The sequence below is a fragment of the Strigops habroptila genome, chromosome 4 (genome assembly GCF_004027225.2).
Source record: "Strigops habroptila isolate Jane chromosome 4, bStrHab1.2.pri, whole genome shotgun sequence".
Lineage (NCBI taxonomy): Eukaryota > Metazoa > Chordata > Aves > Psittaciformes > Psittacidae > Strigops > Strigops habroptila.
Genome location: NC_046358.1, coordinates 67,355,366 through 67,427,454, shown reverse-complemented (window position 1 = coordinate 67,427,454; position 72,089 = coordinate 67,355,366).

Below are 72,089 nucleotides of genomic sequence, written 5' to 3'. Positions count from 1 at the left end.
ACCAGTATTTTCTATCGAAGGTGGAATTTTTATCATCGCTAGCATTGAGCACCGTCAGTTGAAATCCTGCCGCATCCTATAAGCTGAGACGGAGCCGTGTCTGTACCTGACTGGGAGAAGTTCAGCTGCCACCTTCCTGGTAAAACATCTGGATATCACTGACTGAGACTATGACATTCTTTTCTTCAGCTTGGTAGTGAATGGTTGCTTCTGGATTCTATACCCGGTAGAGGCCATTCTATACCCGGAAGTGCAAATTTTTAGATGAGACATAAAAAGATTCTTTAAAGATCCTACACCACTTTTCCTCACAGTGTATTTGAAACCTGTTCTGCTGGCTAAATTCAGACTTGACTAATACTTTTCTTTATTATTATTTTTCTTTAAACACTGTACCTGAATGGCAAGTGGTTAGTACTATGGTAGAGATGCTATATGTCATTTGTGACTCTGAACTCTTGACTAATTCTTGACATTGCGCGTAAAAGCGGCATTTCAACTGGAAGTGTCTGTTTAACAATAATGGTTGAAGTTATACGTAACATAAAATACTTTGAGCAAATATAATAGCTGGTATGATTCATTTCTATATATATTAGTAAGTATTAAGAATGTATTGTGTTTTTATTCAGTCTCATTTACAACTAAGTGTCAATGGAAAAAAGCTTAAGGAACAAGATGCTTTAGAGAATAAACCATGGGATAGGTAATCCTTCATAAAAAGGTAATGAGTTAACTCAAATATATAGTTACTTTGTTACCAGACTGTCGTTTTGTGACCTGCATGAAAAGAATGAAATATTTTTATAGGCTGGTGCCTACAGCCCAGTAGAACGCTAAATTTCAGTAACTGGGCTCTACTTCGTCAGGCTCAGATGACAGCTTGGCTTTGCTTATAAATAGCTGACCTATTTTCTTGATATCCATAGTATATTCCTCCAGATCCAAGGAGGACTTGCAGTCCTCCATATTGGTTTGTTTGGTTCAGTAATTTAATAGGTGTTGAGCTAGTGAATAAAGTCTTGAATGTGAGCAAATCGTCACGCCTTTCATTGGCTCTACATGTCTAAAGGATTTTAAAAATTATACTACTGAATATATTCTGCTTCATAGTTTCTTTTCCTTTTATCTTTATTATAAATTTTAATCGTAGTAATTGTAACTAAATACTTACTTCATGTTTGTACCACAGTTCTTTCTGTAATCCTGCTCAAAGTCTCTGGTGTGGTACGTTTGACATTGTCCCATGACCCTCATCGAGTTCCAAACTTGTTCCAGATTTATGACCTTATGCTTTAATTTTTATTTTATTTTTATTCATTTTCTCAGACCTTGGTGCCAAAGAGTAATTGGCAGGGTTTATTGGTCTTCTGCACTAGTAGTTATATCCTTTGGTTTCCCAAATTGCTTTATTCCTTCTCTTGGCACAAGATGATCTAGAATGTGTGTTCCTTTGGCCTGTCATGCAAAAGCACGAAACAGCACCAACAGAGGCGATAGCAGCTGGTTTGGCATCAGAAGAGGCGGCATCAAAAGAGGCAGCATCAGGAGCCTCAGCAGGAGCAGAGAACGTTTTTTTGTGGCAGTACCCTGTCGCTGCGTCACAGAGCTGACATGCTCTTGACTTTTTTGTGCAAGGGAGGTTCTTCTGCTTTGATTTATTCTGTTTCAGTTTCTCTCCATGGAAGATTTTATTTAAAGAAGAGAAAGGGAATGAAAGCCATTTTTATGCCTTGCTTCAAAATGTATTTCACTGTTGCTTTGCAGGTTTCTGTTGCAGAAGTACTTTGTAAATGGATCCAATACAGTTCTCTATACAGATCAACCACACTAAATGAAATTAATAAGGTCAAACAGTACAAAAACAGAAACTGGAGATGAAAATAACAGTGTAAAATACTTAGCTCTTTCTTTCAATACAAGAAAATATTACAGTATTCTTCCAAGCCACCTAAAATGTGCCAAGTGAAACAACCCATGGTACTCCCTAGTGAGATTGTTCTCTTATTTGATAGAGTTCACTCAGAAAATGTTTATTTGATACTCACTTTATATTTTCACCCTTTTTTTACCATAAGTACTGATTTTAGTAGTTGCTATGTGTACTGCACCCATTTTAAAAATTAAAGTCTTTGTCTCAGTCTTTCCAGAAAAAATAGTTTATTACAGGAAAATTCTGATAGAGTACTAGGTTGGATCAAATTCATATTTATTCTTTATTCATATGATTCAGGAAAATAATGAAGGCTGCTGAAGACAGCTAGTATTCCATCAATTTTGTTAACACAGTATTTATATAAAATCAAAGAATTTGTTGCTTATTATTGTTATGAATTATTCATACAGTGATGTCTTCACTCTTTCACCAACTCTGATATTTTACCTGGAGTGTTCTTCAAAACCTTTTCTAACAATTCTACTTCCATATAATAGGTATACCTTCATATTACTTAAACAGCTCTGATCCAATTGAGGAACTGATGAAATGTTTTCAATATATTGTCTCCCACTTCAGTCTCAAATCATGTCTACCTATAATTAATCACAGATCTATGGCAAATGTTGCTGGTCACCATGCAATTCAGACAAATGGGATTGAGCAGTGTAGTAGGCAGGAGTATTTTTGGTTTTTCTCTTTCACTATTAATAAAATGGGAATAAAAGTCAGCTGCTGATTCCCTGTGTGTGCTTGTATTACTTTTCGGCACGTCTACTACTAGTAAAAAAGACATTCCTCATCATTTCACTTTTAAGCAGAGGAAATTGGCTATGTAGAAGAATTCAACAAATGGGGAAAATATGGAATTACTTAGTTTTTAGAAAGCAATTTCTTTTCCTGTTTTATTGTAGTATTCCTTCATTCTAACTCAGATATAAATTGAGTAATGTCCCATCTGAGAATTTGTAAGAAAAAACTATTTGAGTCATTATACCAGAATCAAACTTTACTGTGAGTGAGGATAAATGAATTCTATCCTGCTATCACTATAATTTTATAGAACATTACTCAAGTTCTGAAGGTCTTGTTCTCTTTTACAACACAAACATAGGTTGCCACCTGTGTCTTGCAACATATCTGTAAATAACAAATTGCACCAATTATGTTAGTGTTTTGCTGCCATGCATTGAATTGAAATGCAGCACTGGGTATGATTTGTAGCAGAATGAACCATTTTGGTTCCTAAAGCTGATAAGCAGAGAAGCATGAATTATTAAACTGAGTCGGAGCTTTACAGAAAGGAAAGTTATCAAGGTTTGCTTACACAAAACAAGAAAGCTGTGACTAATTTCAAATAATGAGGTTTGCCTAACAAAATGGTACATTTAAAGGTCAGCTTAATGGAGCAAATATGATTTCAAGGGAAAGGAGTACCTTTGGTTTTGTTCTGTAACTCAACTGGCATTGTATTGAGCTTTGAGCAAAATAATGCAGAGACTTACGATTAGTTCAAATAGGAGCAAGAATTTTTTATCATTTATTACATTTATTACAAAGAAAGAAAGAAAACCATTTCGAGCAGGTCACATTGCAAAGACAACAAAGGCAATAAGGATTCATATCACATAAAAGTCCTTGAGTGTGTATTAAGTTGTTCAGTTTATAAATCATAGCAGATCAGGACTGACTTCTGGTACCTCAGTTTTCTAGAGAGGCTGAAATTAACTTTAAAGTGTATCTGCATTTTTCCCTGTGCTTCTGTCCTTCCCCTCTCTTTCCAGTTGATTGGAAGACAAAAAGCAGATAAGTATATATGAAATTTTTTATTTTCTACAGAACCAGAACTAAAAAAAGAAAAGTTGGTTTTTTGGTTTTTTTTTGTTAAGACAGATGTTTTGTCTTTAACTCAGTTCCTATGGTTACAAAATTCTTGTGTACCAGGCCAATATCAAGTGTGAAAGCCTCAAAATTAGAGTGCTTGACTGAAAGGAAATAGCACAGAAACTTGCTTAGAGGTATATCTAGAGGTACGATTTTAGGTGAATAGTTTCTCAAGGTTGACAAAATTAGCATGAAACATTTAGATGCAGTAAGCAAGGCAAACCGAGGAGGGAAGGATAAAATTCAGGGACTCTATGTTTGCTGTAAAATGTTCCCTTTTGTCATGTATTTCATTCTATAACGATGCAGAGGATTATCTTACGAAAGCGATGAAAGTCATGGTTATTGGATCTAAGGCAACATGGGTCAAAAAGGAAAGTCTCTCTATTTTTGCAAAGCTACTAAGTAGTCTGGTCTGTTCTTGCATGCTGATCCCTGGGAAATAAATTGTGTTCCCCTACTTTATGAGGATTTTATTACTACTGTTTTGCTTTCTGGGAGTAGTAGGATTTCACCTACTTTTCTCCATGCTGTTCCCTTTAACTTCCTATCTTACTTAGCATCCCCACTGCTGATGTCTCTTCCTGGAACTACTCTTGCTGAATTTCTTCTGTTTAGGAAGGGTTCTTTTCCTTCTCTTATCTAATCTCAGCATGTTGTTTGTTTTTTTTTACCATTAGGGTCATTTCCGCAATTGTTAGACATCTTTAGTCAGCCTTTAATGAGAACGCTTAATTCTATATTACGTCTCTCGAGTTTTCCTTTAGTGCTATCATTTTTTGCTTTACTCATAGATCAAGAACCTGAAGTTCCAAAAGAAAGAGAACACAAAGAATTTCGTAACTAAGACACTCAGAACTATTTCAGCACTTTCACAGAAATGCAGAGTCTTGTTATTTAATGATGACAGCTCCAATTCTCTTTCTGATGGCCTTTCAGTACTTCCAGCATTTGCATCAACTGCTTACAAATCTCCAGAAACAGATTTAAAATATTTACATGGCTTTGAGTGTCCTACATTTATCGTCACCTTGTAACGTTATTGATCTTGGATGTGGGTGCTTGCTTTGATTTAGCAACACTTAAAATATTTAAGTTCTATAGTTTGCTTTGAGTATAACAAAATGAAAGACAGAGTCATAGAAGAATAAAAGTAAACATGTTTCTAAAGAAAAATAATTTGGCTCATACATTATAATAAAGATTCTCACATAATTCCCACTGGAAAAGCCTTTAGAAAAACTTCTTGGCGAGTTGAACTGAGGGGCAGAGAATGAAGGAAGGATGCTTTACGAAAACAGAAAGTCTCTTCCAATAAGCAATGGACAAGAGATGCAAAATATAAAGGATGCTAAAGGATCTTGAAGTAGTTGTGCTTTCATTAAATCACACATAGTGTTTAGATATCACAGTGATAGCCTTTTCTTCTTGTTATTATTATTACTGTTAGTCTGTATTTTATATGCTAAAGGTAGGATGGTTTCCCTTGAAATATCTGCCAGATGGACATACAGGTCAGCTCTACACTTCTGTCCCTGTATGAGACATACCAGGTACCAAACCTGGGAAGGAACAGTTTATGCACTAAGCCCTTTAGAAATTGCAGAAGAGAGTAAATAAGGTGATGTCAAGTACCTTTGCCAAAAGTTCCTTTGCTCTAAATACTTACAATTAAGGTAACAGCTGCTTCTCATTGTAGATATATATATGTATGTATATGTATATATAAATATATATATAAATGTATGTATACAAAATGCTAAACTTACTTACTTTTTTGCTTCAGTTTAGCAAAATCTGAGACCATGGTAAAACCTATACAGTTTTTGAGTGCCAGAAAAAGTAAAGAAAAAATGGTATTAATTAACTTATGTTACTACAGTAAGCACAGAGAAAATACAGCACATATTCCAAAATTATGAAAGTTCAGATTTCTCCCATCTTATATTAAGACAGTAAAATACTTTGATTCATGACTTGATTTCAATCTTTATTCTGAAGTAAATGGAGATGGCTTTAAATACCTCAGATGGTGTCCTAACCATTGGGCTATTAAATATTTCAATGTCTAACTCACTACCATCTCCTAAAAAAAAATTCCCTACTGAATGGCATATTTGTGCCAGAGTTTTTAATCTTGGACTCAAGCAGGGGGAGGAGAAATGAGTCCTGGTTTATACACCTGGTCCTCGCAAGCACTCCCCACACTCTCTATTTAGACACAGGTTTCTTGTTATCCTTTTCAGCTTAGCTTTTTTTGCCTAGACCTGAGGCTGTTTGAAAGAACTGAAAGTTCATTTCATTTGAATGTCTCTCCCCTTGCTCCCCTGTCACACCTCAACAAACAGCAAGGCTATATTTCCACAAAAATGATTGTAATTACTGTACTGCAGGTTATGGAATTTCATTTTGGAGAGCCATTTTCAATTTCACATCTCTACTGTCTAGGACTACATCGTATTCGTGCATGTCTCAATTTCGTTTTAGCTTTAAAAATTACGTATTTCCATATATTTGCCTTCTGTTCAAAGTCTTCTCATAATCAGAAATACATGCTAAAGTATATTGAGGGTTTTTTTTTAAATGTGGTTTGGTTTTGGTTTTATTTTTTATTGTTTCTTTTTAAACATGACTAAAAGATTGAAAATACTTTGGGTGATATATTAAGTGATCAGGCTACAGTTCAGTCAGTTGTTTCTATTTCTCCAGACTTTTGAGATATGTAAAAAATTGTTCTTCATTGTTTTAATAGCACCTAGATTTTAAATCTGTTCTCGACTGCAGTGAAAATGCAGTTAGACCAAATAATTCAAGAATGATATAAAAACTTCCAGAGAATTGAAATTACTAATGGTTTACAGTTTATGCTAATAACATAGACAAAAGATTAAAAAATTCCATTTCCTTTTGCATAGAGAGAATTCCACATGCTCTTTGATATTTATGTTAAGTTGCACAGAATAATGTTTTGGATATTTTTCCAAATATCCCAGTCATTATTCGTTAGTTGCAGTTCATCTACCCAGACTGAACATCACAAAATCCTTTACATATTCCCAAAGCAGAATTTTAGAAATTCTGAAATGCTTATTCTGATGGTTCAAATATGTCTTTTGAAGTTCATCTCAATATTTTATTTCATTAATGACAAAAAAAAAATGGAAAGAATAATGCATAAGTTAACTTGATACACTGTTCCCAAAATACTTTTTTTAAATTCTTATCGTAGCATTTCACAGGTGGAACTTACACAGCATTATTCCAGTCATGGTATGAAAAGAACATTTCTATGCGCTGTGAAAATAGTTATCTATTACTTCAACTGAAACACAGTAATTTTCAGAATATGACTACTGAATATTTTCTGCAAGCTACTTACAGTGTAAATTACTTACAGAAAGCAAAAAAACAAACAAAAATGTATTGTTTGTTTAGTAAGATGAGAAGTAATCAAAAGTAGCAAAATAATTGAAAATAATTAGAATAACACTTTTCAAGATTAGTCCAACCTTTTGCTGTCTTAGAAGCAACTCTTCTGTGGTTTCATTTGTTTTTTTCTTTTCAGTACAAACTGAAAACAAAAAGTACTTCAGAATTATACCATGAGGAAGTTTTACAAAAAACAGTAGTCCTTATAGGTGTGCAAAAATATTCAAACCAGCATTTTGTTGACCTGTCTCCTGGACAACAAATGAAGTAGAATCATATAATCAAGAATCCCAGGCTGGTTTGGTTGGAAGGGACCTTAAGGCTCATCCAGTTCCACCCCACTGCCATGGGCAGGGACACCTTCCACTAGACCAGGTTGCTCAGAGCCCCATCCAATCTGGCTTGCAGAGGCAGGCAGATTGAATGTGTATTCTAGGGCCAAAACAAGGAGCTAAAGGATGGTGGTAATTACAGAGTAGTCATTTATGCAAGCTAATATGCCTTAATCTTCAGTACTGGTACAGTCATGCTCATGTTAAATCTAAGGTATTTGCACAGAGTTACAGAGCTTCATTGTACCATTGATTACATAGCATCACAGGACAGCTCAATTTGGAAGGGACCTTGAGAGGTCTTTAGCCCAACATCTTGGTCAAAACATAGTGGGCTGTGATGCTGGCCCATGTTGCTTAGGGGTTTCTCCAGTCTGGTCTTGAAAACCTTCAATGATGAAGTTGTACGAGTTGTGCCAACGCTACCTCCTCTACCAGGCTTTTTGAGAAAAGGAACTGAATTTCAGGTTTAGCTGGAATGGAAAAAAACACTAATATGAGAATGGAGGAATGATGTAAAGAAGAAGTTCATGATAGCCATTATCATGAGCTGTTTATTAAAATATGACTTACTGGCTTATTGCAAAACTGAAACATGATTCTAAGTGTCACTAAATATCTTTCACGAACTGAATCTCAATAGTAAATCTGAAATAAAAATAACATCAGAATTTCATTTGGGTATTCTGTAGGAGTTTAAAAATGCCAACCATATTCTTAGATTTCTCAGTTAGGTCTGAATGCTGATGGTCTGATCTACAGCAATGAACAAGAGCTCTTCTGGGATTTCTGGTGGTCAGAGAGAGTGTTGAAGCAAAGCACTTCATGAGATAATTTTCCTTTGAATATACACTGAATGCATCTCTCCCTTGATCTCAACTGGCAAATATCCATATTGTGAAATTTATCATGTAATAAAAACTTAAAATAAGGTCCTCCAAGATTAGTCAGTTGAGAATACTGAAGCTTTGCAAGATTCATTTCTTCTCTGTAAATCATTATTTCTCCATTAGAGCCTGTATTCCTGTGAAAATTCCTTTTAGTCAAAGATATTTTTGTGGAATTATGAATCTTGGGAACTAACATATGATCACCCATGAAATCAGTAACACTAGAAATGTTCCTCTCTTTCTTCCATGCCATACAAGATCATCCCTGTAAAGCAGTATGATAGTGAGTATCTGAAATGTATCTGGTTTTCTGCTTATGAATAATCATATCATAAGCAGCAACATAGCTTTTGTTTCGTTGTTAGCTGTGACAGGAAACTTAGTAATAGGAAAGACTAATTTTGTTTCATATGTTCTGGTCATACACAATTCACTAGAGGCACAGTATAATCTCATTAACCTTCCTCATGCCAAGAATTTTCTCTTGTTGTGTTGATGACTTCCAGCATGTTTCATGTAAGTTTTATATTCTTTTATCTGGTATTTTTTTTCTTGGAAATAAAAATACAAATGAGATAATTATGTATAATTTTGGATTTATCATTATCTATATTACATTACAGTATATCCGTGGGCAATACAAGTGCTTAAGTTGTGTGGATATTATTGCAATGAACTATCCTGTGTGAAGTATATATATATGTATATATATAAAGCATTACATTCTAATGGTTAGACCAGGGAAATCTGAGACACGGGACTCCTACTTTTTGTTAAAACTGTGCAAACCACAAGTCAGCACACAACTGATTTGGTACAATTAGATTTATTGCTTCCGTTTTAGTACCTGGGAATGACTTCATTATTTCATCTCCCATTATACACAGCTGTTAACAAGTATTTGGTATGACGCTGTTCCTATGAGCCGAATGAACGAACTGTAGAGGAGTTATTTGCGAATAATATTCTTTGGCTATGTCTCTGGCAACTTTAATATCTCTACTGTGTTTATTGGGTGTCTGGGTGCTATTATTTCTTTTCCGTGTTTAATTCAAAGATTAGTATTTTCAGCTTAGACACATTAAAATCACTGTTCTTCCTTCTCTTTATAAAGGTATTAATTATTGGGGTTAATACACGTATCCCAAGCAAGCTCTCCACATGAAACTAAATGTCACTGAAATCCTGAAATTTTGTTGTCTTATTAATGTTTGACACATTTAAGAAAATACTCTGAGGGAAAAGATCAAAGGATAATAAAAAGAATGGGTACTGAATAGGGATGCGCATCTTAGATATAGAATGCTATGATCTTTTTGTCCAGTTTTCATTCCAGACCATATCACTAATGATGTGATCCCTAATTTGAATTTAGGTCAACTGTCAGGTTTAAAATAATATGAAGCATTTTATAAGAGTGGAATACAATATATACAATATATAATATATACAAGTCTGTAACAATAGGTTTTGAAAGTACAAGTGAAACTGTTCATAGAGTTAAGCTGAATTTGCCAGATAATTTCATCCTAAACAAAAACTATAGAATCATAGAATCATAGAATAGTAAGAGCTGGAAAGGACCTTAAGATCATCTAGTTCCAACCCCCCTGCCATGGGCAGGGACACCTCGCACTAAGCACGTCACCCAAGGCTTTGTAGAACCTGGCCTTGAACACTGCCAGGGATGGAGCATCCACAACCTCCCTGGGCAACCCATTCCACTGCTTCACCACCCTCACTGTAAAGAACTTCTTCCTTACATCTAATCTAAACTTCCCCTGTTTAAGCTTGAATCCATTACCCCTTGTCCTACCACTACAGTCCCTAAGGAAGAGTCCCTCCCCAACATTCTTACAGGCCCCCTTCAGGTACTGGAAGGCTGCTATGAGGTCTCCACACAGCCCTCTCTTCTCCAGGATGAACAGCCCCAACTTTCTCAGCCTGTCTTTATACGGGAAGTGCTCCAGCCCTCTTGTCATCCTCGTGGCCCTCCTCTGGACTTGCTCCAACAGCTCCATGTCCTTTTTATGTTGGGGACACCAGAACTGTACACAATACTCCAAGTGAGGTCTCACAAGAGCAGAGTAGAGGGGCAGGATCACCTCCTTCAACCTGTTGGTCACGCTTCTTTTGAAGTCTCTCTTGAAGTTCAGGGCAGTAAGCTTACTGCATGCTCTTCTCACTGTCCTGAGGATCTCAAATTCAGTATAAGCAATGTTGGAAAAATTAGCATGTTGCAAAATTAGTTACTTGTTATGCTTTTGTTTCAGGTCATTTGTCTCAAAAGCCAAAGAAAAGAGCAATTATATCACATATTTCAAAGACTGATAGAACCTTATGCATTTGATTGAATAGACTTCAAATGCCAAAAAAAAAAAAAAAAAAAAAAAGAGGCTGATGACACAAGGGATACTTGTTGGATATCCCTAGAGATTATTCTTCTCCAAATTACATATCATTCCACAGTATACAAATATATATAGTGTTTAAAATATTCATTAGGTTTCAGAAGTAAGCAAAGTAATGACTCTAATACGTAGTGATATGGTGCTCACACTGAATCCTGTTTCTCAGCATAAGTGGAACTTGGCTTCTCATACTTGTGCAGCCACTCTTTTTGCCTTATTCTGTCAGAATTACAACTGCACACAATGAGCAGGATAACATAGCAAACACAAGGAATAGACTGTAGACAGGATCCAAACAACATAGGTATGTTTTCCTTTTTTAATGGTAAGCTAATAATTGCATGTGTATGTTACATCAGTGCATATCCTAATATCTAATCTAGATCCACCCTCTTTCAGTTTAAAGACATTCCCTGTGGTGCTGTCTAAAGAAAGCTTCGCCTATGCTATTAGTTATGGGTAGCTTTTACATGTTACACAGTTCTAATCAAAATCAAATTTTATGACCCATATGCAATAGTATACCACCAACACAATAGTATTCCACCAACCCAAGGTCCTTTTCAGCATTTGTAAGGGTACAGCTACGTAACTACAGGCTTCAGTAGCACAGCTGAGCCATGGATATCCCCTTGTTATACTATTGTTATGCTCTAAACCCTCTAAAGCCATTAGTGTTTGTACATAGGAGACCTATGGTGTCATTCAGCATTTTGACTTCAGGTCTTCTACTATAACCATGGAGCCCATTACAATTTCATGATTGTTTACCTTGACAACTTGGAAGAGGTAGCAGGTTACATAGAGATATGTGTACATGTAAATATTATATCTTTTTACATATAAATAATATATATGAAATGTGTTTTACATTCATAATGCTTTTGCAAGTACATTTTTATTAATATCATAGAATCACAGACTGGTTTGGGTTTGGAGGGACCTTAAAGCTCATCCAGTTCCAACCCCCTGCCATGGGCAGGGACACCTCACATTAGACCAGGTTGCTCCAAACCACATCCAAACTGGCCTTGAACATGTGTTTGATTCTGTGCGCATTATAACACTCTGGCAGTTTTGAGGTGTTAGTTTATGGTTTCTTTGTATTTTATTTTAAACACAGAAGTGAGGCTTTTCTGTGTACTACCACCTAAATATTTCGATCTAGCTGAGTATTTTTTGCAAGTCAAATATTTTATTCAGCCCAATATACAATGTTTAAGTTTTTCCTTTGTGCAGGAAGAAAACAAACCACAGTGGGTAATGCAATTAACGTTTTACAATTTAACAGTGGTTATGTTTGAGGTTTACAATGAATGTAGCAGTCACGTAAGTTTGATTTTGTGGTGTGCTTATGAATTAATTTTTCATGAGGCTACTTGATGAACTGCAATGACTTTGTCATGGACAGCTAAATTTCTACATTTTTTCTCTCTGGCCAAAGCAAAGAATCTTTATCCTACACTTTAAAATTAAATGAGTTCAGAGGTAGTTAATTTTTGAAAGTTTTTCATAAAGAAGAGTTACTAAATATTTTTAATAACATTTATAAAGATTAATTACAAAGAAAAATGTATTCTAGAGCTGTAAAGCCTTTTGGGGGAATTTGTGAAATTGGGGACTGGGGAGTAGTAGAGTCTGTAAATATACATTAGAGGTTCTTTCTGCATTAGTTACCAGCTAAAATCCTCTCCTGGATTTCCTACTAGGAGGAAATAGTAGGAGTACAGTTGTCCAGGCTTTTGATCACACTGAGAAATTCTGCAATGGGAGACAAGCCGAAAATGTACATTGTAATGCTACAGAAATGATAAGGAAAGTAGAAAGAGAAATTTTTCTACATTCCTTCTGAGCAGATTCTGGCTGTTGATTGTAATTACTATGTTTAAGAGAACACAGAACCTGGTTTTGCTACTGCCAGTTGTTCCGATGATCATGCATTTTTTGGCATGGCAAAGCAGATATGCACCTTCTTCTAACAGAGGCACTTTGTCTTCCTGATTATTCACATTAGACTTAATTTGAAAATACATTATCACCCACATATAAATGTTCTTGAGAACAGCTTAGGAAAGGAATAGGAAAGCAGAATATTCTACTATGAAGAAGAGAATTTGGGAAAACAACTTGAAAGACTATTTAAGAGAGGCAAAATTAATAAAACTTTTAACATTTAATAAATCTTTCTCTCTTATGATTCTTAGATACCCATAACAATAGCAACACTATTATTAGTTAATGAGAAGTTGTTCAGCTCTAATTTCTCTCTTTCATAGAGAAAAGCTGATGTGTTTGTAGCACTTGAATTTCGATGATAAGAACTCCCATTGTGTGAACTTTTTTCCCTTTGTTTTTCATCTTGCTGTCTTTTGGGAAATTTATTAATACATGAAGCATTGGGATTGAGCCAGCTGCTTTGGCTTTTGACTTTCTGCTAGCCCCCAAGTTGCAAAGTCCACAGAACTGCAGGCTCTCGTATGAGAATAAAGCCACTATTCAGTATGAAGGATGATTAATGTCCCTGTACTGCTACTCTGAGGAACTGACCTTTGCACTGGTGAAACCTGAATCAGTGAGAAATCCCTATCTCATCTTTCATTAAAATTACCCATCATAGCTACAGTGTGGCTGAAATATTGGGCAGTTAAATGAAACACAAAATGATCTTTTTTGCATTAATAAGTGCGAGTTCTCTCCCATGTATAGTTTTTACAAATAGTAGCTGTGTAGAAACTGAGGCAAGTGAAATGTGTACATGTGCAAGGGGGAGAACAATGCATAATATATAGCTATTTTTCCTTTCTCACGTGGCATTTCTGTTCTTAAATAGCTCAGTTGAATATTAGCAATTACATGAATCATTCTATGATGTTTTAACCTTCTCGGTTGTTATATAACAATAGCTCAGAAGCTTTAGAAATCACTTTCATTATGGCTGTGAAACTGCTCAATTATTCAAATTTTTTTTTAAAGGACAAACTATTTTCTGAACGTTCTTTCTATTGCTTTTGGCAAATTATGCCAGCAAATCTATCTGTCATACTCTGGTACTTCTACATCTTAACAATAATACAATTAGAGCTCATTACTTTTCTAAGAAAACCCTATTATTACTATTATTTATATAATTTGTGTTATATTTATACCTCATTCTCTAAGTATCCGCCCCATGGTCTTCCACATAAGCAGACCGTGTGTAAGCAGTGACTGCTCCCAGTACTTGTAGGAGTTGTTTCTCCTTTCACTTCTGAGAAAATGCCTATCATGTAAAGTCAATGGGGAAAAAAACTGATCAGTAAAAAAGCCTATCATGTAAAGCCAATGGCAAAAATTATTATTGAATTTAGTGGTACAAATTCAATCCCTAAATGTAACTGTGATATTGATGAATTATTTCACACAGAAAAGACATAGATAAAGGTCAGCAATTAGCAGTGAGATTTCATTGCTATAGCGGAAACTCTGGGGGAGAAAAAAAAAAAAGTAAATTTTTCTCTATACAGCAACCTCTATTTGATTAAATAGAAGGTGGTGAGGCACTGGCACAAGTTGCCCAGAGAAGCTGTGGCTGCCCCATTCCTGGCAGTGTTCAAGGCCAGGTTGGATGGGGCTTGGAGCAACCTGGTCTAGTGGAAGGTGTCTCTGCCCATGGCAGGGGGTTTTAACTGGATGAGCTTTAAGGTTCCTTCCAACCCAAACTATTCTGTGATATTTTTTTTAGGCAACTAGTTAAAGGAGTTTGTTTCACCTTTTCTGGTGTGTTTTCTCATTTTCTCATATTTCTCATATATCCCTCAGTGATTCTATGAAAATTTCAATATAGTGACTTTTAAATTTCCAATTTAAGGAGGTCATGAGTCCCTGTATTCTTATAGATATATGCCATGATATTCAGAAATAGAAGAGGAAGAAGTTCTACAGCTACGTAAGTTCTAAATACTGCTGGAGGCTTGCATGAATTTCTTGCCTCTGTTTTCAGTACTGTATAAACATTCATACGTTAATGGAAAAACGAGGGTAAAGGATTTGCATGTTTGTATTTAGGAGAACAAAAAATAAATGCCAAAGTCCTTCAAACTTCATTTTGAAACTAGAGTTGGGCTGGCAGAAAAAATTCCAAAGAAATAAATAAACATCTATATCAAAAAGCTTAAGGAACTGGAAAAACAGCCTGAGAAGGCTGTGGAGTGAGACTGTCCTGCTGTTTCTGATAGCTTTTCATCTGATAAATATTCTGTAAGGTTTGCTTGTTTCTTGGTGCTACAGAAAAGCTAATTGCATTATTTTCAGTATCTTTCAGTGTCATTGTCACTTGTGTTCCAAAGTGCCCTTTCTAGGATGGCTGCAGCAACTTCTTCAGATACGTTAAATTAATTTAAATCAATTTAGATTAAACTGAAAAAGGGTAAATTTAGATTTGAGATAAGGAAGAATTTTAAGATGCTAAGTCTACCAAATAGGAACATTAATGAAGTTATCCTTTACCATGAGGATGGTGAGACACTGGAACAGGTTGTTCAGAGAAGTTGTGGATATTCCATCATTGGAAGTGTTCAAAGTCAGATTAGATGGTGTTTCGAACAACCTGATGTAGTGAAAGATATCCCTGCCTGAAAGATATTAATTTACCTTGTACCAAGTTGATGATTAATTTTCACTAGAGTGATCAGCTCAAGAGCAGAGAGAGAGACATGGAAGTAATAAGACAGATAGTTGTGCTGCCTTGTGGTTCAGAATTATGAGTTCAGTGCCTAAACTTGTTCTCTGAACTGTCTCTAGGCTTGGATTAGATGAATATGCTCTTCATTTGCTCTGTTTTCTGTAATACCTTTTTTGAAAGACTGAACTTTTGTTTCAGAAAAATCTTTTCTCATGACAAAATATTCTTCTTTTCCTTCTTTACATAATAAGCACTTGTCTGCAGATCTATGTCAGGGTCTGTGTCAGCGAGGGCAAGGGAAAGGGCAAGGTGAGGACCTCTGCATAAAGCAGCTCGCAGGGAAGGAGGGTCAGCCCTGGTGGAGGTTCCTGCAGAGCTGCCTTCCCAGGACCACCAGCTGCACCCTCAGCTGGTTAATCTGCATCTCATCAGCCAGACCTCCAGGGGATGTGCTTGTTGCTCTGGCTGTCACTGTAAACTTTGACTGAATTTAGCTGAATCTCTTCAGTGTCTGAAAATAGCTCCTGATTTTTTTTGCTGAGTGTGAGGTATGAAGAGGTCCAGAACTGACTCTGAGTGGGTAATGCCTAGCTTAGATCCTTATAAGCAGGTCTTCCATATCTATGAACTACATTTGTTTTAAAACCCTAGTCCTTTATCACTCCTTCTTGTTCCCCTCAAGTTGAACAATTGTTCCTTCTATGATGGAAGAAGAAATAACAGTCACAAAGTTATAATTACAATTATAGAATGGTTAGGTTTGGAAGTGATCTTAAAGCTCCAGTTCCAACCCCCTTGCCGTACCTTCCACTAGACCAGCTTGCTCAAAGGCTCATCCAAGTTAGGTTTGTAATTTGACATTGGTACTGCTTTTGTAGCCTCACATTGCAGATGACAATACTAGATAAACTACTTACTTACTCATGAACAACAAAACCCTCTCCTGAAACTTCAGCCCCTATCAATTTCTTATAGTCACATTTATTCACACTAGTCAATGTGAAGTAGACAGTTACAATAATTATCCAAAACACAGGAAGCATATTTCCTTTTTAAATGAGTATTTCATAATCTAACAGTGCTCTAAAAAAGAATTTAACACTCAGGAAAAGTGTTGACAGCCTTGGGAATTGACTTATGTCTTTATATACAGAGACTATATCACTAGCAGAAGCACAAGCTTTTATCACAGTTCTCTAAAATTAAACCAGCTGAATTATTCATTCTGCTCTCTTACTGGGTATTTAGTTGGGAAATGATACAGGAAGAAAGTTTATGCTGCTAAAACTTCAGAAAATGGGAAAGCAGAGATGAAGGAGGAGAAGGAAAGAAGAGTGAAAACACTTTCTTCTTTAATGAATAGTTTTATAATTGTTTATGCTAAAATTATAGAAAATAAGACGCAATATAAAGAAATAGTTCAATAAAAGAAAAAATCTAATTAATTTTAATTTTTTTAATTATTTTAATAGGCCTTTATTCCTGCCTCTGAATGTATTTCAATGCTGATATGCAGAATATTTAATCCACACTATTTATTTTCTTCTCGGTCTATCTACATTAATGCTTCTTGCAGAAATGCCAGCATCTGAATATTTTAAGACTCCAGAGGTAGTCAGTGTAGTATTGACTATATATGTATTCCACTGAGCTTCAAACTAGCCAATTGTCTCAATATAAATCAGAGCCGGCCATATAGTACTCTAATTTGTGACAGCTGCCTATGAGTTTAAGTGTTGTTTCTGGCAAGCAGATATCCCAACAGCACAACAATGGCTAAGAACTCTTTGCTCTTCCTGTACTTCAAAACCACTGATCTGCAGTGGGACAATATAGTTGGCAGTAATCTAGGACTGAGCAGAGCCTGAGGCTCTAGAACCATGTGGCTGGATGCCAGGTGCCCACCAAAGCCACTCTGTCACTCCCCTTCTCAACTGGACAGGAGAAAGAAAATACAACAAAAGGCTCAAGATAAGGACAGGGAGAGATCATTCACCATTTACGATCATGGACAAAACAGCCTTAACTTGGGGAAATTAGTTTAATTTATTACCAATCAATTCCAAGTAGGATGATGAGGAATAAACCCAAATCTTGAAACACATTGTGTACCATGAATTCTGAAACACACTCACCAAAATGATTAACGTACTAGTGATCTCACTTCACAATTTGAAATCTTATTCAAATTCTGCAGCGTTACCCAACAAATTATTTAGGTAATTCTTTTGGCCTACGCAATGACTGCATAAAACTTGGATTTATGCAAAAATCCCTCAAGCAATTAAATTTTATTAGTGTCACATAATAATCAGAAATTCTAACTGTAGCAGTAACTTTTTCACTTACAGCGAATAAAACAGAACTTTTAAAAGCAGCTAGAAATATGTAGCTAGCATTTATGAGCACTAACAATTATCCCGAACGGTCATATAAGAATAAACATATGCCTCCAATACACATTTATTTAAGCCTGCAGTGGTATTGAAAAATGACAGCAGTAATTCTGTAAGGCATGCTGTGTGCCATGAAAGGAAAGTTAGGAGGAGATCTTGTTTTGAAGAAGGTGACATGCTAGGCTGTAAAATGGGAACAGTAGTGCATGCATATGAGGGTTTTGTGGCGATTATACAATACAAGTACACAGATATAAGATCCAGAATTTACCCTAGAACAAAAGCAGTTCATTCTTATTTATTTTTTCATTAATTTAAGTTGGAGTTTCCCCCCCCCCCCCCAAAATTCATCTCGCTAGCCTTTCTGTGAAACCCGTTATTCTCCCTCTTCTTCAGAGCCGAGGGTTCTATGGACTCATCAGAAGTCACAGAGAATAATGTTCCAAATTACAAATCGTAGCTGGCCAGCAAAGTAAAAGGGTAAGAACTGAATACTTTAAAGAGCTTTGCTTTGTCCAGGAGAGGTTAGGTCTTGAAAAACAACCTTATATGCTTTGCACATATATAAAAAATGTGCATAAACCACAAATGCATGTGCAAACACATGCACAGAAAAATTACTTCGTAGAAAAGCTGTTCTGCTGTAAGTATGCAATGACGCTCTTCCGATTGATGTAGTGCAAAACAGAGCCCATCATGAGCAGCATATGCCTCATCCCTGGAAGATCATGAGATCACTCTCTAAATAAATGATGAAACACAAAGGAGTAATTTCTTGTCCAATGTTCAGCTGAATGGCAGTCACTAAATCCACACGCTATGAAGGACTGTTGTCTGAGGTAGTAGTTTGCTCTCTATAACTCTTGGCCACTTTTACAGTTCACAGTTTTTCTGAGAATCACAGTGAGACCACAGTAAAACACATCTTCAGATGTGGCGATGTAAGTCAAAGATGTAGGTATTTAGTCTCTTTTATTGCATAGAACCTGATTAAGTGTATATTATTCTACTGGCAAACAAAATCTAAGCTTCAGTGAAAGTTTTCCTCTGCTCTGCACACTGCATTGTCCATCTCGAGGTCAGAGTAAGTCAGGAATCCAACATTAGTTTAATAATTGCTTCATTGTCACATGCATGTATATCAAAAGGTATGTACAAAGTGTAAAGCATGTTAAATTCCTTCAGAATAAAAAGTTTAAATAGATTTTTAACTTTCACTGGACATTTAGACAAAAGATTCTAAGTCTGCCAAATAGGAACATAAATGAAGTTGTCCTTTACTATGAGGGTGGTGAAGCACTGGCACATGTTGCCCAGAGAAGCTGTGGCTGCCCCATCCCTGACAGTGTTCAAGGCCAGGTTGGACGGGGCTTAGAGCAAGCTGGTCTAGTGGAAGGTGACCCTGCCCATAGCAGGGGATTGGAATTAGATGATCATAAGGTCCTTTCCAACCCAAACCATTCTAGGATTCTATGATCTGTACCACCAAAAAACCCTGAAAAAAATCATAAAATATCTTTCTTATTTTATTTACTATTTGTCTTCCTATTCCTCAGTTTATTTTTGAAGTTTTTGAGGGGAGGGAGCTGCTTTTGCATTGCATTCCTTATAGAAGGCCCCAGCTGAAGATCAAAGTATATGTGGGCTCTAGAGGATGAGTTGCTATTGCTTTTCTTAAGTAGGCAAAGGTTGAATACTTCTGCTGAGGATTAAATACTGAAACTCTGAGTAAGTAAAGAAGGAAATGGTATGGTCAAACTGCTTGGATAATTGCAGCACTGTTTCCATGGTTTATGATTTTGCATCATGCAAAGGCATGGGAACTCCTTCCCATGCCTTTGAAGTAATAAACTGTTATAATATGGTATATGGAGTGTTTTGAGTTAGCTTGGGAAATGGAATGCGAGACAGTGCTGTGTAGGTAATGATGAGTTCCTGGTGATAGGGATGTAGCTTTCTTTAGATCTCTTGTGCTTCATAGCGCTACAGTAAGAAAAATCAATAATACTAATAAAACCATATGCTATTTTACATATTTACATAGTCCCCTGAACATAAATAATAGAATAGCATAATTTTCTTGCTGCCCTGTTGGCTGTCTGAGCAGTAGTTAAACTATTCCAAACTGATGTATTATGAACTTTCCAGAAGCATGGAGAAACCATATTTACAATGGTTTCTGAGGCAATCTAACTAATTTTTTAAGATAAACTTAGTGATTTATTGTCTGCCCTGGCTACCTGCTATGTTCACTGCATTTCCACACTATTAGTCCATTTCTTGAAAAATCTATGGAGCTCCATGTTAAAATGAATTAGAACTATTCTGCCACCCAGATAACTATCCTGTAAATCCCTTCTGTTCTTTCTTTTCTTTAAATTGTATTACAAAGGAATGACAGTAACAATGGAGTTACTGAAATAAATGAAATGTAAAGCAGAATTAGATTTAACTTAAAATTACATTTTTTAAGAATTTGAGAGATTTTATATCTAACCTAAGAAATATAGTTTAAAATAGAACTATTTTGTTTTTCATAAGTAATTCTAAAAATAATAATAATAATTCTAAAAATAATAATATTTATTGTTTATTATATTATCTATTATATATGATATTCGTTATATGATAATAAAATTATAATATTCTTAAAGAAATAATATTCTTATAAAATTCTTAGAATAATAATAATTCTAAAAATAATAGTGAAAATTATATAAAATGGAAAAAATCTAACTAGGTTTGTCATGGATTGAAAACACCAATTCTTTAGAATATGACTTCTAAAGTACATCTTTAATCATTTGCTCTATCATAAACACAAACAACTTGAAATCCTACTCATTTTTTAGAGATGGACAGTTGGCATTTTAGCTGCCTGATAATGTTCATTTTATTGGGTCAAACAGGGGCAGGACCTCTTCTAGTCTTTCAGACTGAAGTTGCTGAACAAAAGAGATTGTACACTTCTTGGAAGACAGAAATAACTCTGAAAATATGATTTTGCAAAAAAGTAATATACTGTGCAGTTTCAGAGTCAATGCATCTCTGGTTGCAATTTTGCAGACCTCTATGCTGGTGCAAAAAATTAAATGAGAACTGTAAAGACAGTGGTAAAAGAATGGAGATTTCTTTTTTACACTTGTTAAAGAATGGAGACTGGAGGAGATTTGGAATGATAAGATTTCCTGTAACAGCTTGACAAGACACCCCCCACCCAGCATATAAACACTTACAGAATAAAATCCTATGTGTTTTCCTACGAAGGTGAAGTAGAACCAGGAAATGTATGAAAAAGAATGGAAGGAATGAAGATAAAGATAAAGCACACTAGGTTTCTTATTCCTGGAAAAGACAGTATATTCAGAAGACCCCTTACAGCCATCATGTCAGAGAGGAAGTTTATTGATATCCCAGCAAGTTGAAGGAGGTGATCCTGCCCCTCTAGCCTGCTTTTGTGAGACCCCACTTGGAGCACTGTGTGCAGTTCTGACATCCTCAACATAAAAAGGACACGGAGCTGTTGGAGCAAGTCCAGAGGAGGTCCGTGAGGATGATCAGGGGCTGGAGCACCTCCCGTATGAAGACAGGCTGAGAAAGTTGGGGCTGTTCAGCCTGGAGAAGAGAAGCTGTGTGGAGACCTCATAGCAACCTTCCAGTATCCGGAGGGGGCCTATAAGGTTGCTGGGGAGGGACTCTTCCTTAGGGACTGTAGTGGTAGGACAAGGGGTAATGGGTTCAAGCTTAAACAGGGGATGTTTAGATTAGATATGAGGAAGAAGTTCTTTACAGTAAGGGTGGTGAAGCAGTGGAACAGGTTGCTCAAGGAAGCTGTGAATGCTCCATCCCTGCAGTGTTCAAGGCCAGGTTGGACAGAGTCTTGGGTAACACGGTTTAGTGTGTGGTGTCCCTAAGACCTAGTGTGGTGTCCCTGGGCCCTAGTGTGTGTGGCCCATGGCAGGGAGGTTGGAATTAGATGATCTTAAGGTCCTTTCCAACCCTAACTATCCTATGATTCTATGATTCTCATAGCAGATGCTGATAGCACTTCGTAGAGATTCCAAGATATCCATGGGATATAAAGTAAATCCATATTGAAAGTGAAGAAAACTATGAGCCTTTCTTAATGGAAAAGAAGTAGTCAGATAATTTTCTGAAGAAAGAATTTAAAAAATCTTTTTCTATGAAGCACAGTCCTTGTCTGTAAGTTCTCCAGTACTGAGAGTATCCAGTAGCAGAGAGGGAGGACTTTGCTTGTACGGTTTGCTTATATTTCAACATTTCTTTGTAGACAACTAGGCTATTCGTTGCATGTTGCAGCTAGAAAAAGCTGTATCTGATATTTTGCGTTCTCTCTCACCTTTTGAGAGAATTTGCATGTACCTTTTATAGGTGAACGATTTTACATGTGTCTTATCCCTCAGCATTTAAATTCGTAAGTTTGAAGAGCTCTTCTACTAGTACTGCAGTTATGAATGATAGCAGAGACCTGCACGTGCTCCTATCTGTCTTAGATGTTGAAGGTTCTGATTTCACTTGCAGATCATAGAATCATGGAATAGTAAGGGTTGGAAAGGACCTTAAGATCAGCTAGTTCCAACCCTCCTGCCATGGGCAGGGACACCTCGCACTAAGCACGTCACCCAAGGCTTTGTAGAACCTGGCCTTGAACACTGCCAGGGATGGAGCATCCACAACCTCCCTGGGCAACCCATTCCACTGCTTCACCACCCTCACTGTAAAGAACTTCTTCCTCATATCTAATCTAAACTTCCCCTGTTTAAGCTTGAAGCCATTACCCCTTGTCCTACCACTACAGTCCCTAAGGGAGAGTCCCTCCCCAGCATCCTTATAGGCCCCCTCCAGATACTGGAAGGTTGCTATGACGTCTCCACACAGCCCTCTCTTCTCCAGGCTGAACAGCCCCAACTTTCTCAGCCTGTCTTTATATGGGAGGTGCTCCAGCCCTCTTATCGTCCTCGTAGCCCTCCTCTGGACTTGCTCCAACAGCTCCATGTCCTTTTTATGTTGAGGACACCAGAACTGTACACAGTACTCCAAATGAGGTCTTACGAGAGCAGAGTAGAGGGGCAGGATCACCGCCTTCCACCTGCTGGTCATGCTTCTTTTGATGCAGCCCAGGATATGGTTGGCTTTCTGGGCTGCAAGCACACACTGACGGCTCGTGTTAAGCTTCTCATCTAGATCTTTTTTATTACTTGAAGCTAGAAATTCTCAGAAGGACGGTATCAAAGTATGTACTAACATACTAACTATGTTAGTACATAGTTAGTATGTTAGCTAACATGTAACTTTCAGAGCATAAGAGTGAGAATGTTTTACTATGTGGCTGATCATAGAGTCATAGAGTGGTTTGGGTTGGAAGGGACCTTAAACACATCCAGTTCCAACCCCCTGCCACAGGCAGGGACACCTTCCAATAGACCAGGTCACTCAAAGCCCCGTGCAACCTGGCCTTACATGACTGTAAGCTAAGATCTTTCTGCCTCGTAAAAGAGAAATGAATACACTGATCCTGCAAGTCTGATCCTTTCTAGACCTAACAACTGACTAAATTAAACGAAATAGTAAAATATATGCTGTATGCTGCAATAAAGTGAAGAAGAAATGCAGCTTAATATTTGTAATCGAGTCCTGGGTTTGATTGCATTTGGCTGTCTATGTTTATCAGAGATATTATTCTGACAGTCTGTTATTGCACAAAGATTTTTTTTTTTAGAAGACTCCAGTCTTCATGGAAAAGAATTTCTTCCTAATATCTAATATCTAAATCTCCCCTATGTCAGCTTAAAGCCATTCCCTCTTACCCTGACACTACATATCCTTGCAGAAAGTCTCTGTCCAGATTTCTTGTAGGCCCCCTTTAGGTGCTGGAAGACTGTTATAAGGTCTCCCTGGAGTCTTCTCTTCTGCAGGCTGAACAAACCTAACTCTGTACCATAAGTGCTGAAAAACTTTTGAGAGTTATAAGAATTATTCAGATACATCAGAAGCTGGGGAAGGCAGTTGATGACACAATGGCTGAGAATAATTGCCTACAGTATCCAGGCAGACATTGGAAAAGGAAGGATGGCCTTCTGAAAGTCTATGTATCAGCTTAATCATTTATGGACAGATAAGCTATGGAGTAAGATGGGGAAATAAAAATCCCTAGTATACATAGAGAAGTCAGTAGGGCTGAATCATGAAGAATGACCAGGAAAATGTCGTGACACAAAATTAGGGAGAGACATGTAGGGATGTAGTATGTAGGTAGAGGTATTTTGTGCACAGATGTGAAGAGGACTGCGTCAATGAATTATTCACAAGAACATAAAATACTGCAGCTTATCAGGCTTTAAAATGTGGGAACTGATCCATTAAAAGATCCATGGAGGGTGGAATACTTCACAAGGTGGGATTGTGTTTGGAGATACATTTAAGTTATTTGTCATGTTAGAAAATGTTTATATAGTTCCATGTGACATATTATACTAATGTTATACTTAACAGTTGTTCTAAAAAGATAGTTTTTGCAAGATTCTTTTGGTATTAGAAAATATATTGTCCAGTTACCGTTTGCGGTAAGAATGCGGTAAGAATGAAGTATTCTCTCAGCTTCCTTATATTGCTTCAGTAATCCACAATGGCTTCCACGAGCCAGTACAAAACAGTTAGAATAATCATTTTCAGGGAAATGGTTAGCTCAGCTCAGATGTAACTTTCTAATGTATGGATTTGGATTTAGTGAAATGGGAAGGAGGCTGCTGAAAGTTAAAAAAAAAGAAAAAGGATTGATTTTCTGACAGTTTAATGCAAGCACATTTATTGATAGGAAAATATGGTGTGCAAAACTCCATCCAGTTAAACTATGCAGTAAACTGAGGGAAAATATTATTCTTAAATTCACTTTTGCAAATTTATTCGAGTGATGAGCATAATGGAGACTCTCAATAGCTAAGAGTAATTTTTGTTTATGGGTGTTTGTGTATTTCTATGATACAGTTTTTATTTATTCATGAATAATCTATGGTTTGTGGCAATATTGCTAAAGTACAACCAAATAAAATTCTTTCTCAGCACTTTTTCCAATCTTTGGAAATAACCTGGCTATGTTTTATGAAGCTGAGTAGTATTAAATTAATTTTGGTCCAGTAGATAAATAATTTTATAAATGCAGCTTACGTAATTTTCCTTTCTTGCCACAGATTGACTGAGTATCCTGTAATACCAGTAAACTCTCATGTGCTTCATAGCTGGAAATTATTTGCTCAGCAACATTATGCTTGTTTCTACTTTAACTATTCAACTGTGAAGTGACTCACAAGATTGCTTCAATTTAGCCGTCTTTGTCTGATATGGAAATCTCAATGGACAAAGGATGTAAGGTTAATCCACTTTCACCTGTGAATAGGAATTCTCCCTTTATCCTCATTAATGCTGTTCAAAAGAAAAAGCACATACTTTCAACAGCTGTATTTAGATATCACAGCTCTAATATGTGTCACATCATTTGTAACTGAAATAACTTGCTTTAAAATCAGTGAAAGCAGCTTACCAAAGGTATCCTTTGATCAATAACATGTTGTTTTACAACAAGATTTAAAAAAAACCAAGTAAAGTTATGCCAAGTATCGAGTAAATCCCCATGGTGCTATCTTTTTACTAGTGGGTGGTGGGGGTGTGTCTCACGAAGGTGTTTTTTCTGACTGTTCTGAGTTATGCCAGGCACAGAATAAATAACTTTTATATCATGAAAAATTTCAAACTATATGGAAACCTTCTTTTATTTTGGTTTTGCTTTATTATTTGAAAAATAGCCCTGAGCAAGTCATATATTTTGCTTTCATTTTTGGTCTTTAAAATAAATAAATAAATGAATTAATTAATTCTTTATTAAGTACTTTCCTTCTTGTTCTCACTACGTAAACAAACAACTAGGATAGATGTTGTGGATTTAATTTTTAATAATATATCTATGTTTCAGGTTTTTGTAAATATAAGGCAACATATTGTTTAACCATTTATTCTTGTTCAGGTACCAAGAACATTCAAATACAATAATCTTAAAATAAAAGTCTATGATATCTAGGTGTCAATGGTATTTCAGGAAGTATGTGGAAAGCTGTAAAGGAAGAGCAAACTACTGTTCTTTCACATTTTCCTGAAACATTTGATACAGGCGGTATGGCAGATATAAATTATTTAAATTTCCCTCAAAAACCTTTACAGAAAACCAAAACAAGAATGGGGGGGGGAGAGGGGGGAGGAGGAGTAGATAAAGTAGGATGAAAAATATTTCCCAAATATGTAATCTATTAAGCAATTCGAAAATCCACTTTTACCAGGAATGCTGTGACCCTCTTATATATTCACTTGGCTTATTCCTCAGCTTACAATATATCCTGTAGATAACCTTTAATCTGTGCATGAAATCTGTTGCTGACTTACCAGGTCTTGTAAGCCTGTGTAAAACCAAAGGCAAAAGGAGGCTTGGTTTCTTCTCACTTTCCTCATTTCTTCTGTTTTGTTCTTTCTTCCAAGTTTTTCTGTTTACTTTTCTCTCACTGTATTTCCTTTTTGCCATTCCAGCTTCTGGGTTCTTTTCCTCTCTGTTCTGATTTTCTTGTGTAATGTCCTATTCCTTTTTTATATCTAATTTTGAATATCACAGTCCCTAAAGATCACTGATATACATCTGACTTGTAACAGTGTAAGCTGCTCTGGATTCAGGCAGGCATCTTGCTGCTGTTGTTTCCTTTTAAAAGAAAAGAAGCATGTTCTTGACTGCGAGAGCGAAGTCAAGACAAATGCAAGTCCCAAATAAAATGGTTCCTCAACAGATCTTTTGATATATTTTCCTAATTCGTGAGCTAAAATTAGATATTAGTTATTATTTACTTTTTTTCTAATCTGTCTTATTAGATATTAAATAATTCTTGAGCTAAATTAGATATTCCCATTTAAGCGAAAGATCTTGGTATTACTGTGACTAGTTCTTTCAAACAGTGGGCTGCCTGTAGGAGCAGTGAAAAAGGTAAATATTGGGGACAATTCAGTAGAGACCAAACAAATAAAACAGGGAAACATTATGATGGTTTTCTAAAATTTTGTTTATCTCATCTCCAACCAGGTTATATTAGAACAAGAAAAAATGGAAAACAACACAAACAGAGGTATGAGGTTGCTCTTTTACAATGAGAAATTGTACAAAAGAAGACATGAAAAGAGATACTATAAAATCTTTAAAATGATGAATTAACAAAGTCAGACTATTACTATTGTTGTAGTTTTTTAAGGATACCTCATTAGCAAGTTCAACTTTAAAAATAATAAAAAGAAAAACTTTAGTTCTCACAGGCACAATGTGTTGCAAAACTCATTACAAATGTTCTCAGAAGCGTTTAGACAAATATTTGCAAAGAAAAAAGAAAGTAACCAAGAGTTTACTAAACCACTGATATGCTAAGAGCTGACATGGTAGTTATTGCTGCCTAGGCTCTTTTCCTGAACAACTGTTACAGGTCACTAACAGAGATGAGATTCCTGTCTAAGTTAGTATCATCTCAGCTGTTAAAGTCCTTACCTCTTTTCCACATGTGATTTTTAGGTGGGCAGCTTCTAAAATAAAGTGTGACAAAATGAAGCATTTCCTGTCTTGATGTATTTGTGCCTAGTAACCTTTCTCAGAACTGGTATTGGCTTTTCATCTTAATTTCCAACTCAGGGAGTATCTCCATTTTGAAGAAAAAACATCATCATTATCGATTATATTTCTTATACTCATGTATAGATGTATGATCCAGAAATCATATATCTAGCTAGTGATGCCACTGAGGCAGCAAATTTCAGTGACTTCATTTTTTATATTAAAGATATCCTATCTATGAATGCTGTTGAGATGCAACTTCTGCTAAGTGTTAGTTCGGTAAGGATAAACTGTTTTCTTCACATTGATGATTTCCAATACAGTAATTAATATATTTAATGCCATTTGTAGCATTAAACTTCTATATGAAATGATAGTTATCTACACAAGGAACTAAAAAGAATGTAACATGCTGTAGTAATGCGATATTTTTCCTTCCTGAAGATCAACTAGATGTATTGTAAGGTGCCTTTGAAAAACACATTTCCTTCTCTTCGTATCTTCTGTAAGGTGCTCTTGCAAGCCATTCTACTTTTCATCAGCGGTTTTTTGGCTGGTTCAGGATAACAGCTTGTCTATCTGTACACTGTGGTTTGCCCAAGGATGCATTTCCTATTTAGTTTTGCACTGAGTAAGCTTCAGGACTGGTTTTGGTAAACCAGTAATCGGATTACTGTCCAGATTCTTTATAGGATCAGGTGTCAATTGATACTTTCTAGAGTTAGTAGGGTTAATAACCATTGCAGGGATGGTTTCCATATTAATTTCAAATGGTCTACAGTCACCAGAGACTGGAATGTTTTATTTATTTAGCTGGAATCAATTTACGTCTGTTATGAAAAAGCTAGTAATAGCATTCACCTTTGAAGAACGTACATTCCTTTTGGGAACAGAACAGCCTATGGATTTCTGTAATTTCTGAAATAATCCTAGTAAAAACTCCAAGACACATTATTGCTGAACCCAAAGGAGAATGCTGTTAAAAGTTGAAATACCTACAAAATAATGTATTGCATAGAACGATCCAAGAAGCTAGATTACCTTATAATGGTCTTTGATAAGCCTGAAGCAGACAAACTCTCTCATGAAAGACAGATCTTCATAACCTACTTCTCTTGGCAATTTTTTGAGACATGATTTGTTTATAGTACTGAGCAAAACTGTCTGGGTCTTGTGATCTGCCGCTGTATTTTTGCAGCGAATGATTTCTTGGATCCTTAGTTGCATTTCCTAGCACCTTTTAGTGGTATTTCCTTGTGAATGGTGAAGATCCCATTGGTACTATGACTTTCTGCTACGTTGAGGAGTGCTAGTTTCCAAGTACACTCAAGTTATGTACATTCTGAGCATTATTCATTCTCCAGACCTGTATTTATTTATGCAATAATATAAATAGATGTAAAAGCAACAGTTTCAAGTAAATTTAAAAAAAAAAAAAAAATTATTACTACCACTTAACTAAACTTATTTGTTCTTCATAGTTTATCTGATGTTCCCAAGATTCAGGTAATAGGGTCTAATGACAGTGGTGCTTCAACTGTTTTAAGCAACAAGAGAAGCCAGTCTACCATACTCCAAAGTCCTGGGAAACATCACAGATGGAATGTCAGATACAGTATGCAGCCCCCTGTCCAGAGTTATTAAGCTCATGATAATGTCCACCATATCAAGTAGGAAGCCTGTAATAGTATTAAGCATCTGTTAGCATAACCTCTGAGATATATAAGGTAGTATTTTAAGAGAAGCATGGTTGTCCAAAGGAGTAATTATGGACTGTACTGAAATGCCCTTTCTGAGACACCTGTTCACTGATACATTTTATTGTATCTTCCAAGTGGACAATGCTGTCAACATAATTATCCTTTAGGGGAGGAAGAAACTACTTCTGTGCTAATCTGAGAGTGATTTAGTGGGTCGTTTTGTGCACGCTGACTGCACTGTCCCTTGATTACCCTTAGATAGTTCCTTGACACTTTGTGTTTCAAACCTGCAGTTAGTAACTGTATATGCTGAAAAATGTAAAAAAGTTCACATCATTGGTAAACAAGAGGTCATCATCAAATTTCCCAAGAAACCAATATTCTGACCTCCATCTTGGAAAAAAACCCCAACAAAACAAACCCATACTGCGGAATGGTTGTCCTACTTTAAAAAAAATTTCATTTGAATCAAGTTAGTTCTATAAATGACCTTGTATGTTCTAGGCATGGTCCCCTCCACTGATAATTTTCCTCAAATTTACCTATGTCAGACTAAAAGCTGGACACACACTAAAAGACAGGACAATAGAAGTCATCCTCTAGAAGGAAACAAGCAGAGATTGGGACCTGTGGAGGGCTAGTCTGACACAAAGCTGAAGTGAAGGACCAGGTTCTGATTTTCTTCCTTATCAAGTTAAAGTTCATGAGTCAGTCTGAAAGAAAAATCTGCATTTAGCAGCATAAATTTGTCTTTATACTTCCTGAATTTGAAGCCAGGTAAACAATATTCTACAGACATGTTAATAGTTATGCTTCACTTAATTCGTTAGCAGTGGTATTCTCATTCCCAATTTCTCTGTTTCATAGGTTGGAGAGGTAGAAGAAGGTGGCAGGCATATTTGTGAAAACTGTGGCTTGCATTGGTAAAGAGACCTAATACCTAGATTGTGCCCATTTTGGTGTTTCTCTAGGCAAGTGAGAACTAAACTGAGTCTTATTCTACCATGTGCTTTGAATGAATTTTGGCTAAATTGTGACTAAATTTGCATGAAAAATCAGATATGCTTGGCTAAATTCTGTCCTCAGATTCTATTAAACCTGACATTTTCACTCAATTATAAGAAAAAAAACACAAACCCTGAGTATGAGCAATACTTTCAAAGCTTAGTTTGATCCAAGAAGAATGAATTGCTATTTAAAAAACAAACAATCTCCAAACAAACCAAGTCTTGCATCCTAGATAAGTGAGTTATCTGCACCACTAGTGGGTTTTATTTCTTTTGAGTTTCTGATAGCCGTGTGGGTTCTGCTGCACTAAAGTGCACTTGATGTAGTGAATGAACCTGACTTTCTCACATAATTGTTCCTTTCAAAAGTAAGCTTTTAGTAGAATTTGCTACATAAATTATTATAACAGTAAACTTGCTTAACTGAAGAGACAACTAGCAGTCTCCTATCTGAAAATTAGAGGTCAGTTTGGGAATTCTAGGGTCTGCATGGCTCGCTATGAGCTCTAGGCTTTGGTTAAAATGGACTTACAATGACTAGAATTGTTAATGCAAACTTTAGCTTCAGGATTTTTTTTGTTATGACAGGAAAAATAACAACTGGCACATGGTCCATGTGTATAAACAGAATATCCTCAAAAGTATGGCTACTGCAAAAAAGCATTAGAAAGGCTGAACCAGATTGGAGAGTCATGTTCAAGTCAGGTATATACTTAATAGGAAGTAAATTTGCCAATTAATCATGTCTGCTGCATAGTATAACTTGCCATTTTCCATTTAATTGGAGATCTCAAAATAATACTTATGTTGTGCTGTCTACAGCCCAGTTGTCTCCAAGGTGGAATTTTAAATTTTGAGAGTTCGATTTGTCATATTTCTTCTTGCATTTGATGGTGTTGTACTTCCAATAAAATGAGATATTCTGATAGAAGTTAGAACTGAAACTTAATTTAAAAAAATAACCAGAAGTGTCTTTATAAAGATAAGCAGAATTTAGTATCTTCCTTTTTCGTATGCGATTAACTTTGAGATGGTTGTGTTTGCTTTGCCATAAGAACTAACAGAATTTTCATAATTAGTTTTTAGGAACTTATTATATGTATGTGCATCTAAAGAATTACGGCAAGCACCATAGAATTAATTTATTTATAAAGATACAGTTGTATAGACCTTACTGTGTGTTGTATAATCAAATTTAAAAAATTATTCTTAACAGTACTGAATTGATAGTGGACTTCATTTGGTAAAAAAAACTCCTGATGATTGGCTTCAGCGTTGGTAACGCTCAGAAGTGTCAGTGATATGTGCCAAATATGCTATCTAGAGTCAGTCAGTCAACATGCAGTTTCGAAAATCCATGTGCTGCCTTGTATTTGTGGTTGTGTTTTCTGAGCTAAGCAAGAAATTTTGCATCAATGGCAGTAGACCAATAAATAACAGAAAGCATACTTTTCTAATAATCAGGAAGAAGAGAAAAATGTGCAACATCTAATCAGAACACGTAGAATTCTTTTCTGGAAGGATTCAGTAGTTGACACATATTTTTTCGCAAAATAATTTTAATAGGATTGGATAATTCCAGGTCTAATACAAAATGCATTTTATGCATGATTAGATCAAGATAATAAAATTTCATGCTTCTGCGTACAGGCAGACCAATGCAAGAGCTGAAAAGATACATATTTCTCTTTTCATGATAGATATGTTGGAAGACACGGTCCTGGTATTCCATTTTATTTTGACATAATTGGTGATAGCAGAAGATGGAGGGATGGGTATTCCCTCTTTCAGCATTAGGTATCAGCCTTGGATTATGGGAGAATAATTCCAGGTACTGAATTAGTTGTCAAGATACAATGACATAATTTATGGTAGCACACTGAAAAAAAAGAAGGTGTAGCTAAAATAACAAGATGTTTGATTAAGCAAAAACTTTATGCTCTTTATTTTCATTCCACCTTTTTAAAGAAATAATTTTACAGCTTGATTAAGAGATTCACAAAACCAACATGTTATGCACACAATAACATAGTGTATATTCATCGCTAGTTGTGAAAACACAAAATTCAAATTCCAGTCTAGTCAGGGTTTGTTTATTTTGTATGAATGTTAGCAAAATAAATACAGAGCTTTATACAAGTTGAAAGCTTCTACATTTTAAGGTTGAAAGAAAGAAAAAGGTTATTTTCTTCCAATATGTTGGTTCATTTTTTCCCTATAAAATTAGACACTAATGTTGTTCAGTTTGTAATTTGTGTTCCCTGAATCTTCTTCAAGTAGTCCATTTTTCAAACATGTGGCTTACACAAGTGTAAATCCTCCTGACTAAGTTTCAAGAATAAAAAACTGCTGAGTCTTTATACTTATATCTGGTATTTCCAAAATCATGACTGTCCTCTATCCTAATGTCCATCTCAGTTCTTTAGCCTGACACAGTTGTTCTTCAAGACATCATAGTCCTAACCATTATTCTTATCATGGAACCACAGAGTCACAGACTGCTTTGGGTTGGAAGGGACCTTAAAGCTCACCCAGTTCCAACCCCCTGCCATGGGCAGGGACACCAGTTTGCTCCAAGACCCGTCCAATCTGGCCTCGAACATTGCCAGAGATGGAGCATTTACCACTTCTATGGGCAACCTCTTCCACTGCCTCACTATCCTCACAGTAAAGAATTTTTTCCTTATGTCTAACCTGAACTTCCCATGTTTAAGTTTAAACCCATTACCTCTTGTCTTAATTTGTTATTTCTATTAATATCTGATCCAAGGTACCCATTATATTGTCAATCACACTAGGTGAGATTGTTCAGATCAGCAGCTCCTGCATACTGTTGAACTGTGATCCACATCTGAACTTTGATGTGAAGAGATAATTCCTGGTGTAGCTCATGGGGCCATTGTTGCAGTACTGTCAGTAGGGGCATACCTAAGAGTTAGTATAGTGCAATGCCAGATAAAAACCAATACTTTTACAAGCATAAACTAGACAAAGTAGGAACTAGATGATCTTTAAGGTCCCTTCCAACCTTAACCATTTATTGTGTTCTATGACCAAGCTTGAAAGTAAGGCATGCAACAAAACTGGCCAAGGCAAAATTACCCATCTTTGAGAATGCTGCTTATGACACAACTTGAATTACTTTTCTCAAAACCAAACCAAATTGAGTAATTATTAACCAGAGTACAACATCTGGCCTTATGTCCTTATCAGATCTGTAGATTTTCAGCTCCAAATTTCTATGTCTTTCATGACACAAAGAAGAAATAAAAAATAAGTGATAGGACAAGGTGTAATGAGTTCAAACTTAAACAGGGGAAGTTTAGGTTAGATATAAGGAAGAAGTTCTCTACTGTGAGGGTGATGAGGCACTGGGATGGGTTGCCCAAGGAAGTTGCGAATGCTCCATCCCCAGCAGTGTTCAAGGCCAAGTTGGGCGGAATCTTGGGTGACGTGGTTTAGTGTGAGGTGTTCTTGCCCATGGCAGGGGGGTTGGAACTAGATGACTTTAAGGTCCTTTCCAACCCTAACTATTCTATGATTCTATGATTATTGACATTTTATTACATTTTAATCATTTTAACTATTTAAAAGTCATATTCCCTTACAGCTATAATAGTGGTCCTTATTTTTACAGGAAAAATGTGTGTTTATGTCTGTTGCAGTAATTGTAAGAAAAATGCCTTCTCCATGGATTTATTTTATTCTAACAGTAGTTGGTAGAATGGTGTCAGTGAAAAAGGATTTTCTGGTCTCTCAGTTCATCTTGGTTTTCTGGACAAATTAATGCAGTGTTGGAGGAAGTAGCTGCCTTTAAAAGTACCAACTCAAATCCCAGACTGTTGTTTCTTCCTTTGAACCCAAAGGTGTTATATGTTACTCTCCCACTTCTTGCAGCTACAGTGATGTGAAAAAACATATTTTCATCTAGAGAATGCAGGATCCCAAATATGTCAGTCAGCTGAGATAGTATAAAGACTTGAGTTAATTGCAACTAAAATCAGTTTATCTCCTTATATCATGAAAATATGAAGTGTTCCTGTTCTTATAATTATGTTTTTTCCAACGTAGCAATATTCTCTAGGTCTGTCAGTGGCATCCTCCTTTGAAAAGATAAAACCAGAGTGCTCAGACTATCCTACAACATCTTTAGACTTTTCCTACAGTGCTGTAAAATTCTTCTTCTGTAAATTAAAAATGAAATGCTTCTGTTTCTGTAGGTCTTACTGCTCTTACTACTCCAAGACTTCTGATGCTATTGCAATTAAGGTGCTGGTCTTAAATTTAGGAAATTGAGTTAATTTCTAGTTTTGCAAAGCACTCTTTCTAGCCTCATCCTCAGATCATGCCATATTTTTTTCATTTATATGGTAGAGAATGATTACTATAGAATCATAAAATCAAGGTTGGAGTTGGAAAGGACCTTAAAGCTTGTCCAGTTCCAACCCCCCAGCCCTTGGCAGGGACACTGTCGTGGTTTGAGCCCAGCCGGTAACTTGGAACCACGCAGCCGCTCACTCACTCCCCTCCTACTTCCTCCCCCCACTCCAGGAGGGATGGGAAGGAGAATCAGAAGAATGTAACTCCCGCGGGTTGAGATAAGAGCAGTCCCGCAACTAACCTATAACACAAAACCACTACTGCTACCACCAATGATAATAATGATTAGTGAAATGACAAGGGGAGAGGATACAATTGCTCACCAGCCGCTGACCGACACCCAGCCCAACCCAAGCAGTGATCTGGCCTTCCGGGTAACTCCCCCCGGTTTATATATTGGGCATGACGTGCTGTGGTATGGAATATCCCTTTGGCTAGTTTGGGTCAGGTGTCCTGTCTCTGTTTCCTCCCGGCTTCCCCTCCTCCGTGGCAAAGCATGAGACTGAGAAAGTCCTTGGTTGGAGTAAACATTACTTAGCAATAACTGAAAACATTGGTGTTATCAGCGTTATTCCCAGGCTGAAAGTTAAAAAACACAGCACTGCACCAGCTACTAAGAAGGAGAAAAATGACTGCTATAGCTGAACCCAGGACAGTATCCACCCCTTATTCCATACCATTCATGTCATGCTCAGATCCCACATCTCTCAACACACCATCGTCCCTGTCCCATATATACACATATATACACCCACACCCACACACAAAGAGAAATATATCATTCCCTAGTCCATGGACCAATCCCTGTAAAACTGCTGAATTCATCTACTCCATGACGTCAGGCTCCATCTCTTGTAACAGTCTTTCAGGGCAGGAGGGACAGTGTGTAGTGTTGGGTTGTTGCCTGCTGATGACACCGCCAAACTCGTCTGGTCACTGCTGAGCTCGTCTGGTTTCCTCAAAATTCATTCTTTGTTGAGGTGATGATCAGAGGGAAGTCAGGGTCAGTTGCTGGTGACCTAAAGATATCTTGCTGGTGGGCTATAAGAGTGCTATAGAGCAGGCAACAGCACACAATTGAGTTCATTGGCTGTTTTCCCCCAAAATCAAATCCCCTTGAGGTACACATTGGACTTCCCCATCTTCCCACATTACCCACCAAGTATATCCAGGTCCCTGAGCAAAAGCAACCCCACGAGTGGGTTTGCCTTTACCTGAAGCAGGAATAACCCAGACTATCTTCCCCAACAAACTCTTTATGTGCACCACAGGATCTTTATCCCCCTCTACAGTACGTAGAAGTTCTGATTGGGCTGGGCCAGCCCTGTTGGCAGATCCCCTCGTGTTGACCAACGAGGTGGCTTTTGGTAAATGTGTATCCCAGTGTTTGAAAGTCCCACCACCCATTGCTCTCAGTGTAGTTTTTAACAGCCCATTGTACCGTTTGATTTTCCCAGAGGCTGGTGCATGGTAGGGGATGTGATATACCCACTCAATGCCATGCTCTTTGGCCCAAGTGTCTATGAGGTTGTTCCGGAAATGAGTCCCATTGTCTGACTCAGTTCTCTCTGGGGTGCCGTGTTGCCACAAAACTTGTTTCTCAAGGCCCAGGACAGTATTCCGGGCAGTGGCGTGGGGCACAGCATATGTTTCCAGCCAGCCGGTGGTTGCTTCCACCATGGTAAGCACATAGCACTTGCCTCGGCGGGTTGGTGGGAGTGTGATATAGTCAATCTGCCAGGCCTCCCCATACTTGTACTTCAGCCATTGTCTTCCATACCAGAGAGGCTTTAACCACTTGGCTTTCTTAATTGCAGCACATGTTTCACATTCGTGAATAACCTGGGCAATAGTGTCCATTGTTAAGTCCACCCCTCGGTCACGAGCCCATCTATATGTTGCATCTCTGCCTTGATGGCCTGAGGTGTCATGGGCCCACCGGGTTAAAAATAATTCACCCTTATGTTGCCAATCTAAGTCCATCTGAGCCACTTCAATCTTAGCAGCTTTATCCACTTGCTGGTTGTTTTGGTGTTCCTCAGTGGCCCGACCCTTGGGTACATGAGCATCTACGTGGCGTACCTTCACCACCAGGTTCTGCACCCGAGCAGCGATATCTTGCCACAATGCAGCAGCCCAGATGGGTTTATTTCTGCGTTGCCAGTTGCTCTGCTTCCATTGCTGCAACCACCCCCACAGGGCATTTGCCACCATCCATGAGTCAGTATAGAGATAAAGTACTGGCCATTTCTCTTGTTCAGCAATGTCCAAGGCCAGCTGGATGGCTTTCACCTCTGCAAACTGACTCGATTCACCCTCTCCTTCAGCAGTTTCTGCAACTTGTTGCAGGGGACTCCACACAGCTGCCTTCCATCTCCGATGCTTTCCCACCATACAGCAGGACCCATCAGTAAACAAGGCATATTGCTTTTCACTCTCTGGCAGTTCATTATATGGTGGGGCCTCTTCAGCACGCGTCACCTCCTCTTTTGGTGACATCCCAAAATCTTTGCCCTCTGGCCAGTCCATGATGACTTCTAGAATTCCTGGACGACTGGGATTTCCTATTCAAGCTCGTTGTGTAATTAGTGCGGCCCACTTACTCCATGTAGCATCAGTTGCATGATGGATAGCAGAGACCCTGCCTTTGAACATCCGGCACAGCACAGGCAACCGCGGTGCCAGGAAAAGCTGTGCTTCAGTGCCAATCACTTCTGAGGCAGCTCGAACCCCTTCGTAGGCTGCCAGTATCTCTTTTTCAGTGGGAGTATAGCTGGCCTTGGATCCTTTATATCCCCGACTCCAAAAGCCAAGGGGCCGACCTCGAGTCTCCCCTGGAGCTTTCTGCCAGAGGCTCCAGGTAGGACCATTGTCCCTGGCTGCAGTATAGAGCACATTATTCACATCTGGCCTGGCCTAGGCTGGTCCAAAGGCTACTGCATGAACTGTTTCTCATTTAATTTGTTCAAAGGCTTGTTGTTGCTCAGGGCCCCATTTGAAATCATTCTTCTTCCGGGTCACGTGGTAGAGAGGGCTTACAATCCAACTGTAATTTGGGATGTGCATTCTCCAGAACCCCACAACACCTAAGAAAGCTTGTGTTTCTTTCTTGTTAGTTGGTGGAGACATTGCTGTTATCCTGTTGATCACGTTTGTGGGGATCTGGCAGCGTCCATCTTGCCATTTTATTCCCAAAAATTGAATATCCTGTGCAGGTTCCTTGACCTTATTCCGTTTTATGGCAAAACCGGCCTTCAGCAGGATTTGGATTATCTTCCTCCCTTTCTCAAAAACTTCTTCCCCTGTATCACCCCACACGATGATATCATCAATGTATTGCAGGTGTTCTGGAGCTTGCCCCTGTTCCAGTACAGTCTGGATCAATCCATGGCAGATGGTAGGGCTGTGTTTCCACCCCTGGGGCACTCGGTTCCAAGTGTACTGGATGCCTCTCCAAGTGGAACCAAACTGTGGCCTGCATTCTGCTGCCAAAGGGATTGAGAAAAACACATTGGCAATATCAATTGTGGCATATCACTTGGCTGCCTTTGACTCCAGTTCTTAGTGAAGTTCTAGCATGTCCGGTACGGCAGCACTCAATGGCGGTGTGACTTCGTTCAGGCCACGATAGTCTACTGTTAGTCTCCACTCTCCATTAGACTTTTGCACTGGCCATATGGGGCTATTAAAGGGTGAGCGGGTCCTGCTGATCACTCCTTGGCTCTCCAGTCTACGGATCAGCTTCTGGATGGGAATCAAGGAGTCTCGGTTGGTGTGATATTGCCGCCGGTGCGCTGTTGTGGTCGCAATTGGCACTTGTTGTTCTTTGACCTTCAGCAACCCCACAACAGAAGGATCCTCTGAGAGACCGGACAAGGTGGACAGCTGCTTAATTTCCTCTGTTTCCAAGGCAGCGATACCAAAAGCCCATCTATACCCTTTTGGGTCTTTGAAGTACCCTCTTCTGAGATAGTCTGTGCCAAGGATGCATGGAGCCCCTGGACCAGTCACAATGGGGCGCTTTTGCCACTTTCTCCCAGTCAGGCTGATTTCAGCTTCCAGTACAGTTAACTGTTGGGATCCTCCTGTCACTCCAGAAATATAAATGGGTTTCACCCCTTGATACCTTGACGGCATCAGGGTACACTGTGCACTGGTATCTACTAGAACCTTATACTTCTGTGGGACTGATGCGCCAGGCCATCTGATCCACACAGTCCAGTAAACCTGATTATCCCTCTCCTCCACCTGGCTGGAGGCAGGGCCCCTCTAATAGTGATCACAAGATTCTCCGCTTCTGTCTTGTAGAAAGGGATTAGTATTCCTTATCACAGGAGCAGGAGTAAAATCAGCTCTTCCACTCCATCTGGGAAACTGCTCACCAGAGACTGGAGCAGCAGCTTTCATTGGAGGATCATCCATGACCATTGCTCTCCTCTTCAGTTCACGCACCTGTTGCTCCAGAACTGAGGTTGGTTTTCCATCCCACTTTCTCATGTCTTCTCCGTGATCCCGCAAGTAAAACCATAGGGTGGCCCGTGGCGTGTACCTCCTATATTTTCTTTCTTGAGCAGTAGGGCGCCTTCTGTTAATAGCTGAGACATGTGTTGGTATGTGTGGGGAGCTGGATAGATCGGATAAACCGTCTCTCAATTGTTTGAACTCCTGGGACAATTTTTCCACAGCTGAAATGATGGAAGGGGTAAGATTGTCTTCGAACTCTTGGAGTTGATGAATCAGGTAATCCATTGTTGGTGATACTCCGTCATTCCAGGTCCTTGATGCCAATGTGTGGGCATATCATAATGGTGCACTCCGTGTAAGTTTCTGCCGCATCGGTCTTGTGCATTCGACTTCATCTGGATCTACGGATGTGTTCCTGGCATCCGGCCTACGATAGATCATCTCTAGAATGGCTGATTCCCTCAGGGACTGGATGCCTTTCTCTAGCGTGGACCAGTTGGCTGAGCGACTCATAATATCGTCTTTGTAGGGAAACCTTTCTTTCACAGCTGCCAAGAGCCACCTCCAAAGGCTGAGGGCCCGCTTCTCTCTTGCAATCGCTTTGTCAATTCCTCCTTCCCTAGCAAGTGATCCCAGCTGCTTGGCTTCCTTGCCTTCTAGTTTGTGACCGTCGGCCCCATTGTCCCAGCATCGGAGCAACCAGGTGACATTGTGCTCCCCTGGAAGATGGGTGAAATCTTTTCGCATATTCCGCAGCTCGGTGGATTTCCAGGGTCGAGAGGTCACCTCTTCTTCTTCTTCCTCTTCCTCTGACCCACGTAGTAGTAACTCTTGTTCAAATGCTGTTCCGTGTAGTAATGACATTGGGTCTTCATCTTTCTTCGCTTCACTGGTTGCTCTTTGTGCCTCTCGTTTGCTTTTGCTTACAGGGGCAACAGACATTGTCACAAACTGGCCATTTGGTTTAGCTGCAGTGTTTGTCACTGTGGTTGGAGTGACTGCAGTGTCTGCCACTAGGATTGGAGTGGCTGCAGTGTCTGTTGCTGGGGTTGGTGCAGCTGTTGTGATTGGGGGTTGAGTAACACCGCCAGCTGCATTGACTGTTGCTGTTGGGGTTTGAGTAGCTGCTGTGCTTGTCTCTGGGGTTGGTGTAGCTGCTGTATTTGAAGTTGGAGTAGTTGCGTTGTCTGTTGTGGTCAGGGTTTGAGTAGCTGTTGTGCTTGTCACTGGGGTTGATGTAGCTGCTGTACTTGGAGTAGCTGCGTTGTCTGTTGTGGTCAGGGTTTGAGTAGCTGCTGTGCTTGTAGTTGGTATAGCTGCATTGTCTGTTGCTTTGCCATCAGATCCAGAGACATTTTTTTCCCTTTGAAGGTGCTGGATGGTGTTGAGCAGGGCTCTGTAGGCATAGGCCAAGCCCCAGCACGTTGCCATGATTTGTCCCTCTCTGCTATAAGCAGGACGACAGCACACCTTGGATGTTGCACTTGTTCAGTGGCGAAGTTCCAAAGCACTGGAGAGGCCCACTGGCCTAGATACTTGCCCATACTATCCCACACACCCTGCCACTCATGACTGTCCAGCCTCAGGGAAAATCTCTTGGTGGTCCTCCTATATCGTCGTCTAATCCTAGACCAGATTCGAACCCAATACTGCTTAACTTTCGAGATCAGACGAAATAGGGTGTTCCCAGGGCAGGATGGCCATGGGTAAAACACACTCCGTATGTTTGCCAACATGCTGATCCCCAGCACAATCAGCAGGCAGGTTTCAAGGGTATTCAAAGGCCATCTAACCTTCAGAAATCTCAAATGCTGTTGCAAATAGGCTGGTGGGGGAACGGGAGATGGAAGAGAATGCCTCCTTCGTAAGTTAACCCCCCGAGGAGAAAAAAAAAGATATGCAATTGCTAAAATATTTCATTATATACCTCCCAAAGTACAGAGGTGATGGCCACGCTGGAAGCACAAACCAGACCAGTTTCACGATCAATGAGTCTACTGTATTACAAGTCATTACCATGAAGTACAGTGAAAGAAGAACCTTAGCCCAGGCCCCCCAGTCGATAAACACTAAAACAGTAAATAGTAGCTGTAAGTAAGGAAACTCTGAGATCAAGCTGAAACTCTGAGATCAAGCGCAGCAAGTCTGAGAGGCAAATAATCACCATTGTGACGAGTAGTAACAATGAATGCTTATCAAAAATATGATTAGACACACTCCAGTCAGATCTGTTGTTATTTCAACCCTTCGAGCCCCACGTTTGGTGCCACAAAGAACTGTCATGGTTTGAGCCCAGCCGGTAACTCAGAACCACGCAGAGACTCGCTCACTCCCCCCCTTCTTCCTCCCCCAGCTCCAGGAGGGATGGGGAGGAGAATCGGAAGAATGTAACTCCCACGCATTGAGATAAGAGCAGTCCTGCAACTAATGTATAACACAAAACCACTACTGCTACCACCAGTTATAATAATGATTAGTGAAATAACAAGGGGAGAGGATACAATTGCTCACCACCCGCTGACCAATACCCAGCCCGACCCGAGCAGTGATCTGGCCTTCCGGGTAACTCCCCCCGGTTTATATACTGGGCATGACATGCTGTGGTATGGAATACCTCTTTGGCTAGTTTGGGTCAGGTGTCCTGTCTCTGTTTCCTCCCGGCTTCCCCTCCTCCGTGGCAAAGCATGAGACTGAGAAAGTCGTTGGTTGGAGTAAACATTACTTAGCAATAACTGAAAACATCAGTGTTATCAGCGTTGTTCCCAGGCTGAAAGTTAAAAAACACAGCACTGCACCAGCTACTAAGAAGGAGAAAAATGACTGCTGTAGCTGAACCCAGGACAGACACCTTCCACTAGACCGGGTTGCTCCAAGTCCCGTCCATCCTGGCCTTGAACACTGTCAGGGATGGGGCAGCCACAACTTCTCTGGGCAACTTGTGCCAGTGTCTCACCACCCTCACAGGGAAGAATTGCTTCCTAATGTCTAATCTAAATCTCCCCAGAGGCCTCAGAGTAGAAGGTGGCATGTGTGGTGTCATGGAAGTCTTCTGTGTTCATCCATTTGAGATGAGTTTCCACATCTCTAGCACTAGCGCGGCTGGAAGCCTTAGTCTGAAGCAGGACATGCTCCTCAACCAAATGGTTGCAAATCTTTCTGAGGCAAGCAATACCTGTTCAGTTCCCCATGCATTTGTTTTTATTTCCTTGTACTTATTTTTAGAAATGCCTGAGTTGTTTCTCTTGGGAAAACACACTGAGACACAAAAGCCTAACAAGAACAGCACTGCATCAGAGAGAAAGTCCGTATGCCCAATACTTGGTCTCCAAAGAGGCCAACCATTGGTGTCTAAAGGAGAGCCTATGAGCAGAGCAGGTCTTCTCTGCCAGGGTACTGCGGATACTCAAAGGCCTCAGTGTCTGGGACCCATCTCCACTGGGAGCCCCACCCCACCGCCTCCTGTCAAGGGCCCAGGGGAGGTGTCTCAGCTCAGCCTGGGGCCTTCAGTTCCTGCCTGAGCCATGCTGTCACTGCGCCTGGCCCTGTCTCCTGGATGGGTCTGGGACCTGCACTGCAGAGAGCTGCTCTCCTGGGTGGACCCAGGAGACCTAGGTCACCACTTGTCATGCAGAACTGTAGGCATCACACAGCATAACCCATTCCATCTCTATTCTAGTCTAGCCTAATGTAGTATGTTCTGTTCCGTTCCATTCCATTCCATTCCATTCCATTCCATTCCATTCCATTCCATTCTATATGATTCTCCATTCCCTTCCATTTGATTCCATGCCAATCCATTCCATCTCATCCCGTCCCATCCCACCCCAACCCCTCCCGTCCCTTCCCATCCCTTTCCATCCCACTCCATCCCATCCCATCCCTTCCTACCCCATCCCTTCCCATCCCACCCCATCCCATCCCATCCCATCCCATCCCATCCCATCCCATCCCATCCCATCCCATCCCATTCCCTACAGTCACCCTGAGCTGAATAACAATGGCAATGTTATTCACCTCCAATGCCAGGGCTTTTCAGCTCCAAAAACACTTTCAAGGACACAAATCACAAAGCTTACAAGTGGAAACAGGATTTTATTTTATGATTCCATTTGATTTTGGTTTGGTTTTTTATATTTTACTTTATGTTATCTTATTTTTTTATCTTATTTTACATGATTTTATGTTATGGGGTTTTGTTTTGGGTTGGTTTCAGAGCTGATGCTCACAAGCATCAACACCTTGCAAACACAGGCTGCTGTGCACAAGTCAGAATCCCCAGGTATATGGAGCCAAGGGAAGAGCAGAAATCGCCCCTGCTTCGAGCTTGCGATGGGCAATGGAGCCCGAGCGCACCAGGACATGAGTGGTGGCCTGGAGGTGCAAGACCAGCGGGCAAGAACCAAGCCCAAAGGGGAGCCCTGACAAGAGTCTGTGGTCAGTGCTACAGAGGACAAGCAGCAACCCCCAGGGGCTACCCTGGGAGTCGTGAAAGCTTCCTCTCCCTGGATGGGGGCATGAGGGGCCACCTGCGTGGAGCAAGAACAGCAGCCTTTGGGCCACAACAGCCCAAAGGACCCCTGTCAAGGGGCTGGCTCACTGCTGCAGAGGAAGGCAAAAAACCCTCGGGGACACTCACAGGTCCTCCAAGGGGGAAAAAAAGCCTTCCCCCCCCAGCTGCAGGACACGATGGGCCACCTTCATGGTGCATGAGCAGCAGGCAGTAACGCAGCCAGAACGGACCAGAGAAGCCCTGACAAGTGGTCCTGCTCGATGCTCAGAGGAAGGCAAAAACCCCCCGGGACCAGTGCCAATCTGCCCCGGGGAAAAATTCCTTCCTGACCCCAGCGTTGGCAATCGGCTATCCCTGAGCATGTGAGCAAGACCTGCTCCTCGTCCACAGGCTGGTCACGCCTCCCCGGAGATGCCCAAGCCCTATTGTCCCTCAACCTGAAGCCACCTCAGGGGCTGCCGAGAGTGGCCAAAGGCCCCCGGCCTGATCGACCCTGGGGGCAAGAATCCTTCCTACCACTGCAGGGCATCAGTGGCTGCTCCAAAGCACTGGAAACATCCCTGGAAACATCCCTGTATCCTGCTGCTTATGACTGCTGCCCCTGGCTCCGTGGGGGATGAGAATGGTGAGCTCCGCAGTGCTCCTCAAAAGGCCATTCCTATAATTTGGCCATGACTATCCAGCTGAAAAGGATTGCTATCCCTTCGACAAGCTAAGAACCTGGTCCTGCCAGGAGCTGGCCTTGCAGTGGAGAACTCTGAACCTCTACTCTAGTCAACTTCTAGCTGTGCTTGCACATGAGGACGATATGGCTGCGACGTCTGTCACCCTATTGATTGCTAGGGTTGATTCGGCTGATCTGGCTGGCTAGGTGCATGTCTCCTTCCTCCCTCACCGCTCCACATGCATCCCTCCCAAAGCTGCATGCTCAGTCAAAGAGGGCGACCTTCCCCGATACAGGCAGTACCATTCGTCAGTCACAGGCATACAGCAGCTGCGCTCCCCTGCTAGAACCTCCAAACAAGTAACTCCTCCTAGAACCTCCAAACAAGTAACTCCAGCAGCTCCTCAAGGACTTCCTCTGGGAAGTCCTGGGCTGCCCTGGGCCATCTCTGCCAGGGCACACAGGAGGCTGCTTCCTTTTATCCTTTCTCAGAGCATTGTGACTGCTGCATTGTCAGGTGGTGGCATGGAATGGAATGGAATGGAGTGGAGTGGAGTGGAATGGAGTGGAATATGTCTGACCATGGGTGAATATAGCAGGGGGGAGCTCCTCACAGTTTTCCAGTACTTAAAGGGCAGCTACAAGGAGGACAGAAGCTCTCTCTTCACAAGAAACCATATAGAGAGAACAAGGGGCAATGGGTACAGGTTGCAGTGGGAGAGGTTTCATCTTTATATTAGGAATACATTTTTTACCATGAGATCAATCAATCACTGGAACAGCCTCCCCAGGGATGTGGGAGCCATTGGCAGGGAGACCTTCCACTCGACCAAATTGATCCAAGCCTCATCCAAGCTGGCCTTGAACACTGTCAGGGTTGGGGCAGCCACAGCTTCTCTGGGCAACCTGTGCCAGCACCTCACTACCCTCACAGAGAAGAACTTCTTCCTTATATCTGACCTGAACCTCCCCTGTTTAAGTTTAAATCCATTCTCAGAGGATTCAAACCTCCATGTACTCATGCTTTTCAGACAACACTGGTTAAAGGCATAGGACATCATATCCGTTAAAAAGTAACTATGAAATATTTAGAATTTATATGTTGTAGAGAATATTAAAGAGCCATACAGAGGACGCCTTAACTGAAATCAGTATTGCTCATCATTTGTAATCCAGTACTTCTTAAAATTTCCAGGCATGTTAAGCTGGAATTAAGCTTCAGAATTAAACATTGTTTTCTCTCTCCAACTCAATAGTCTGTGTATCTAACTGCAAACATGCCTTCCAAAATGCATAGTGAATGATGGGTTTTGTTCTGTGTAGCATACAACTGTTAAAATTCAAACATTACTGCAGTTACACTGAATTTAGGCATTGAAAACATGAGGCAGATGAAGATGTTGTTGTTATTGTTATTAATATATATCATACACGTAGTTCAAAGTCCACAAGAAAGTGCTATGTAATGTTAAGTTTGAAAGTACTTTTCTTTTGTCTTTTAAAAGTAGTTGAACAGGTTTTTCTTTAAAACCACAATGGTATATACAGGCTTCAGCACAATCGCTCAGGATCTCTCTTTAGTCTCTGTTAAAGCAACATTTAAAGGAAGATGGGAGCTACAGCTGGTTGATGGCTAAATGTCATCAGACTTGCCTCTTGCCTCTACAATTCCAAAGTTTGTAGGCTAAGAAAATCTTTTAGAGACAGATGAATATTTTTTTTCATATTTCTCAAAAATTGTTGTTGGTGCAAAAATCTCTACAGTTAAAAATTTAGTATACTTCTGTTCCATACAGGTCTACATGGAATTACATTACATGTATAATGCACAATCACTGTAACTCTATTTAGAGGTTTTCTTTTTTTTCTCACTTTCTCTTCATTTTGTTCTTTGCTTTTTTTTCTCTGTCTTTCTTTGCTGTTTGATAGAATATGCTTACAGTTAATACTGTCTCTACATATTGCTTTAGCAAATGGGTCAAATATTGCTGAAAGTCTATATACTAGTCAAGGACTTGGTATAACTTGGTATAAGACAAATGCTACAGATATTTCAAATCATAAGCTTAAAATAAAAAAAGAAAATACTTTCAATTCAGAACATTGCAAAGAAGTTCTTTGCTCTATCTGTATCTTTCTGAATGTATAAGATATTCATCATACCCAGCAAAATCAACATCTGTTGAAATTTCTTCTTAAAATGACACTACCTCTGAGCTTCAAAGGCACAGCTGTATTTCTACAGCAGTCAAGGAATACTTAGAGTGAGGAGAAAGAACCAGGGTCTCTGTCTCAGTAATTTACTAGAATTTCCTGGTGGGGAATAGAGCAGGGACTTTACTTGCTTGTGCTCAAGGAAAATAAATAAATAAAACAAAAGAGAAAATAAAATGGCCAGAAACAGAATAAAATTGAGCAGCTTATTCAAGAGTGAAGCTGTATTCTGTATTTTTCTGTATTTTGCCCTGTCTAACCTTGGTTCAACACTGTGGGAGCTCTTCAGGTGTCACAGGTGCCCAGGCTGCCAGCCCCAGCTCAGTTCAATGTTTTTATCTGTTAGCAGTCCCTGAGTTGCCCACGTCTCTCTCTCTGTGTGGTATTTTCCAGCTGAGTTTTGCTGGAGTGCAGCCTGCTTTTATTCTCTTCTGTGCACTGCCTGTGGCTGAAAAGGAGCTGGTTTAATATATTTATTTATTTTTATTAAAAAGCAGTAGAATTAAAGATGAGCCAAAACAAACCCCAAAGCTTTGGTTCCTTTTGAGTGGGAATCAACTGTGTCCAGCTCTCTATCTAGTCCCTTCATTAAGAGCAAACAAATCTCTGCATTTGAGTCCTTCTGAACTTCAGTCTTGGGAGGTTATCACCATCTCTAATAACATCAGCCTCTTTGCATATGTATATACACACATACATATGTATACATTCTTTATATATATATAAAAATACAGAAGAAAAATAATATAACCCCCTTGAATAGGGAAGCGATATCATATTGAAGGATACTTTTGCTTTCTTTCCTCATGGTAAAGAATAGGCTGCTGTGGCTATTAAAGAAATCCAGTTTCATGTGCTGTAAGTGCAACCAATAGAGATTCTGAAACAGGCTATGCTCGATAGGGCAGTCCTGCTGCACTGAATTTCTGACATGCCACAGAGTGAATTATCAAGAGGCTTAGTGGTGCCCTTTGAACAGATAGCAAATACTGCATAGGTTTCATCCCTCTCGTTCTTTTACCAAAAAAACCCAAACCCAAAACTAAAAATCTTTTTCCTACTGCTGCCACAGAACACTTTGGGGAAAGAAGATGGCCTTGTTATCTTCATGCACTGTAGAGTTTATTAAAGAAAGAACCAATTCCTACCACTATGGAATCTTTAAAAACAATAAATTACAGCAATAATTTTCTCTTAGCCATGCTACTGATCCTGTTTGGGTTTAAAGTTACGGCTCATTATGTTTAACATCTGCTTTATGCACACTGTTTTCTCATTATGAATAAATCAATAACTCAGTTAAGAGTCAGTGAGCTTTGCATAGGCTTACAATAGAGAAATTGAAGATTATGTTAGTTAACTGATGATACATCAGCTGTTTTCCTACTACAGGCCTATCTGGAAAAGAGTATTGACTGTGTCAGGATATGTAAAAAAAGGCATTCCACTGAATGGGGAAAGAGTTTGGCATTCATCTGAACCAGACTTCCAGGCTATCTGCAGGCTTGAAGTAAACATGTTTAGAGGTAGGGGTTCTGGGATGGTTAACCCTGTCCTGAGTCCATGTTGCTTTCAGCATCTGAATGGATGAGAAAGTATATGAAGAAGATGACCTTTTCTACTATAGATATGATAGAGATTACCCTCCCATTCGGAGAAAACTCATCTCAGTAACAGGCCACATCAAACTATAAGGTGTTGATTTAGCAAATTCCAATCCAGCTCTCGCACATGCCAACAAAATTGCACTAAATGTTACTTTGCACCAATACTTGGAGGATTTTGGCTGTTGTAGAAATAAAATATCTTTGCTTCTAGACAGCTGAATTAATTTCCTTGATAAAGTGGGAGTTTATGGCTGGAGAGTGATCACTGCCATAATCTAGTGCGAATTCACAGAATTCTCGATGGAATTCTGTGTAGAACATATGTAGTGTTTAAGGATACAAATATATGTTCAAAGTATATTGAGCATCTTCAGAATTATATTTCAGGTTGCCAATAATGAAAAATGCACAACCTGAAACACCGGGCAAGACAATAGGTAGATTAATTTCTTATATACCACTATACCAACTTCCAAGAAATTAATTTCTTCATTTGCAAATATGAACCAGGAAGAAAGCAGACAAGAATATGAGAAAATTATTCAAACAATGTAAAAGTCCACCTAAATGAATAAGTAAAACTCTTAAACATTGCAGAAAGTATGGCAAGTATGTGGCAAGTATCACATTTCTCAAAAAGGCTCATTTGAATGCTTGAAATGGTATAAAAAGTCATCTGCCTTCTGATGTGCATAAGTGAGAGCCATCTAAGGAAGTGTGACAGGTGGAGAGAAATTCTGTTTGAAGTCCATGTATGAAAATACCACAAGTAGTTCATTAAAAAACCTGATACTTGAAACTGAACAGTCCCCTGGGAGTTTTGTATACTGTTGCCATCACTTTTTCCCTCTGCTCAGGTGACATTGTGCTTCCTTGGAATCAAGAAGATCAAAGCAACTTCTGACCGTAGGTAGATGAAAACAACTACGGTTGTCTCGGAGAGTTCCACGTTGCCTGGAATTTCAGTTGTAAATTTAGCAGAATACTAGGGAAGATGAGAATGGAGGAGGAAATTCATTTATGGGAAGAAGGGACATTGTGAATGAGGTTCTGAATGTTAATTTTTTTTTTTTTCTAGAATGCACTAATATATCTAACAACCTGTGAAACCTTATCCTAATGCTAACTTTTTTCAGGCTCCTCTTTACTTAAACTATAATGTATTTTCATGTTCTTAACAGAATAGGCAAGAGAGATGTCTAATTTCTTTCTTTTCCTCTTATTCTGTCTTTCATGCATAAACCAGGAAAAGGTCTTGATACTGGATTTTGGTTGTCTGGAATAGTTGTTCTTCCTACAGTTTCCCTTGGGTTAGTGGCGAATTCTTGATTCCTAATTTAATAACTTGCATGTTTGTATCTAAAAAAAAAAATAAAATCCCAAAACATTTTACGTATCTTAGTGGATAATATTATTTTATTTGTAAACAATTTCTGTTTATATTATTGATCTGCAAGGATTGGACATACTATTTTTTATTTCAAACAAAAGCAAAAGCAAAGAATTGAAAGCAAATTAAATTACTGATGACATTTGGTTCTACTAGACTTTTAGGGCTTTTGTCAATGACCTGCTACTCTAAAATATGTTAATGTTTTGCATATTCTTTGGATGCCAACCTTTCTGTTCCACAAAATATGACTAGTTTTTCTAGTAAAACAGCTTCTCTCCAAATTTCCTTTATTGTCATAACAACTTAGTGTAAGAGTGAAATCCTTCACATGTAATATCCCTTAATTTTGATGTTTATTTAACTTTCCATCTTTTAGTGTTAACTTTTATTCAAGATTGAATTTTGTCCATGTAATAAAAAATTGAGCAGAACTGGGTGTTTGCCTGTTCTGTTCCTTCTGTTCATCCAACTTAAGAATCTGACTCCCGTTCCTCAGGGTGTCTTTGGGAGGGAGGAGGAAATCTTTACACATTTTTGGCAGAATTTGTGCCTTTTTTTTTTAATTTGTATTTAAGGTACAGTGTTCTTCAGGTTATGAATAATTGCTCAGTTTCGGGGCTTAGATTAAAAGATTTATTTGTATATTTCTTCTATTAATCAAGAACAAAATCTCTCACAGGCAAACCTCAAAAGATAGATAGATGATTTGTATTTAAAACAAGTTGTATTCCATGTATTGGGTTTTTTGTTTTGTTTTGTTTTGTTTTTCAAAAGGACAGTAGAATTATTTCCAGTTTCTAATTAATTTTTGCTGGGATTCTCTAAGTAAACAATGGCTTGAGTTGTAATGTATTCCATGTATTCTGTGTTTTGAATGCGTTCCTGAAATCAAAGCTTTATTACCCAATTCAAATAAAATAAATAATAAATCAGAGGAGAAGTAAAATAAATTTTGTATTAGAGCTTCTTTTGGAAATGGGTGCCTAAGGCGTGGCCTCAAATTTAACTGCTATGGGATGCTATTATTCCAGCAAAGCTAGATGACTGTGTCCAAATGTACCTCTGGAGATTTGTTTATAATGTTTGATATATATTAAAATACATAAAAATACATTCTAAAAATATTAAAAATACACTTACTGCAAGCACTAGTTCATATTTTAGACAGCATAGAACAAAACCATTCTTGAGTCTCAGCTGTTTGCTTTTAATTACAACTCAAGCCATTGTAATTACTTAGAGAATCCCAGCAAAAATTAATTAGAAACTGGAAATAATTTTACTGTCCTTTTGAAAAACAAAACAAAACAAAACAAAAAACCCAAATCCAGAACTGCTGGCTTTGAACTGAACAGTGTGTGTTTATGAACACCTGAAATATCACTTTTAATATAATTTTTCTTCTGAAAATTGAAGAGCTCCCTACCTTCAAAAGTGTCTTGAGATCCAAAACTTTTTCTTTGGAGGCTGAAAAAAATGTGTTCTTTGTACATCTCTACAAGCAAATTTGATTATTTTTACCCCTTCTTAATGAGACTTTCCATTCAGTTTAAAGGAATAAGACCCCTTTCCAGATTTCATCTACCATGATGCAGCAGAGCTCTGTAGGAGGAGTTGACCATGAAATTAGCCTTCTAAAAAGAGAATCCAGTATACTATTTTCAAGTCTTTCTGTTACTTTTTTAAACTTATTTTTCTTCCTGGGTTTGTTTTTTCCACTCTTTTCTGCCTGTAAACATGCAAAAGCCATATTTTTCTCTGATTGAGCTAGAAAAAGAACGAAGTTACGTAGCTTTCTTAGAAGTCCTGAATAGCATGAGACAAATTATGTGTTTTAAACAGCTGGGCTTTTAAATTTCCTGGGATTTGAATTTCCTGGGTTTTTTTGACTAATATTTCTGATATGGGCCATGTTAACATCACTGATTCTTCATTTCTGTAGTCTGAGTGACAACCATGAAATACTAAACGACATCTCTGAGTACTGATAAGTAATAGTCATATTTCCCTTAGGATATGCTCCTTTATTCATTCATGCTGTCTCTAAGCTGGCATGCATCAGTGTTTGTTTAGAAAATAAAGGCACTACAGGACCCAGTGCTGCTGATGGTTAAGACAGACAAATTCAAGCCCAAAGCAGCGCATGCACTTTTAATGTTGATGGCAGTTAAATTTTGGAATATCTATAATGAGCAATACTAGATTCAACATCTTTTCAAGTCTTCTCAAGCCTGGATGTTTTTCTGGAAGTTTCAGTGTTAGGGACAGTTCAGTGAATAAGTACGGGTGTATGTAGTATGAGACAGACAAGTGGAGAAGGTTCCTGTCTCTTATTTTCTTTCTTTAGAATCTGAAAACAACCTACTTCAGTTCTCTGAAATCGCAATCTTTGCTGGATCTCTAAAGTAATTACAAGTCTTTAAAATCCTCCCAACCCATTTCTCACCTTCTTCAGGCACCATTTGCTTTTAACAGTCCATTTATTTCAAAGAATCATAGAGTGGTTTGGGTTGGAAGGGACCTTAAAGCTCATCCAGTTCCATCCACCTGTCACAGGCAGGGGCACTTTCCACTAGACCAGATTGCTCCAAGCCCTGTCCAAGCTGGCACTGAACACTGCCAGAGATGGGGCAGCCACAGCTTCTCTGGGCAACCGGTGTCAGTGCCTCAGCACCCTCACAGCGAAGAACTTCTTCCTGAGATCCCATCTCAATCTCCCCTCTGTCAGGTTAAAGCCATTCCCCCTCATCCTGTCCCTGCAGGCCCTTGTCCCAAGTCCCTCTCCAGGTTTCTTGTAGCCCCTTCAGACACTGGAAGCTGCTCTAAGGTCTCCCCGGAGCCTTCTCTTCTCCAGGCTGAACAAGCCCAGCTCTCAGCCTGGTTCCTGGTTCCATCTTTGTCTCATCTGTTTGGGTGACAGCAAATTTGGCTCTACCACCGAGCAGCCCAGTCAGACTCTGATTACTAAAACGGCTATGCAGTCACAACCTCCTAAGTGGTATAGGTGATGTGGATGGTGGCTGCACAAATGCTTCACTAGTGATATGCAAGTGGACAGAAGCAGCAACTTCACAGCACTACACAACGAAGAAACAAGCCAGGCAGATGACCTCAAACTTTTTTCTTCTTGAGAAAAGCTGGGCACATACTGACAGCTCTTCACAAAATATTTATAAAGCTACTAGTCATAGAGGTGTTGATGTCTGTTTAGCCAAAACTTTAAAATTGTTCTTTCGTCTTTTCCTTATGAAGATTATAATCTTGGGCTACGCCAGTCTTGACAGCCTTCATGCTAGTGCAACAAAGCCCCTTAATATTGACCTCCAACATAGTTCTACTTTTCATGCTGATCAGTGAAAAACAATTGGCCTTTTCAGAAATAAAAGTGAAAAATGTTGTAAATAGTACAGGTAAATAAATGAAAAGACAGATATGGGAAGCTCAGAAAGTAATTAGAAAGTATGGACAGAAATGGTTATTTATTTATTTATTTCAACTAATGCTTTTCCCCCCTCTTTCTCTTCTAGTTCATGTAACCAACTTAGATAAAAATTATCACATATGAGCAGCAATATATAATCTAGATGGATCAGTGAATGTACGTAGAAAAATCCTCCCTTGGGCATGAGTCATAGTTCTGAGAAGAAGCAATTCTTATTTACTACTTTTTATGCAAAATGAGATATTAACAGATCGGGACTCTGCTGAGACTGTCTCTGGATATTTCCAGTATTTCTCTGTTGTTGACATTTTCTACACATTTTACTTGAAGAATCCATTAGCCAACTGTGTTATCAGGGAAAAAGATTATGTCTGTATTAAAAAAAAAAAATCGTGATATCAAGGTATCTTTGTTGTGAGGAATAAAAAAATGAAAAATGTGACTGTGAGGGAGTTCATCTGTGTGAAACTGTCTTATTGGAGGCTTTTCAAGAGTAAATGAATAAATATTTCACTAAAACTTCAGCAGAAAATTCTGGGCAACCTGTGTCAGTGTCTCATCATCCTCATAATGAAGAATCCTTTATGAATGTCCTTTGCTCAAAGCACCACCTCAGATAGACTTGTATGAGCACCACTAAGGAAGTGATCCTCCTATGAATTAAAAAGCCTGGGAAATAGAACTATTTGTAAATGGCTCTGCCAACGACAGTTTTATAAATAAAAGCCACTAAATATAAATTTGATCACTATATAGATATGGGACTACCATTTTACTTTCCAAGTCTGTATAATCTTCATAGGGCAGGCAGCCCATACTAGTGAAATGAAGCCCTGGAAGTAAATGTTTGTGGAGTTTCCTTTTTACCCACACTTTTATAGTAAGATCATTAATTTTATCTTAAATAGGAATTAAAATAGGGTTTGATATATAGATTTTTTCCACAAAGTAAAATTCAAAGGTTCTCCTGATCTTTAAAATTGAACGAGGCAGCAAATGTACTACCCTAATAATTTTATTTTGGAAGATTAATGAAAGTCTTATATATGTGATTTTCTTAAAGTACTTCAGCCTAATCTAATAGTGCCTGCGAATAAAAATGCCTTGGGAAAAACTGTGTTACCGAGGTTATCCAGCCTGCAGAGGTTTTGTGGTGGTTTTTGTTTGGTTTTTTTTTTTTTTCCTACTTTTCTCCATGCTATCAAACTGAAATGTTTTGGAATAAAGTTTCAAAGTACACAGTCTTCATTGGTAAACCTCAGTTCAGGAGTTCCCACTCCAGGCTGTACATTTCTACTTACATTTCAGTTCTGTGTCCTTCCAGTTGTTGTGATGCAGCGATTTATGACAACAAGCTATCGACAAATCAACAACCAATAAAATTATTGTCCTCTTCCTTTTAATTTTTTCAGAAGGTTATTTTTACCTAGACCTTTTTACATATCCAGCTTACATTATGGTATAGAAAGTAATGTGGGTACCACTGCAGACAGTAATCTGCAGCATGTCTTGACATTCGAGTGGTTGACAGAAGTTAATTTCTTTAGAATGGCTTTTCCATCAAAGCTAGCATAGCTTGAAACTATTACTTGCTTAATTTGGTCTTTGTGCTCATAAAACTTTAGTGTTGGTAGGAATTTGTATAAATTATTTTCTGACTGTCTTTAGGAGTAATACCAATGCTGTTGAAGTGCTGTTGAAGTGCTATTAGGCATGTAAGGAATTGCAGAGGCAAATGCCAAACTGCATTTGTCATTTGCTTTTATCACATCACTGTCTGTCCTCTAATCTGCCTTCAATTTAACTACTACTGAAATTTCACAATTCTAAGAACTTCAAATGAATAAGATTTTTAACTCTAGTAATAAAAATTACCATAAAAATGTTGCTTCAACTCCTATTGATGTAAAGTCCAACTTTACACTGAAATGAAGAAAAGAAGCAGTATTTTTCACTATGATACCAGGATGTCCGGATGAAGATTTAGTAAGTTGATCACTGTTACTTTGCAAATAAACAACTTTTCCATTTTCTTGGAAAACTTCAGGTTTAACAGAATTTCTTTTTGTCCAGAAAAAATAAACAATTATAGAATGTGGGTAATTCAATTAACCCAAAAGAAAACATTTTTATTTGCTACATTGAATACAGGCAAAGAGCAAAGATCTAGAGTATCAGTAAAGGAAGTCATTTCTACTTAACACTGCAGTTCCTCACTTCAGAAATCCAAGGTTTGGCAAATATTCAGTTATATTTAGTATTATGAGAAAGCTTTTATCATATGGAGATTGCCTAACAAGGCGCCCGGGGTTCATCAATACCTGCCATTTTTCTCCTTCTTAGCTGATGCAGTGCTGTGTTTTCGACTTTATTCTGGGAACCGTGTTGATAACACACCAATATTTTCAGTTCTTGCTGAGTAATGGTTACTCCGACCAAGGGCTTTCTCAGTCTCATGCTCTGCCACGGAGGAGGGGAAGCCGGGAGGAAGCAGAAACAGGACACCTGACCCAAACTAGCCAAAAGAGTATTCCATACCACAGCACATCATGCCCAGTATATAAACCGGGGGGAGTTAACCAGAAGGCCAGATCGCCACGCAGGTCAGGCCGGGTATCGGTTGGCGGGTGGTGAGCAATTGTATCCTCTCCCCTTGTTGTTTCCTTTATCATTATTACTGGTGGTAGTAGTAGCGGTTTTGTGTTATATCTTAGTTACTGGACTGTTCTTATCTCAACCCGTGGGAGTTACATTCTTCTGATTCTCCTCCCCACGCCTTCGGGAGCAGGGGGAGGAAGACAGGGCGCAGTGAGCAAGCGGCTGTGTGGTTCTGAGTTACCGGCTGGGCTTAAACCATGACACAAGGGGTTATGGGTTATTCTTCAGAGACAGGGCTGAATATGTCATTGAAAGAGATCAAGCAGTGGAAAAAACCCTTTTCTGTCCGTTTCTTCTCAAAGTATTTAAAGCATTAACATTTGGTAAATAATTAAGGAAGGGCTGAGGTTTTTTAGTAAATCCGTTGTAGTAGAAAAAAGTGGGTCTGTATTTTTCACTCAGTTTGCTTAAATTTATGAGAAGATCACCTGACTTTAAACTTCAAGCAACACTTTTTTATTTGTGGCCCTGAAGGCTTGTTAGATATTAACAATAGAAATATGACAGTTAAAATTTCAAAGTCAGCAGCATGTCCCTCTAGAAGTTATCACTGGATGAACAGAGTCTGGTTTTATGTGTATGGAAAGTAAATAGTTCTTTAACTGGCTGCATAATTTTCCAAATTATTTTCATGGTCATTTTTGGATGGAGAGTTGCTGTTACATTTTTAGGCTTGCCCACTTCACATGCTTCATAATGCTTTAGCTGACATTCTATTTAAATCTTTTTACTATATTGCACTTTTATTTATCCTTTAATTAGAAATTGACATCCCTAACTAAGAACATGTGTTCACATTCATGGAATCTGAGTGCTCATTTTACAGTTCTTTTTTCAAGCTTGGTTGCTTTAACCATCTCTTGTTCTTTCCACTGCTTCAAACAATTCTTTCACAGCTTTCATCTGTGCTCATTGCCTGCTTTCTTCTTCTTCATAATTTAATTCAATTATGTTTGTAGGTGCATACGGTGTATTTGACACCATGAATAATTTGGCAACAGAATACTGAAGGGATTGCATACATGTTTTTCTGCTTACCCTTTGAGACTTGATTTTTTACCTTAATTTCATACTTTTACAGAAACAATATTTTTCTTGAGTCGGCACATTTCAAGCCAGCTTCTGACACCAATACACTCTTCTTTCAGGACAAAAGATTAATAAAGATTTGGGAAACTGTCTGATTTCAAATGTTGTAAGGACTGTGTAGTGTCTTGTAAGGTGTCTTTTTTCTTACATCAAGGATTAAAATGTAATACCATAACTCTATTAAAGGCATGTAAAGAATTTCCTGTAAAGAATGCCACTCTCTATCTCAAGAAGCTCAGTGTATAAATAGTCAAGAAAACCAAATCAAACCAACCCAAACCAAATAAACAATATCACTCCTGTTTTGGAAGCAAGGTTTTGGTAAGATAAAATTAGGTTCTTATCAGAATGTTGTCCGAAAAGCAGATTCATGCCTGGTGTGCAGTAAACCCAATTCCACATGCTCAGGAGAGATACTGTGTTTATTCAGGCCTGGGTGCTCAGTGGACTGTTCCACAAATCAAGCACACCAATGCCAACTTTCTCCATTACATTTATACATAAAAGTTACAAGGTAGTACACTCCCGGTTACAATGATTGGTTGTAATCCATATATAATTATATTTACTGTGTTATTCCTTCTAATCACTATGCATGCTCAGTGGAGGAGTCTTCACCTGGGCCAGAGTCTTTTGACCTGTGAGCGTGATTTTTAGTATTATAATGAAGGCAGTTCACTTTAGGACACCTTCAAAGTTAGCTCTTTTGCCAAGTTAGGTAACCAAATGGTCACTTTGCCAAGCTCAAGTAACTCATTCTTTAGTACTACCAGTCCCAATTGTCCTCCTTTGTTTCTTCAAACACAAGATCTGGTTGTTCCCAAGAGTTCCTTATTGCTTTAATAGGGTCATTTCATCGCAGGACGAACATGCAATAATTATGCAACTATGGCTGTCGATTGCAGGTGCACAATATAGCAAGGAACATCACATCAAGAAGATGACACCAGAATTGAAGTGAAAACTGCACCTGAATTCCATGGTCTTCAAATTTGGTTTTATAAAAAGCTAATAACCACAGACACTGTTACCAAGCGTTAGGCTTGCAAACCTCAGTTAAAATGTTCTTTTATTTCCCTTAAGGTCACTTTTATTCTTTTTTTAATTTCTTTCCATCTTTCAGAAGAGACACCATTACAGACAACTAACTTCTCCTAATGCTAACTTGGAAAGGAAAGATGAGAACTCCTGGAACCACAGCAAGGCTTTCCCTTCTGGTAAGGAAGCTCTGTCAGAGTTCATCATGTCAATTTTATTTGTCAAGGAAGCATTAGGGTGCTGCAGGGAAAGACAGTCCAGAAAATTACAAGTTAAATTTATGTATGACAGTAAACTGATTTCCACAGAAATACTTTTCATGAAATATAACCAGTGTTTAAATAACACTATACAAAGATGTTTGGGGTTTTTTTCCGTTTGATTGGAAATTACATAGCCAGAGGGTGGGAAAAAGAGAAGAAGCAGTCATCATGTAGACAAATTTTGGTGGGATTTGGAAAAGTCATGCTCAGTTTTAGCTTGTTTGTTTGCATATTTGGATTTTTTTATTAAGTAGAGAAGCACCTATTACCTGAACGGCACCCCCTGAAATAGTAAGCATATAAAACTCAGCTCCTCTGATGGTTTGAATATTAATGACAGTTTCAAAACATCATTTCTGCTGGTTTAGACGTGGTTGTTTACGTAGTCTAGAAAAATTTCAGATGAGCTACCAGACCTCTAACGTTTATCAATATGTGTCATCAACCCAAATTTTCAACACACTTCATTTCATCATTAATTTAGTTTCGCTTCTGTTTCAATAAAAGTTTTATTTCATTTACAGTTGTAGAAATACAGTTTGAGGTTGTAAAGAAACATGGAGAACATGTAAGAAGCTTGGACAAGAGCCAGGTGGGAACCTTTGTGTCATACTGTACAATGCTGATCCTTCCAGTACACTCAGTGAATTACATAAATATCATTTATTAAGTTAAATATTATTATATTAAGTAAATATTTTTTGGACTAATCACTGAACAAGATAGAAAAATGTAAGTATTACCTCACAGACTGTTCAGACTGCACGAACTCTTGTCAACCATCTCATTTTTAGAGAAAATAAAAAAGTGTGGAAAAAACCTATAGTTTTTAATTGATTAAATTTTATTTTTATCCTCCTTTCACTTTTTTTATTTGATGAAAAATAAGATAAAAAGGAAAAAGGAAATAATAAGAAAGGAAAGTTTTGCTAAACAGAAAAATCATACCTGCATGTTTTTAATGAATATTTTTCTTTTTTTTTACCACTCCTAAATGAAATCAACTTTTTAAAACTTAAATGAAAATGGACAAGTTCATATTATTTGAGATTTTAAAATCTTCTTATATGCACATACACCTGTGAAAGACATCTGTATATGCGTACTGCTGTAGATGTTATTGGGACTATTCATTTGAATAAAGCCTTGCTGGAGCACAAGTGTTTGTTAGGTCCATGTGTTTTCCGAGTGTTGTAATCTGTCTTTTCATCACAAGGTTGAATATATTATTACACTGAATGCTCAACAAAACAGAATGCTAGTGATATTCAAAAAGAAATGTCTTATTATATTACGTTTGGAAAAAAAAATCTTTTTTGATTTCAGAACCGAGCCTATAGCCCTTGTTTGTTGTTTAGAGAGTTTCTCTTGGAAATTCTCCTGGCTTCTTTACTATGTCAGCCTGAGAAAACTGGTCAACACAATCCCCAGCTCTCTCATGTTCTGCAACCCAGAGAGGTAAACAGCCAGAAAGCCCTAAGAGCATGTTTCAGGCTGTCCCTAAGCACGTGGATCTGAAGTCACTATTCATATGGTGCGACCTAGGATTAGGAAATCCAGACCTTAAAGGACTTCCACACACCCTGGTATGCAAATGTAAATTTGGAATACCTATGAACACTACATTTTTTCAGGTCCATACTGTTGCAAACCTTCTGGGGAGTTCTGATATTTGGTTACATTTCTGAGGAAGTTGGAAAGCAAGCTATGAATCACCTTCAGTAAGGAATGCACAGCCTACTAAGTCTCAAATGACCATTGTTTCATCATGAAGCTTAAATAAAATCTAAACCAAACCCTTGTTGATTTATTGCCAGCAGTAAACCAAATTCAAATTTGTTTGTTTGGTTTTTTTTCAACCACATTTTCCATTTTTTCATACTAGATATAGAGAACTGTATGGTCAGATGAAATCACAGATCTGGGAGAGAAAGACAGAAGCAAGGGTTAAAAAAGTCCAGGAAAAGCAGAGACTTTCTGAGGCAGCATATATACAATACTGTAAGAGGCCAAAGTTAATAATAAATATAGGGGAAAAATAGGTTTTCAGGAGACAGAAAGTATATCTTGGCAGAGTAAGAAAGGATGAAGAAAAGAACAAAATAAGTAAGAATTTTTTCAGAAAGGAGATAGGTAGATAATACTCAGAAAAATTGCCTCTAGTATTTTCCTATGAGCTGTGCGATCCATGTGATTTTATTATTTATGGAAATGCAACCGTCAAGTGTTGACATTTAAAAAGAAGACAGCCTGTGTCAATTCTGGATTTGAGAGGAACACACTAGAAATCTTTGTAATCTTAAGAAGAGAAAAGTTAGGTTTGGTATTATTAATAATCCTCTTCTTTGTATTACTAACAGATACTATTAGTGCAGAATAAACAAGCAGAAAATGTCTCATTCGGAAAAGAAAAAGTTCTTCAAATTCATTAGGAAAAGCTGTAAAATATCAGCAATTGCCACACAACATTTGTTTGCAGGGTGGGGCATGTGTTCTTATGTCTATTTCATCCTAACCTCCACATGAAAGGAGTTTTTAATGAGTGACACTGATGGACATGTAATATTGTGACAAACGGTATTTTGTTTAATCAGTTTTGCACATTTAAATTCCAAGATATAACAGCCTTAAAAAAAAAAAAAAAAAAAAAAAGCCTGGATCTGACTATTTTGTAAGTTAATCCTGTTCTTCTAGCAAAGGGGCCTCCTGGGAATTGGTGGATCCTACAGTTTATTTTACCAAAAGTCTTTGCTAGATGGTGGCTCATTTCCAAATGTATGCCACTCTTTCATAAATTGCTGCAGGATTATCACCTCAATTTGGTTCTCAAAACTGGCCTTAAGCATTAATGAAAAGGAAATATTTCTCCAACTTTGCAACCTTTTGGGCAAGCAACTGTTTTCCAGGGTATTGCTGAGCAACATATATATATACACACACACACACATATATATCTGTGGCAAATTAGTTCTCCAATACATTCTGATATTTACCGTGTTTGTTAAATCAGATTTTCATCAAGCAATCTAACTAAAAACAAGGCACCAAAAAGTACCTTTTGGAGATTAAAACCAGTAAAAATCATAATGCTCTCCACTTGACCTGAAGGCCAATGGACCTGTGGGGATTGATGAGCATAAACACCACCACACGAACAAGCTACCGGTGCTGTAGAAATGTCTGCTAGTGTTTCAGGGCTAAAACACCTTTTGGAGTGAAAAACACACTGGCAAAACAGAAGTACCTTCTCCATTTCATTTAGTTTGATTAATTTTAGGTGCTATGTCAGCTTAAAAAAGATAAGAAGGATGACCTATCTTGCTGAACTAGCTGGGAATGCACTTAGTGCTGGGCAGAAAGACCAAGCAGCAGCTGAGTGTTTTAGAAAAACAGAAGTTAATGTGTTTAAGTGTTGGGGGGTTTTATTTGTTGTCTTTTCTAATGTGGATAGTTTCAAGCATTCAAATTCATCTGCAGTTTTCTGACAGAAAGAAGATAGAAACACAGGTTATCTTGACAAATTTCAACTGTTAAAATTTTTGATAGCCGGGTGAGTGTGAAAGGGTCTGCTGCTTTATCCAACACAAGGATTATCCTTCATTTCCCCTTCTCAGACACTAAGGGAAAAGTCCAGTGTTCTGGCCTCTGTAAGATAACCAGCATTTTTCACTCGTACTGTCACTGGCTCAGCTATACTGGAGGGAGCATGTTGCGTTAACATTACCCACTGTAGAGTTAGTTAAAGGCTCTGTCTGACAGATAGAAAGGTTTTGCCTACACTGGGCAAAAGGGTGAGACTGAACTGTTAGCCTGAATGGATTATTATTTTCTTTTAGGCATACTGAAGAGGTTTAACTACATATTGCAAAACAGCTTTCAACAGCAAAATTTCTGGAAGACGCTAGAATTATCTTATCTGCAGCAACTTTTCAATTTAAAAGTACTGTTGGTGTCAGCAGTACGTCTGCATCAATATTAACAATTCCAGGAGCCTGGCTAAGATGACGTTTTCAGCACACAGCGTTAAGGGGTAGAGGTCACAACACATCCAGCAGAAATAGATAACTAGTTCGACTACTAGTGATGATATTTACAGAGAAGAAGAATCTATATGGTACTTTTGTTATAAAAGTTGACATATACCCTCACTGTAAACGGCCATTATTTCTGATTTATAGAATGGAAGAGCACAGGGTTGATGACTCATATAATGACTAAATTCTAGAACTAAATGTTGCTTCCCTGTCACAGACGCGGGATAAAATTAGTTGATATTCTAAATTCAGCTAATAGTGGAAAACACAGTATTAAGTGACTAGCAACCTGGCTGGCAGCCTCCGTAAAGGGGTTAAAACCTAGATGATTAATGATTCATTTGTTGCGTTGATTTTCAAGGTGGACTTAAAGAAGTTTGCACAGAAATGATAGAAACTGACTTGTCATTTTCTACTCCTTCCCTGTGGAGAGAAACTTTTCAGTCTGCCTCTTCCACAAACTCTCTTATATAAAAATCTCTTACAAACTGTGGTCCTGAGACATTCCTAACTTTTTGACATTGATAAAAGAAAACACTTTCTTAATTATTTATCCATATGCCAGAAATTTGCAGAAAAGAACAGAATTATCATTTCCTATAGAGCCTTTTTTATTCCAGCTATCAAAAAAAAAAAAAAAAAGGCATTTAATACATGAATAAAAGAGTTTTTCATCTGCTGGCACTGCAGTAAGTATATAGACAAAGAAGACAAAGATAGCACTTACTCTGCCTTTACCAGTAGTTCTCATACATTATCAGACATCAGAGACAGGATGCTGCCGCTTGCTTGCCCAGGGACACTGGGGCAATGCATTTTTTTTCACAATACTTTGCACTTACCTCTTTCTTTTCTTATAGCATCAGGCATTAACTGGATATTAAAAACTCCAGCTTAAATTTCACTATGTATTATGTCATTGAAAACTTTAGATAAACCTGTTAAAGAGAACAAACAAATGTGGATTTTCCAAGTGCTAGTGTTCAGCTTCTGGCACTCTGAGCATAAAACTGCATCTGGAGACTCTCCTCTCTCTCTGCCACCTTCTTATTCTTCTTCTTGCAAGCACACAATATGTTCTTCTTGGGCTAATCTACTTCAAGTGTTATCGAATTTATTCTACTCACTGCAGCTGTTTCTGCCTATTATTTGTAACATCAGAGATATGTGACCAGTTTTTAATACATGAAAGTCATCTTCATTAATTTTAAGTAAGTCCTTAACAATTCCTTTTGTATTTTCTCCCCTTCAAGCATTAGTTAAAGAGAAAGGAACAGAAAGACAGTGCTATCCCACTGCTTGCAGGAAGCTTAAGCTGCAGAGCTGGATGAGGACCAAGGTGGGTTTCCCGGATGGCTGAATACATTTACCAGGAACCAGATGATACCAGCAGTCCATGCAACTTTTCCCCCTGCCCTTCCAAGGGATGGAGCTGCCAGTGCACCCTACCTCTAACCCATCACAGCTGGACAAACAGCAACAGACTTCTGTGATGAGCTGATGGAGGCAGAGATATGAGGAGCCTTTTATGGGGACAGCCTCCCATTCCCTCCCCTCCAGAACAACATTTAGTTCTTGCCTGAGCCACGTGGCAGGTTTGGTGTGCCACGCTGTTTCTTGCTGCTCCTGACTAGACCTAGCTCCCCAGATAGACCTCGGACCTAACTCGTCACTGCAGGTTGGTTTGACAACCACTATCTGGCCCTGGTTACTGTCTCTGGACCTTCCACACTTTGCTTGCTCACATACTGCAGGTTGGTGTCCTTGCTGGCAAGGCTGTAGTTTTGCCCACCCTGCTTGTCACCAGCCTGCTTTTCCTGTGGAAACATCTGCTTGTGCCAACCCAGCACCCTCCTCTGACCCTGTGATGATCATCATCATCTGAGGGCTGAATCAAACCACAGGGTATCTGCCTGCCTTTGGCCTCAGCACACTGCTGCAGAAAGGCATTTCTGCACAACTGTTTCTTTCAGCAGCATGCCCTCCCTAATAGCTGAGGCCAGAAATGGTGGCCTATGAATGGCTGTAGTGATGCTAGGTACATAAGGATTCCATTTGGCAGATAAAGTCCTTATGGATTAGTCGTGATACATCTATGTCTGGGCTTGACTGCATGACCTCTGGCCTTAGGATTTGAGTATCATTAGGAGGCTTGGAGTTTATTTATTTGTTTTGCCCACAGAAGCTGTATGCAGTTCTGGAATGGAAATGCTTTGTGTTCATAATATAAATACTAGTATGTATCACCATTCATAGATGATGTATTATAAATGGGTGATTGTTACTCTTTTTACTTATATAGTGATCATACAAAGGCAATTTTTTTTATCACATTCAGTGATATTGTCTAAATCCAGTGGCACAAATAAGTCAAATGGGATTTATTGTGACCAGAGGCTGCTTCTGAAAGGCTGACTGTGAAGTTGTTTTTTATCTTATTTCTGTTTTTGCACTCTGATGGAAGACTACTGAAATGAGAGGGACGCTGTTTCAAGGTCGTTGTGAGAAAAGTAATACTTTGAATGTACGTTTTATTTGAACAGGCACTTAGAACAGCCTCAGTCTTCATGATTCCCCTAACACTACAAACTATAGGATTGCGTTTCTTCTAGTCTTTATTCACATAGGCTTGCTGATTTAAAGTAGAATAGCTAGATGCTATGAGTCACCACTCCTGGAGCTGGCACGAGTACTTGGATTGGCTACTTCTTAAAGTAACCTTTACTAGATGGCACCACTTGATGGTCAGACAATCTACTCAGTGCACTTCTAGCATTTTATGGAAATGCCATCATAGATTATTTGTTTTAAAAGGCTGAAGGAGGCCATGGTCAGCCTTGGTTTTGGAAGACTATTTAGCTCTGAAGACAAGTAATGAGCTAAACCTCCATTTTAAAACTGTCCAAAGCCTTTAATGACAGAATCAGTATTATATGAAAACTGTTCAGTGTTTTGTGTTTAATTATCTTTAAACTGGGTTCATGTAACCTGGCAAAAAAAAATAGTAACTCAAAAATCATCTTTGTTGATGCCATGTCAAAAGAAGTGCCAAAGAGTAATGTATCTGTGAACAAAGGAAAGTATCCTGAAGTGCACGCCTAATTATGTACACCACAAAAATATCACCATTATTGTTGTCAAAGCTCAGTGAAGAGGAGCTTGTCAGAAGCTTAAATTCCTCTTGCTTTGCTCTGCAAAAGTTCCATTTGGAAAGTTCTTGACAAAAGTTTTCTGGAGATAAAAAGATGTCTCCTCCTAAAACTATCTGTATTGTTCCTGTTTTGAATTCTACTTTTATTTATTAATTTGCTTGTTGCAGAGGTTTTTTCTGTTTCTTTCTGACTCTATCTTAAAAGGAAGATGCATTAAAATTTTACAACAATTTCTCATTTAAAGAATCAACCTAGAACTACAGATGTGATAGTCTGCTACTAAATTTGTTATGTCCCAATAATTTCTCAGAAAGTATTTATCAAGTTCAAACTATTATCTTAGGTGTAGAAACTTCATAGTCTTACTGATGCTTAATAATATGCAGCAGTGGTATTGTTTTGGGAGCTTAATTAAGAAAAACCAACAACCCTTTAATCTCAGGCCAATTAATATACCTGAACCACTACTTCTGCCCCCACCACGTAAAACCTCAATATCAAAAAGATCATTACAAAACTACCAAGGTATATCTAAGTTAAAATATCTCAGAAAATAATCTGTTGCACTTACAAGCCACATTTCTTTTGAAATATTGTTAAATATTTACTATTTTTAAAAACCATAGATACAACAAATCATTCAAACATATCAATACAATTAAAATACCTGGCATGTATCAGAGTTATACAACTTATAAGATGATCAGTACCACTAGAATGAACAGAAAACCACCACAGGATTTAAGTCGGTGCACACAGGAAATCAATAAGTTAAACAGGAAATTAAACAATATTATTTTTACCTTATGTATCGGATTCAGGCAGATCATTTAATGAAAAAGATCCAAAAGCAGAGTGAGGGAGGGGAGGAATCTCTTTAGATTTCCTCAACACTAATGTTTTTGACTTTCTAAAACCAGTTTTTCCAATTTGTGAATACTAGGTCGTCTTCACTAAATTACTATCATGCATTTGTCAGTGATAAATAGGAAACATGAATCCTGTAAACTGCAATGAAGAAAGTTCATTACCTACTTCAGACAAGTATTTGTTTTATTAGATTGATTTATTTTGAAAGCCTTAGAAATTTCACCAGTTTTTTTATACTATTTATATCTGTATATAGGTGACATCTCTATTTGTGGTTAGTATTTGTATTTTTAAGTAGTACTTCAAGACTTTGAAGTTAAACTATTAGTTGGAGGGAACAAAAACTGAAAACATTTTTGAATGCTCCATAAAGTAAAATGCAAACTCAGAAAGTAGATCTTTTATTCTGATTTGTAGTACAAGATTAAAAAATAAAAAAGATAATTTAGACATTAAATTTAAAATAACTTCAATTTACAACAAATATTTAAACTTTATTTTTAAAAGTATGAAAATACAGCATTTTGCTATTATCAGAGCTGCTTCCTTGCCCTTCTCATGGGAAGAATTTCCAGCAAAATTTATCTAAGCTTGCAAATTCTAAATTTTGTGATTTCTGGGGCTCACAACTTATCTGTATTTTGTATGTTTTCCATCTTTTAATGATACATGATTCATGTAAATGATTCAGGGTAAGTGTCTTCATGTGAAAGTCTGTGAAAGTCTATGAAAGTCTTGGTCTAAGCTAATGTCAAACCTTTCTGACAAAGCAAGCAAGAGGTAGTGGGAATATTGACACAGATGAATAGATTTTGCCCAACTGAATTTTTAGTCCCTAAAAAATTAAAATTTGGAAGGAAGAAAGCACTTTTTGAGACTAAGTTCTTGTACAATACGGAAACATTCTGAAATAAGAAGGTTGCTGCATTAAGAAAAATTGTTCTTTATAGTTTGTTTGAGAAAAAGCAGAATCAACAGATCACAGAAGGAAGACAGCTTGTGTGAGGCTTTGTTATTTGTCTGGCCTTCTACAGAAGAAAGTTGCTCATCTGAAAACAAAATTTTGAAAGTGTAACAAGAAGAAATATGAATCAGAAATAATGAAAAGCATGACTGAACAGGCTTTTATTAAACATGACCTTTATCCAGATCATACAACAATACAGTAACACAAATAATGGAAATCGAATACAGAGAAACTCTGCAAGTATAGCTAGACTTCCATAACCAGAAATAATGAAATTAATATTTCCTGTATGATCTGTGTCATGGTTTGAGCCCAGCCGGTAACTCAGAACCACACAGCCGCTCGCTCACTCCCCCCCTTCCTCCCCCCGCTCCCGGAGGGATGGGGAGGAGAATCGGAAGAATGTAACTTCCACGGGTTGAGATAAGAGCAGTCCCACAACTAAGGTATAACACAAAACCACTACTGCTACCACCAGTTATAATAATGATTAGTGAAATAACAAGGGGAGAGGATACAATGGCTCACCACCCGCCGACCGATACCGAGCCTGACCCGAGCAGTGATCTGGGCCTTTTGGGTAACTCCCCCCAGTTTATATACTGGGCATGACGTGCTGTGGTATGGAATACCCCTTTGGCTAGTTTGGGTCAGGTGTCCTGTCTCTGCTTCCTCCCGGCTTCCCCTCCTCCCTGGCAAAGCATGAGACTGAGAAAGTCCTTGGTTGGAGTAAACATTACTTAGCAACAACTAAAAACATCAGTGTTATCAGCGTTGTTCCCAGGCTGAAAGTTAAAAAACACAGCACTGCACCAGCTACTAAGAAGGAGAAAAATGGCTGCTATAGCTGAACCCAGGACAATCTGGCAGAGGCTGTCTTTTGACCTTTACAACACAACAAAAGACTCACCTATTCTCTCAAGTACTTGTTTGAAGAAGTGGCTTATGCTTTGGTTGGGGAAGGATTGTTAGCTGATTTTTTTCTCACTTATCTGGAAAAGAAGGCAAAAATAATGTTTGACATTAATTTCATACTTGCATATGTGTGTATATGTATGGGGTACATTTTTTGAATGTAAAATAGAATAATTTATGACAGAGCTCAGAACTCGCCTGGATATATTTTTCATAGCTTATTTTGAGACAAAATCTAATGCACAGAATCAAATGTTAAGACTAATGCTGCAGCATTTACCTGCTGTCAGCATTTATAATGGTGCAACAGGCATATAAAAGGTTATCATTCAGCTTTTGTTCTACATAACTTTTGTATTCATATTGTGCAATGATGTAAAGGATAATATATGGAAACAAACATTTTAAAGAAAATATGAATCCTGTTACACTTGGATAGATACCTATTTTATTCTCCTAATCTAGAGTCAAATGTAGGACCACACATTCTTCTTTCACCTTATGTCAGATATGGAGTAAACTATGAGGCACCAGAACTTCAAATTAAATTGAATTTCTATATTTTTAATGGTAAGTTTAGGAAAAAAAAAACCAAAACCAAACAACAAACAACAGTGAGAAAGCAATAGAAATATAAGGGTAATTCAGAACAACCTTCCCAGAATCATCATCACAACCCCTAGAGTGAACAAGAGGAAGAGGATTACCAAGTTACTCTCACTTGGTAAAAATGGCTCCGAGAAAGATGTTTTACAGAAGAAGGAAAAAAAATCTCAAATATTTAAAATAAATAAAACAATAATGCTATCTATTATTAAGGGTTATGAAATGTGTAATCAGCCTTAGAATCTGCAACATAATATTTTCCTTAATAATACCATCTCTTGTTTGCATGCATTTATTTTGAAAAAGCTCTCTTTTTACACAGCATTAAAATAACACCAGGTGTTACAAAGATACATATTTGCAAAAACAACATGTAATTGAAATCAGCACTGACTTAGTCAGCTTGAGTTCATGCATATGTCAATCTTAGAATTGCTCTGCCAAGACACTACTTGCTAAAAAGAAGACAGACACAAGGGAAAACAGGAAGGAAAGATTTCTATAAGCATTCTTCAAAAAATATTGTGATTATTTTACATTTAATTATGCAATTAATTCCTTAAAGAAACAGAAATCTCCTCTGGTGCTTTCAAAAGCTATTTGTTCACTACTTCATTAAATATTCAGAATGTTCATACACAGAAATTACAAGTATTTAATTTAAAATCAGAAATATAGAAAAGTTTTGTAGATAAGCCAAAGAACTTGAGAAATTAACTAAGTACTTAGCTGAGAACTTGTAACGGACTATTTATCATTATGTATATCTACAGTTCTGTTTCTCTTGCATGCTAGACCTTAGGGCTTAGTACCATGAGAAAATATTCAAAGCCCAAATAAAGACTATTTCTTCCAGTCTGAACTAAATGTTAAACCTGCACTGAAGGCACATCCATTTAATGCCAGCATATTTGACTAACTCTTTTCTGGCATTTAAACAAGTCTCTGAAAGACAGAATGGAACTAACAAAGATATCTCTTACTATTGATTGCTGAAAGGAAGGAAGACCAAGCATAAGCCCGCCTGGCTTGTCACACTCCTGCTAGTCTGCTAGTCTTCAGAGCAATCACAAACCTCTGGGCCACAGGGACAACCTTAAGTGCAGCATAAGGCAGCATGGGGCTTATAAACCTGTTGTGTTTTAACTCTAAAGCACAAGGACTTTAATAGAAGAGTTTCAGGTTTGGGTTTGTCATGTTCTGACACACATTTTTGCATAAAGCTGTTACAACATTTCTGCTGCTGTGGAGCCTCCCAGAATTCTCATGCACATGAATAGAGGTGCCAAGGTCATAATTTGTCCTATAAATAGATTCAGAGCTGGCAATGTGTTTGCTGATAACAGAAGGTAGGTTTTTCAAGATATTAATGTTTAAAAATCCCAGTGTTCTAATTTGAAAATTATTTTATTTAAAATTTCTTTCAGCTAACAGTTTTAAATGGATAGTATGCCAAGAAGTTTTTTTCTAAATTGTTTTTCTTGCATAAATCTCAGTATCAAGTAATTTAATCATCATAATTAAGAGATATTAGCTTGAAATAATCATAACAATAAAAGCAACAACAAAAATGAGAACTGTTGACTGCTTAGTAAAATATTCTGCCATTTTCTAGGAAGTGAACTGGCTGTGGCTATTCTATTGTGTGCAGCTTAGAGCTCATTAGGCTGAAACTGGAAGTGGTCTACATCTCTTCCACTCAGCCACTCTTGAAGACTGAGATGTCCAGGTTTTTTAAACTTGTTATTCTTATGACAGAAAATGGAAGAGGATTAGTCTCCTGGGGCTTAGCCCTTAGAGTTTGTGAGGAAAGTTTAGTAAAACATCCTAAGGATGTCTAGAAGAGCCAGACTGAGATCCTTAAAAGTCAGTGTCTCAATTCTAGGTTTTTATTGCTTAAAGTTTACTGTAAATCTGTATCTAGTACATGACAATAGAGGACATTAACAGTATATTAGAGCACATAGACCAGGTAATTTCATTCCACCAGTATAAGAGGACTGCACTGTGATAAAAGAGGTGAAATACCCTACTATAAAGCTATGAGTTGGCTGGTTTGTCTGGGAAGCTAGGCAAACCAAGTCACCATCTATACTTGGAGCATATTTTCTGCAACTTGCCAGGAATTTTTAGTTCTTATTGGCATTTTGGAATATCTCATACAACTAGAAGTCATTTAAGGAAGACATTGATTCCTAGAGAAGTTAATAATATATAATTAAAGAAACAGCAAGATGAAATGAGAAAATGAGGGATAAATTGCCAGCTGCAATATTTTCACAAGTGCTGTCTGTAAATGAAAAGGAGTCACCTAGCAGTGTTTAAGAGGCATTTGGACAGTTCCCTTAGTAATGTGCTTTAACTTTTGGTCAGCCCAGAAGTGGTCAGACAGTAGAACTACATGATCATTGTAGGTCCCTTCCAACTGAAATATTCTATTTGATTCTATTCAGTGGGACTGGATTCCATACTGTGTTTTATCCTGTGATGTTTACTATCGTTTCTGCTGATACTAATTTTTGAAGGAACAGCATCATTTATGCTGATCATGTTTTTGCCATTTTGGTTTTCTTTAACTTCTGCGGAAAGCACCCTGTTGTGCATTTAACCCTATATAGATGTCGACTTGCACACAGAGCTCCTCTGTACTGACAGAGCAGAACTGAAATCTTAATCTCTGCTTTCTTTCAACAGAGCTATTTATCATAAGACTATAAGATAGAAACCAGTCTAGATAGTTATGTTCCAAAATCATTTCCAGGTGAGCCTCACATTTCAGCCAGTGAGGTTCCATTGATTCTCTGAAAGGCAATAGTAGAGTCTGTTAAAAATCACTACAAGAAATTATGGATTTTATGTGCTTTGTAGATTACCTTCCAAAACTGTGTGTGCATGTATCTAAATCAAAAGAGAATCTTCTCTACTGGTGATACGAAGATTGTTATCCCTCACTTCTGCAGAAGCCAAAATAAAGATCTTAATTATAACTACCAATTAATAAGCTAACCATTTGTCTGGAAGACCTAATAACCTAATCATTAGATCATCATTCTTTAGCACCTCATTCCCTGCAGCTGTTGTAGCACAGTCTGCCAGTAAAGCATACAAACTGCTGCCAGAGGCCAGCTCTCTACAGAATCCACATTCAGAAGTTACAGTCCTCCAGACTTTTTTCTAGTACTTTTGATCTGGTTTTACATTAATGTAATAGGTGGTTCGTTATTTCCTTACACAGTGACTTTCAATGTTAGGATTTTAAAACCTTTCATATCGTCAATGAACCTACTTTGCATGGCTACATCTTACAGACCTAGAGCCAAAACTAAACCCAAATTTTGTCTGTGAATGCTTTGTCATATCTGAAATCCAAATAGCATTATAGATCATATTTCCTAAGCCCAAACACATTTTTCTGCTCTATTTTAGTACTTATTCTGTTGTGATAATGATCTTTTCTGGTTTAAGGCCAGAATAATTGATGATCTATAGATCACTAAGGTGATCTATAAAGCCTAACTGTAGGCATTAC